This window comes from Diabrotica virgifera, chromosome 4 (genome assembly GCF_917563875.1).
Source record: "Diabrotica virgifera virgifera chromosome 4, PGI_DIABVI_V3a".
Taxonomy (NCBI): domain Eukaryota; kingdom Metazoa; phylum Arthropoda; class Insecta; order Coleoptera; family Chrysomelidae; genus Diabrotica; species Diabrotica virgifera.
Window position 1 is genome coordinate 125,534,048 of NC_065446.1, and position 60,948 is coordinate 125,594,995.

The 60,948-nt window shown below is 33.7% G+C and overlaps 2 protein-coding genes and 1 long non-coding RNA gene across 3 annotated transcripts; 2 read left to right on the forward strand and 1 right to left on the reverse strand.

Annotated features, from left to right (window-relative positions):
* Positions 1-42,771: 42,771 nt before the first annotated feature.
* LOC114343740 (peroxisomal biogenesis factor 3) lies at positions 42,772-58,385 on the reverse strand. The gene is made up of 4 exons (XM_050649606.1): positions 57,885-58,385; positions 45,207-45,413; positions 43,357-43,539; positions 42,772-43,109 (listed from the first exon to the last, which is right to left on the reverse strand). The coding sequence occupies exons 1-4, from the start codon at positions 58,212-58,214 to the stop codon at positions 42,795-42,797; spliced, it is 1,035 nt and encodes a 344-aa protein (XP_050505563.1). The 5' UTR covers positions 58,215-58,385; the 3' UTR covers positions 42,772-42,794.
* On the forward strand, positions 49,822-50,601 carry LOC126883905 (uncharacterized). Its single transcript, XR_007697746.1, has 2 exons — positions 49,822-50,403; positions 50,530-50,601. It is a non-coding gene; the product is annotated as an uncharacterized LOC126883905 (long non-coding RNA).
* Positions 51,886-52,960, forward strand: LOC126883904 (uncharacterized). Its single transcript, XM_050649607.1, has 2 exons — positions 51,886-52,216; positions 52,281-52,960. Exons 1-2 carry the CDS (start codon positions 52,043-52,045, stop codon positions 52,851-52,853), a joined length of 747 nt encoding a protein of 248 aa, XP_050505564.1. The 5' UTR covers positions 51,886-52,042; the 3' UTR covers positions 52,854-52,960.
* Positions 58,386-60,948: the final 2,563 nt, after the last annotated feature.

Here is a 60,948-nt window from a genome sequence, read left to right on the forward strand (position 1 = left end):
TTTGTCATTCTACCTGGTATAATGACGGAGAAGTTATATTCGCGGTCGTACGGACCGACGGAAAGACAGCCTAGGTCAAATATCTCACCTTTAGTATCATCCTTGGATTATAAGCTTTTATTTGACACCTCATTTATCATTCAAGCTTGTATAATATTGGAGGAGTTATATTCGCGGTCGGATGGACCGACGCACAGACCGCCTAAGTCAAATATGTCAACTTTAGTACCATCCTTGGATTATAAGCTTTCATTTGACACCTTATTTGTCATTCTACCTGGTATAATGACGAAGGAGTTATATTCGCGGTCGTACGGACCGACGGAAAGACAGCCTAGGTCAAATATCTCACCTTTAGTACCATCCTTGGATTATAAGCTTTCATTTGACACCTCATTTGTCATTCTACCTGGTATAATGATGGAGGAATTATATTCGCGGTCGGACAGACCGACAAACAGACCGCCAAGGTCAAATATCTCACCTTTAGTACCATCCTTGGATTATCAGCCTTCAGTTGACACCTCATTTGTCATTCTAGCTGGTATGTTGACGGAGGAGTTGTGATTACAGACAGACGGACGGACAGACGGACGTGGATAATACAAAGTTTTCACATTTTTTCAAAATTGGGTGAAAACAACATGATGCCAGAATGATTTGTTGATGAAAATAATATATACATTCTCAAATTGCCTATTTTTCGGTGTGGATAATATTATATTCAACAGTGATGCCAAATTTCTGATGCCAAAATGATTGATAATGAAAGTGGGATATACGTTTTCATGTATATAGCGGCAGCGACAAAACGGTAAAACACTGAACTAAATGTATATAATATTTTCACTGTACCATCATTTTGGACTCAAACATTTTATGGAATAAACTTATATAACTTAGTAAGGGATAAACAAAGAAAGCTGATATATTAAAGTAACATCAAGAAATCAAATCTCTAACTACCGAGTTGATTAGACTTCTGGTAACAAGTGCAGAAAAAAAGTTATTAAGGTAGTGTAAAGTGGCATCGATATACAGATGCCACTTTGCAATACGATGCCAAATCGATGGTAAATGCATAATGTATCGATGCCAAATTGATAGTAGGATATATATATATATATATATATATATATATATATATATATATATATATATATATATATATATATATATATATGTAATAGACATGCAAACCACATTTATTGGGTACCTGATTTTTTTTTGTTAAAATTAGTTTTAATTTAAACATTCTATTAACTGTAACATCGCATTCTTAAAAATATTTGAGTAGATGGAGCCAGGCCCGTGCGCAGGGGGGGGTTTTGGGGGTTCTAACCCCCCCATCGAGAATTTTTCTACATAATTTTCCACTAGCAATAGTCCTTATTCTACGAAAGTCAAACCGACTTGATAATAAATATTTTGTTGTCAATTTTTGTTTCGACATTCTCAACTTTCTCGATCTTGTGCACGTTTTTTTTGAATTTTCCCGCCTTTTTTACCTCCTATTATCAGTGTCATTGTGAATGCAACCATCGATAGTATCGATTATGGAGACCTGTAAGAAGGAGTGGAAACGCAAAGCATCGTTTGTGGGCTAACTGATGTTTAAATTTAGTTAATAAAAATATAATATGTAAATTAACTACAGACCGACAGTCTGACTTTTATAAAATTAATGGGTGCGTTCGGACGACCATATCGGCTGGCGGTCAGCAGAAATCGGCTGAGTGGTTGTATCCAGCCGTGATAGGGAAAGCTTAGTAAATCTCTCAGCGGCTGGCTTCCAGCGGTGACATCTGACAGCTACTGCTGGCTCAGCTGTCCAGCCGCTGTGGTCGTCCGAACGCACCCAATGTTAATTTTTGTGAAATATTTTTTCTCAAAAAATGCATTGTTTCGACAGAAAAATTTTCAAGATCCTCCGATTATCACTACCATTTTCAGGTTAAAATGTTAAAATAAAAACCAATAATAGGTAGATAATACACAAATTTTATTTACACCGAACGAAATAACATACAAACGAATATAATCCATGAACGTTATAAATAACATAAAGACCAATCATTATAAAAAAAAGTCTATTAACTTCGTTAAGTTCCCTTTTGAATTTTTTAACGGAACGATAACTCGATATAAATCCCGGTACGAAGAAAGTTCTTTTAGTGTAAGCTTTCTTGGCACTCATATTTAAATAATATTAACGACCAAAACCAGTAATTTTATATTAACTACGAATAATTAAATATTTTCAAAATTTTCACATTCACTCCAATGCAAAACTAGCATCTATCTCTACGCCAACTCCGCCTAGTGACAAACCAAGCAAACAGGCAAAATAGTGCACACAAATTTCAAGGTCGTCCTATCTCGATTCCTCTCCTCTGTGTAGGTCTCCTATTTTTTATTAACTTCATAACCTAACATGATACACATATGTCAAACCCCCCCCCCCCCCCCCCATAAACGAATTCTGCGCACGGGCCTGGATGGAGCGAAACAATGTCACAACTAAAACTTAAAAGCTCATGGTCCGGTACAAACAGTAGGTACCTATCATGCGAACTTGTGACAAGAAGATGCGCTAGTTTCAAGTGAAGTCGTATTAAAAAGAGTATTAATGCTTCAAAAAGCGACCACATAACACTAATATGCTTTAACATTTTTTTTTTTGGAAATAGGTATCGTAAATCAAATTTCTAGGAGGAAAACTGTATTATTTCGAAGCAAAATGTCGTTTTTTATATGCTATTTTCTTTTAACAAATATTTGCCTATATTACTCTAGCAAAGTTGTACCTAACAGCTAAAATGTTGATACAAAACTTAAATATATACCACCTAATATAAAAAATATATTAGGAAATAATCAAATCAAATATTTTATTTTTGCTCTCCTGTAAAATTTTAATATTTTGAGTTGCTCCCGTTTAGAAAAATATGTGCGACTTAGTATTCCAGAATTTTATTAAAACTTTTACAGTTTATCTTATCAAAAAACTTTTTGTGGCATGTATCGTCGTTGCTAAGGTCTTCAATTTTATTGTGAGAAAAATATTTTTATCGCCAACCGTCACTAAAGTCATTCGTTATTGTACTCATTTTCCCTCATTTGCGGCAGTAAAGTAACACTTTATTGTACTGAAAGAAGAATTTTACTTTACCTGCCTCGATTAATCGAGATTGAATGTAAGTGGTCGATGGCAGTAATAAATTATTTATTTGAGTTAACTTAGAATTTATTTACTTTAATTATTAAAAATATTGTACAAGATTTACGACATTGTTAATTAAATTTATGTCAAAAAGTGAAATTCTGTAGTATTTTGTAATTATATTCATATAAAATAAATCAAAACTTTAGTTTAGTAACTATTCAATATTGATAACTATCGATTAAAAATCGAAAGCGGCCATCATGCAAAAGTCATCACTGTCATGAAATTTTTATTACGTCTAAAATTTGAAAAATTCTTAACTTATACATTGCAAGTAAGTGTTAAAACTAATATCAAATTGCTGGCGATAAAATTTTGTATGCACCTCGTCAGTAAAGACTCTTTATCGAACTCGTCTGTTATTCGCCTCGCTCGCTCTGCTCAAATATTAGACTCGTTCGATAAAGAGTAACTTTACTGACTTGGTACATAAATAACTATTACTGTACACACATATCCACTCGTACCTGCTGACAATATATAGAATTAGATAATGTAGGGGCCTAGTGACTACTTATGGAGTTAGTTTAGTATATTTTGTTCATCGGAATGAAGTTTAAAGCGACTGATAATATTAAGTAATCCTAACGAAATTTAGTATTATACACCTTAGGTTTTATGTTATAAAAGGCGATGATATAATGTTTAAAAAATTAGCGGTACAAACGGTTAAAAAGAAGAATAACCTCAACCAGACAATGTATAAAGGTACGTATCCATGCATGGGTGCTCCGTGCTCGGTGTAGCAGCTCCATATAGTGGGTACGTTGGTGTTCGCCGCTCGGCGCTCACCCTCTTCGATTCAACCGGTTTGCGGTTTATATGTAGGGAAGCGCATGCCATATCCATTTGAGCAGCTACACCGAGCACGGAGCACCCACGTATGGATACTTACCTATTAACAGATACTATATACCTATAAGATAAGGTGAATATATTTTTGGTTTTAAAAACTGTTTTGTTTTTTACCGCTATGATTTCTACATAATGTCAGCGCCTGTTTCTTATAAATAAAATATATCCACATTTTCACATTTACTGAGGGCGTGCTCTATGTCAGTTGTTTCAAAATATTCTCATATTACCAATTACCAATTAGAACCAACTCTAAAAATCGATATCATCAACAAAACTAACATTTATGTTAGTTCAGTTCTTATAATCATCAACCTTGGTATCACAATCCGTGGTGGCTTTTGGTTTATTCCATGACAGCTCTTCGCGTCTCTTCACCGACCTCTATCGCTCTCAAATGCTCCACATGCGGCAGCAATCGCTTCCTTTGTCTACCTCTGCTCTTTGTCCTTTTAGTGTTTCATACAAAATGCTCTGGAGTGGAGTTTAGTGTTTTCCATATTCAAAGTCGTCATCAGGATTCTATGGTTGATATATTCGATGTTTTCTATGCTCTTTTCAAATTTCGTGTAGATTATAAGGCCCACTCTTAAGCTAGCATAGTCCCCCTTGTCTTTTCCGCTGTATATGAGTAGGAAATCTTGGTATTTTGAAGTTCCCTTTCCTTTCCTTCTGGTTTCGGAGAGCGCGCATAAATTTATTTTGTGGGTGTTCATTTCTATTAGTATCTCTTGGTCTTTCTTTGTCCATGACTTAATGTTCCAGCATGCTATTCTTAATTCTTTATCCTTTTTCGTAGTCCTATTCTTTGCTAGAATCGTCTTGAAACTAGTCGTCTTGAAAAAAAAATCCTAGTTTTATTAATTAGCTGGATCAAAAACTCAGCTGAATGATGGCACTAACGCACCTTATGATAGTACCTACTTATGTAAATGTGAAAATGGTAATATTACGTCATGATTTCAAAAATCAACTCTATAATGGAGAGATCTCAAGTTAACTAAATAGTATTTGAGAAATATTATTATTACCAGATGTAAGATTCCAGACAAATATATTTTTAAACAAATCTTTATATATGTTATGTATTTTGCCTATGTTTACCTAGTGCTTAATAGAATAAAAATGTAAAAATTATGCTGGTGTTTCAAGCAACTCATAACATCTTCAAAATCCATATTGAAATAGTGTTTCACACTTTTAAAATAAACGTATTTTAAAGTAAAATTGTGGTTAATTTTCATTAAAGAATTGAAACTAATTAATAATTAGTTCTCTCTAGAAATTACAGAAAATGAAAAAAATAAGTTAAAAAAAGGTCAACTCTACGTCAACAAAATGCCAGTAGAAAAAGTGGCGAATTACAACTATCTTGGCACCATAATAAATAAACAATGAACCAGCAGATAAGACCGCGCATTGGAAAAACTAGATCCACCCTATTCAAGAGGAAAAATCTCTCTCCTGGTTAAAAATTAAAAGTGTAGAATCATGGACCTTAACGAAGATATATGCAGAAGATTGGAAGAATTTGAGATAATGGCTAGATCGAAGAATACTTAAAATCCAGGACTGGCCTAGTCACAAATGTCCTCAGAAGAATATGGAAGAACCGAGAGTTATTAACAACCTTTAAATCTCGAAAGTTACGATACTTCTGACACATTATGCGACATGAATTCTGATATGTTCTCCTAAAAGTCATCCTGCAAGAAAACATACTTTTAAACCGAGATCCAGGAAAAGAAGAACGTCATAGTTAAAAAACCTAAGAACACAATATCTGTGCAGATTTTCCCCGCTGCTACAGGTAAAATAAAGATTCGCATGATGATTGTAAACATTCGTCTCGGATAGGCACATCAAAGAGAAGAGGAATTAATAATAGTTATTTGTCCACAATGGGTTAGCAAACTGCAGTTTTCACAACATCTGCAGTACGTTATGCCAAAGTTATCCAAAACACAACATTTTTTAAGATAAATAAGAAAATCTACGGTTTCGTTTTGATTCGGGTTCTCTGAACTGCAAAGTGGAATGTTTTCCTAGCGGTGCCTGTTGGTATGGTTATACCTGGGTAAACCGAGAACTTGAATCGAGTCGAAATTCACTTCACAATATTTTTTCTTTTAGACAAATGATGAGAGAAATACTTTTATTATTTTTATTTACTTGAATTGTTTATAAGGAACTAGGAACTTTACTTCTTTTTTTACCTTCTAGGAACTTTAGAACGTTTAGGCAAAGAATATATATACTGAACGTCTATATTCTTTGGTTTAGGTTACTAAACCTTTATTCAAGACTCATGTAAACAAAATCCGGCAAGAAATATGGGATCAAACAAACACACATCTTAAAACCGTTAAACCAGGCGTATCTTCAAAAAATCTCCCTATGCCACCAAAAAGAAAAGACCAGGTAATTATCAGCAGACTCCGGCTAGGACACACACGACTTACCCACTGCCACATAATCTCCACGGAACCCCCACCAATGTGCCAAAGATACAACAGTTAACCATATAGGTACATATATATATATATATATATATATATATATATATATATATATAAATTTCACAAATTTTTTGGGTATTGAAATCAAATTGGGGCTTTAAAGTATACTATTGTCTAATATTTCTAATATTGTCTAATATTGCTAAGAATTTTTATTGTTATTTATGTTATACAACAGCCGTTTACCATTAATATTTTTAATCTTATGTATAATAACCAACATTTTTTTTATAATCTAAATTCTGGTAAGTTACTCATTACTATTTTTTGTTCTCTGATACATATTCTAATATTTTTTTTATCTTATTGCATTGTAGACATTCTTGAAAAAGGAAATAAACATTTCCGAAAGCTTGAATATTAGACAATAGTATACTTTAAAGCCCCAATTTGACTTCAATACCCAAAAAATTTGTGAAATTCGTATTTCCAATCAAGTCAATCAAAATACTACTTGTATATATATATATATATATATATATATATATATATATATATATATATATATATATATATATATATATATAGTAGGTAATAGAATGTCCAGAGTACACTTCAGCGAAGGCGATATTCAAGATACCCAACAGCCTGAAAGAAGCACTGGTTAAAAATTCAACGAAGTTCTGTCTTTTTTAAATCATTGTATAACAAATTATGATCCATTTTTTTGTAAAGTGTAAATAATTACCATATTTTTATCATTCATAATATTATTAATGACAAAAATAAAGAATAGAAAGAAAAGAATAAAGAAAAAAAAGATTACCACGCTGAGCAGATGAGTTGTGAATTATTTAAAATTCTCTCATCTTAATTTCCTCGGCATCCTGTTTGATTTATAAATTTTGAAAATCTCAGGAGGTGTAACCAAAGAAAGTATTCCACCTGTTGTCAATCCAATCTGGTGGTATGGAGACGATATTTATTGTCGTTTTCTGTGCTACTTCGATTGATAACTTATGGTGTATTCCACGAATATACGTCTGTTTTGGATTATCGCGACAACGAATATTTTAGTGTGCAACATAAGAAGTACGAAAGTATTTTGCTCTAATAACTACTCCAGGGGGAGGGGGGGTCAAAAATCTTCGAAAATCGCGTTACGTAATACTTGAACGCTCCCAAAGGCCAAAGTGTGATACTTGGATAAGTCGGAGAGAAGAGGATATGGGACTACTGATAAGGGGGAAAAGACCTCCGAAACCAGTATAGACTATTCCTGCACTCAGGGCCGCCCAGAGCCAGGCCGGGCCCCGGGGATGAGACCCGGTCCCCAAACCCAGTTGAACGAAAATTCCCAAAAATCTGATAACTCATAAACTGGGATATGTAATAGTGAACACTCATGCTATTGACACAGGAAGGAAGAAAATTAAAACAGTTTTAACAATTAAACTTTGTTTTTAATTATTTACAATAGAACTGTTAGTTACAACATAACTTTTCTTGCTTTCATATCCGCAAAGTTTTGGATCACGTGGTCGAAATCAAGAGTTTTTGCAAGTTTCGACTCTATGCTTAACAGTCCCAAATCAGAAAATCGTTGTTGACCCATAGTAGATCTTAAACAATTCTTAATTCGGCTCAAAACACTAAATGATCTCTCGGCCTGAGCAACGGATACTGGTAGGCAACAGAATATGCGAAGAGCAATGCACACATTGGGGAAAAGATTTGTCACATTAAGGGACACGAGCTTGTTCAAAAGTTTTGCTGGTTCCAGCGAAGTATCTGAGATGTTTGATTTACTAACAGTTTTCAAGTAAATCATTTCATCAACTAGATCCCTGCTTACATCTGAATTGTGCTCTTCGGCGAATCTTACACAACTTTCTGAGATCGTATTCTCGTCCATTTCGTTATACTTCCATAAAAATGAAAATTTCATTTCGATTTCTCTCAGTGCTGTGAACCTCGTTTTCAGGTTGGCCACCAAAACATCAATTATTGTGTAAAAAACTTCTGTTTTGAAGCGTTCTTCCGGGGATAAATTTAACATTACATCTTCTGTAGCTGTTTCATCGTGAAAAGTCTTCCTCTTTCTCGCACGGGAAGTGGAGAGTTCCGGTTCGATACCATAAGCATTTGCAACATGTTTGCATTCAGACAATATCTTGTCCCAGTTATTTCTTAAGGCACTTAAATCATCAATTAAGCTCTCTATATTACTACTCTCAACATCCAAAGTAGCGTCCATAGTTTGAAGTAGTTGACTTCTGTAGTTGATGGGTACCAACACTTTCACCCAAATTGACGCCATGAGGATGCACTTGAAGGTGTTAAGATATTCTAAAACCCCATTGATTGTGGCTCTCGTTTCAACAGTTACGTTAAGATTCAACAATGATGAAACTGCCTCAATGATGTTGCCTATGTGTGCCGCTATTGGTTTCACACATTCTACTCTAGCACTCCACCTCGTATCAGACAATGAGTGCAGTGAAGATCCTACTATCTCTTTCAGAAGCTCCCATCTTTTCGGGCTGCAACTGAATAAATTGTACAGATTCTGAACAACACCAAAGAAAGTCTGTGCTTCAGTACAACTCTCAGCAGCGCATACTCCACATAAGTTCAAACTGTGGCATCCACATGGTGAGTACACAGCCAGAGGGTTTGATTTTAAAATATGAGCCTGAACACCCTTATACTTGCCACTCATATTACTGCCGTTATCGAATCCCTGTCCTCTACAGTCATCTAAGGATATGTCATATTTTTTAAGAACTTCTTTGATTAGATTTGCGATGTGTCTTCTCCAGTTTTTTCATTGCAGTCGGAAAACTCCAAAAATCGTTCATGGATTTCATATTCTTTTACGTCTTCTTTGAAAATAATGTATCTAAATACAAAAGAGGTCTGTTCTACATGGCTTGAGTCTGGTGTAGCGTCAACCATAATAGAATAGTATTTAGATCGCTTGAGTTCGTCCACAATAACTTTCCTTACATAATCAGCACAACTTGCTATGAACTCGTTTTGAGTTCTCCAAGACAAATAATGCACTTGCATTCTCTTATTCGATTCTTGAGATTGCTTAACCTGATCTAGATGCTTCGATAAAATAGGGTCATAATGACCTAAAAGTTCTAGCACGCCCAAAAAATTGCCGTTGTTTGGATGACCCACCTTTTGAGTTTCTCCTCTAAAAGAGAGACCTCGCTCACTTAAAAATAAAGTTACGTGAAGGAGTCTGTGTAAGATCTGTTTCCAGGTAGTGATTTCATTCTGCAATTGTTTTTCAATGCTACCAAATATAGTACCTCCTTTGTTAAGATTTAATTCCAGATCTTTCCATTTTAAGTAACATTCTTTATGGCTAAGGCTGTTTTGGTGCTCAGGAATCTTTTCGTACAACTTTTTCAATTTATGTTCTTTTGGATACCCACTAACTGAGGCGAATTTGGATCGCACCACCTCTGTCTGAGTACAAAACAGCCGACAAGGAAAGCAAAACCAAACCTGTTTCACTTCGCTCCAAACAAGCCAATCCCTTGGAACAACTTCATTATTGGGTAGTTTAAATTTAAGCAGAGATAAAGGAAATTGCCGTCTCGTTGAGTCTGCAGGAAACATGTTGGGATGAGCTTGTGGCCCCTTTGTTACAGCAGCTTCAACTTCTTTAGTACTAAGTTGTAACAAACTCAAATTGCCTACATCAAAAACTTCTGGTTGGCTCAAAATGTTCGTAGACGCTGACACTGCCTCATCCTGTTCGTCACGTTCTTCTAACTGTAATGGAGTTAAAAACTCGTCACTACTAAGTGAGGATAGCTCACGACCAACATTTGAGCTGTTGGAGGGTGTTTGTGAATTTGAAGTGCCCGGCAAGATTAAGGGATCATTTTCAATGTTAGTTTCTTTCTCTTCATTTGACACATTTTTCGGCTGTGTAAAGAAAACAGACAGCTTCTGTTGGCCTTTCTTTGCCTTCTCCTCTCTTTCATGTTTTTCTTTCCTCTTTACGACCCCAGATTTGTGTCGGTATTCCATTTTAAATTCTAAAAAAAAATAAAAACCTATGTAAGCTAATTGATTAAAAAAACCCGTTAGAGGATAGAGGATAGAGAGGCCCTATTTGTCCTTTTCCCACGGAAAAAAATTCATCCAAACCACATCTACAATTAATTTAATTACAAAAACAAAGACCATTTGCACCTAAAAACTATCTTTCGCCAACAATTTCTATTGAAGCTATATCCAGTACAGTATGCTCAATATATATTTGTAATTAAATAAATTCATTACATAATCTTACTTATGTTATAGCATTTAATAATTGGATAGAACATAAAATAAAATAACAGACATGTTAGGCAGATAATAAAGCACTTCGCGAAATTCACGAATAATCTCTGTCAGAATACAAGATTAGAACTAGGAGGCCCATTATAACTACAATATAGTTTTAAAGTTTTAGTTGTGAAAACATACCTTATTTTGTTATTCTCAATATCATCACATATAATCTTCAAAATCTTCTTAATTAATCACATAACAGCTACTAAAAACTAAAAGTAAACAACAGAATAACACCAAAGCTGTGTTCAACGTCCTATTTAAACTCGAACTGCCGAAAATTGCAATTGAAACCTGTGACGAATGGGGTATATGGGAATGGTAGTGAGTCAGGACGTAAACTCGTAAACAAACTGACGTCGCGCCAAGGTCAGCGCTTCTGCGAATCGTGTGGCAGTGGCCGATAGAGCGAGCTTCCGATCAGGGGCTCCCACGCGCAATGTATTCCCGATATATTTTTATTAATTGTAACTTATGCAAAGAAATAATTTTTTGCATATTGCCTTTTCTAAATGCATAATATTCCTTATAATAATTTCATAATTAAAACCGCAAGCAAATTCAATCTGTTGTAAAATATTTTAATAAAAGAAATTTTTTTAAATTTGCTAACGGCCGGGCCCGGGCCTCCTTGGGCCCCGGGGATTTTGCCCCCCTGCCCCCCTCTGGTCGGGCTTGCCTGCACTCTCCGATTTAACCAGAGTATTATGCAGCTGCTGCATTTTCGTGTTGCAAAGAAATTGAAAATGTTTATACATTTTTAATTCATTTACTCTCTTGTATGAGTATTAAGGAATCTTTCTTGTTGGACCTTACCACGCTGAGCAGATGAGTTGTGAATTATTTAAAATTCTCTCATCTTAATTTCCTCGGCATCCTGTTTAATTTATAAATTTTGAAAATCTCAGGAGGTGTAACCAAAGAAAGTATTCCACCTGTTATCAATCTGGTGGTATGGAGACGATATTTATTGTCGTTTTCTGTGCTACTTCGATTGATAACTTATGGTGTATTCCACGAATATACGTCTGTTTTGGATTATCGCGACAACGAATATTTTAGTGTGCAACATAAGAAGTACGAAAGTATTTTGCTCTAATAATTACTCCAGGGGGGAGGGGGGTCAAAAATCTTCGAAAATCGCGTTACGTAATACTTGAACGCTCCCAAAGGCCCAAAGTGTGATACGTGGATAAGTCGGAGAGAAGAGGATATGGGACTACTGATAAGGGGGAAAAGACCTCCGAAACCAGTATAGACTATTCCTGCACTCTCCGATTTAACCAGAGTATTATGCAGCTGCTGCATTTTCGTGTTGCAAAGAAATTGAAAATGTTTATACATTTTTAATTCATTTAGGCCCGGTCTTTTCACCTCCGGATAAAAGTTATTCGGAGGTTTATTTGACATATTTACATGTAATCTGCCGGATAAACTTCCTAATAAATATTTATTCGGAGGTGAAAAGACCGGGCCTTACTCTTTTGTATGAGTATTAAGGAATCTTTCTTGTTGGACCTTACCACGCTGAGCAGATGAGTTGTGAATTATTTAAAATTCTCTCATCTTAATTTCCTCGGCATCCTGTTTGATTTATAAATTTTGAAAATCTCAGGAGGTGTAGCCAAAGAAAGTATTCCACCTGTTATCCCTAACAACACACAACATTCCAGGAATGTACTACCAAAGTTCTATCAATATTTGAATGTCCTGGACATTTAGGGAACATTCGGTGAACATCTGACTAAATTATTCCTGGAATGTTACCATAAGACATTCTGTGAACATACTACCAATGTTCCTATATGTTCATTTACAAATTCACGGCGCATGTATTTGTGCATGGTGCTTAGAGAGGGCATCACGTGACTAAAAACGACCAATGACCTCACTTCAGACTTCGGTGCTTCGGCCATCTTGGCCTTGGCCACCTTGCCGTGCCGCCGTGCGTGATCGTTGTTTGTTTTTATTTGTGCTTTTTAAGAATATTTTTTTAATTCGGATACTTTTATAATAACTTTAATATAGTATTATTAATATAGTGCATAAAATCAGTTGGAGTAGCAGAAGCAATGTAGATAAAAAATCTGCAGGAATAATGTTTCAAAGGTTAGTATATGCAAATATGTAAACAAAGGCATGCCCCTACTTCAGAAAATATCCATTTATTATTTCAATAATTGCGAATAAGCCACAAACTTGCTTATTCCTACCTAAAATAGTAAATAGAGATAATAACAAACGGATTATTTGTAAAATTAAAATTTTTTTTGCGTTTTTGCTAATGTATGCGTTTATAAACAGGATGGTAGACCACACACTATAATAGTACCAACTAATGAATACACGGTATGAATAGTATAAGGCGCAAGGCGCGTTCCAAGTGACATGAAAACCGTCCTTCGTACTGCCCTCGTCATGCGCATTATAAAAAATGCGTTCCAAGCGAACATGAACGATGATTGGTATCGTACACCGTGTTGTTCCAAGCGATTCTGCACCGCTTCGAAATCGGTAACTGAACGGCCCTTTTGATACATGCCTTCAAGCAGAAACTATTTGTACTGACTTGCGCAGTTAGGATTGTTTTCATTTTTACTGGTCACTGCTATGAGATCAGCTGATGATTCAATAATAGAATAATCCACAATTTACGCTATTAGTACCTGTGAATCTTGATTTCGGTTTAAATAATTATTAATTCTTTTTTTTTCAAATTAATCTTATAAAAATGGAAAATTTATTATTTTCTTTTTTTATAGAAGACAACGATTTAATGTCAGATATCGATTCTGGGGAAGGTTTTGAAGCTGAAGTGATGTTTAATGAACATGTTAAGTCCACTTTACATCAACAATAAATTGAATAAGAAATTGACAAAGTTATTTAAGGTCAAATTTGGCTTATACAAAACACAATTCTACATCCAATTTTGCCGTGAATAAAAAGAAAATTGACAAAATAAAACATATCCAATTGTTCTATTTCATCAAATTATTTCACTTTCTTTTACAAACCATAGATACATTTTGTACTCGTCAAATTTGGTATTGAATAACTTTGTCAATTTCTTATTCAATTTATTGTTGATGTAAAGTGGACATTAGAAATATTAATTTCTAACCATCTAGCAAACTACTATTATAGTGGTACAGTGGTACTCGCACTGAAAATGGCTCAGGCGCAACTCGAACTTGAAATGGTACACGAATTCGTTCCAAGAGGGTTATGTACCGGTAATCGGATCGAGATCGAAAGAAAATCGTTCAAGGGCGATTCTGCGCATTAAAACAGTCCAATCGATTTCGTGGCGGTTCAAGGGATCGTACAAATGTGTCGTCTTGGAACGAACCTATGTCGGTTCGCTAAACTTAGTCTCAGACACAACTGGCTAGTGATTTTAGTAAATAATTTTGACAATTTCGTAAAATTTGCAAAAAAATAATAACTAAATAGTTAGTAATTTTGGCAAAAATGGCCAAAAACAAAAAAATTACCTACTAAAATCACTAGCCAGTTGTTTGGCTAGGGAAACGACCATACTAATAAACAATTTCTAAGCTGCTTTTTATAATATTTTGTGAGTTCATTAATCATATTTTTTATTTAAAACTAAAATTTGTTAATAATGCTCAGTAATGCATATATTTTGTATTTTTAGCTTTCCAGAAGATCCTGCGAAGAAGCCATGAAGTATTGATCAGATTTGTTAATAGAGCAGTATGTTCAAAACATTTTTTAGAAAAAGATATTGACAGAACTTCACTTTCAACTGTTCGTTTGAGAGACTGTGCTGTTCCAATAACTTATATCACACAGGTAATATGCTTAACCCAATTAATAATACAATTACAATATACAGTTGGAAAAATTAAAGAATAGGGCTTTTCATTTACAGTCATTTGTTTCGAGCTTCTGTCATATGTCGTATAATCCGTGTTGTATTAATATTATACACAGATTATATAACATATGACAGAAACTCGAAACAAATGACAATCGATGAAAAGCCCTATAGGGCTTTGTTCATTGTCATTTGTTTCAAGCTTCTGTCATGTGTCACATATATTAATATATCTACGTCATACGTCTTTGGTTTGTATCATTGGTTATATCAATAACGTATGACGTAGATATATTAATATTATGTGACACATGACAGAAGCTCGAAACAAATGACTATGAATGAAAAGCCCTATAACCATGAACGATCACATCAATCACTTATTTTGTATAGGGCTTTTCATTCACAGTCATTTGTTTCGAGCTTCTGTCATGTGTCACACAATATTACTATATCTACGTCATAAGTTATTGGCATATACCAATAATACAAACCAAAGACGTATGACGTAGATATATTAATATTATGTGACACATGACAGAAGCTCGAAACAAATGACAGTCGATGAAAAGCCCTATTTGCTGTCTTTTTCTATAAATCACAAACGTTTGTTATGGCATCATTGGCTCGACAGCCCTTTCTGGGTCTTGGCCTGTTCCAGGATTTTTCTCCACTCTGATCTGTTTCGTGCTTTTTTTCTCCAGTTTTTTATTTTTAAGGTTTTTATATCATTTTCTATTTGTTCTAAAATAGAAAAAGATAGCAAATACAAAATAAGTGATTGATGTGATCGTTCATGGGTATAGGGCTTTTCATTCACAGTCATTTGTTTCGAGCTTTTGTCATGTGTCACATAATATTAATATATCCATGACATACGTTACTGGTATATACAATAATACAAACCAAAGACATATGACGTAGATATATTAATATTATGTGACACATGACAGAAGCTCGAAACAAATGACAATCGATGAAAAGCCCTATTCTTTCATTTTTCCAACTGTAGATACTGTTGCTCTTCATTATCTATTCAATTATTCAATTATTGCGAAGTAGATTATACAAGAAAACAGATTAATATTGAATGTAAATAAATAAAAACATCAGAAATAGAAAACAAGAATTAAGTTATAATCTTTAGTTAAAGTAAATAATAAAAACAATAAATATAATAAAACAAAATACTTATTAGTTTTTGAAAAAGCTATTTCTTTGTGGCATTTTTGTAATTATTGTAACTATTTTAATGGGGAAATAAGCCACAATTTATTTGAAAAAATAACTTTATTATGGTTTCTACTTCCACATCGGACGTCGTTGTCAAAATACAAAATGTTTTATTATTTTCTTTATTAAATATTATTTATTATTTATTTAAATATTATTTAATTTATTATTTATTTTATTATCTATTATTATTATTTATGCATATTATTACCTGTAAATATTTCTTCTGATTGTTAATTGTAAAGGATAGAAAAATTACCATTTATTTTATTTTCTTTTAGAATCAGCTGAGAGAAGTGGTCTACAAAAAACCAGGAAGGAAATGGAATATGTGGCTATGAAAGGCAAAAGAAAGGTTTACAAAGCAAATGTGACACATTTTTTTATAGGAATATCAGTAAATTACATTAAAAAAATGTATGAAAAGATTTTTTGCAATAAAAATGTTTATATTTATCAAGGATGTATTTATTATTTGGTATGGCCACATATCGTCAGTGATGTGACAATACCTCCTATCTGTTTTTCATGAGATTTGTAAGATAGACTAAAAACTTGTTTGGGCCACCTCCTGTTTTCATATATTTTTTGACTTGTTTTGCAGTAAATTTAACTATCTATTTACTACAAAACAAGCCAGAACTTACGTATGAAAACAGGAGGTAACCTTAAAAAATGTTTTTCGTCTCCTGCAAACCTCATGAAAAAAGATATAGGAGGTATTGTCACATCACTGACGATATATTTCAGAGAATGTTTAAAAAATATACTGTGAATGTTCAAAGAACGTTCGTAGACATTCATGGAATGTTCCAACAAGACATTTAGTCTAAAAAGTATACTGTGAATGTCCAAAGAACATTCATGGAATGTTCCAACATTCATGGAATGTCCCAACAAGACATTCAGTCTAAAAAATATACTGTGAATGTCCAAAGAACATTCGTATACATTCATGGAATGTTCCAACAAGACATTCGGTCTAAAACATATACTGTGAATGTCCAAAGAACATTCGTAGACATTCATGGAATGTTCCAACAGAACATTCTAAGAATATTTAAAATGCTGATACAGCACTTTCCTGGGACTTTCCAGGGACATTTGTGTGCATTTGGGGACATTCCAGGAATGTTTTCAATGTCCTGTGAGTACATTCTAGGAACATTCCTGGAATGTTTTGTGTTATTAGGGGTGGTATGGAGACAATATTTATTGTCGTTTTCTGTGCTACTTCGATTGATAACTTATGGTGTATTCCACGAATATACGTCTGTTTTGGATTATCGCGACAACGAATATTTTAGTGTGCAACATAAGAAGTACGAAAGTATTTTGCTCTAATAATTACTCCAGGGGGAGGGGGGGTCAAAAATCTTCGAAAATCGCGTTACGTAATACTTGAACGCTCCCAAAGGCCCAAAGTGTGATACGTGGATAAGTCGGAAAGAAGAGGATATGGGACTACTGATAAGGGGGAAAAGACCTCCGAAACCAGTATAGACTACATAAGTAGCAATTTTTCGACGCATTGGTTGTCAGTACAAACAAATGCACTGTATATAACGTTGCCACAGTGGACTTTCAGTTGTTTCGCACAACGATCCCTAACCCGACTGACATTACGATGTTACAACGTTAAGTAATATCTTTAGTTATATGGGCAACTAAGTTATTACTATTGTGACAACTACATATCACAGTTAAGTTTTTTCAACAATCGCAACTACTTAAAAACGTTATAATGCTAAACTAATTTACGCCCATGGGTTTTCTGGCCGACTAGGTAGTTGTCTCTCACGACCCCAGGGCCTTTACGTATAGTTCTATAGATTTGTGACACGTTTACGGCAACTTCAGGAGCAAAAAAAGAATTTACTTTATAACCTTACTTTTTTCTTATTATTTTATATTTTATTTTGCTGGAAATTTTCGATTTATTTAACAACCTGTTTATTTGTTTTTTATTAGCTGGTTTCTCCATTGTCCATTGTTTTATCAGTAGATTTGATAAGCTTAAATCTTTGTATCAGCTTTGCTAGACAGGGTTGCAGGCCAGTTCTTACTCTTTCAGTACTATATCCGTTGCAAGATAATTTGGCTGAAACTCCGACAAAATATGTACTTTTTGTACATATTTTGTCTGAATTCCATCCGAATTATCTTGCAGCGGATAGTAGTTTTGCTTTCAAAAAATCAATAGAAATCAGTAGATTCTTTTTAGGTCCTGTAAATACAGTAAAATCTGTGTTAACGGTTACCTGTCAAAATCGCCTGGTTTCATAATCAACTTAAAGTAAACATTAAGTGAAGTTCACTTTAAAGTTGACATTTACCCATATATGAATTGTGATAAAGGTAGGTACCAACTTACTTAAAATTTAAAAAACTGATTATGAAACCGAGCGTTACAATCATTTTGAAAATTCTCCAAACCAATTATATGAAGATTTCCTTATTTAGATCTGGTATTTACCAGTTTCATTTCTCTGTCCATCTATTATCATCATCTACGTCCTGAATCTTATTTTCGGTAATGACATTGGGAAATTGTAAGAAAATGTCTGAAAATTAATTTAGAAATGGGGTGAATACTATTAAAAAGCAAATTTTATTTTAGTGATAACAAAATATTGAAATATACCAAACATCTAATAAAAAACATTGCCTATTAGAATGTTTTAAATAATATCAAAAATATACCAAAACAGTAGATATCTACTAAATGTGGCAACGCTGTTAAGGAAAATGATGCACTTCATTGCACTGGTCACATGACCTCTGTCACCCAATAAGAGGGTGCGTTCTAAAGTGGTTGGGATAGTCGGTCCAGGCCGTGTTTGGTCGGCGATTGGACTTCTCGGTTGTCTCATCCGTCTATGGTTGGTAATAAGGTATATTTTAAGTAATATTGGTAATGTTGTTTAATGCACCATTTTGGTTTTTTGGGATGTAAAGAAAATAAATACACAAAATATAAAAAATGCAGGCATTTTCTAATACCTTTAAAAGCACCATCAATACATTAAATTTATACAAAACATCTTTAACATAAATTCTGGCTTTTATATTAAAAGATTTTTTAAATTTACATATTTTTTGTTAAAAAGGTGATAAAAAATGAGCGCGTGTGTTTTTTAAAGGTGGAATATCCATATTTGACGGTAATCTGAGATGCGTTTATAAATTTCACATCAGGTAATTTTGTTTAAGTCCTTATTTATGTATTTATATAAATTTAAATACCTGATATGATGTCAAAATAGTTTACTTTTTATATAGGTAAAAAAACATAACCAGTCCGACTCTTTGAGCAACCATTGCACGCAGGCACTTTTTATAGTCGCTTCAGTTGTCATATGCAACGCTTAAGGTTGCCTAGGCAACGTCAAGACAACTCAAAAATCGTCCACCAAATTAGTGCAGAATTGGGTCGTCTTCTAGGCAATAACAACGTTGTAACAAAACGTTGTCACGCGGTAGACAACGTTGTCGCATCGACAAATTCCTACTTGGGTATTCCTGCACTCCGATTTAACCAGAGTATTATGCAGCTGCTGCATTTTCGTGTTGCAAAGAAATTGAAAATGTTTATACATTTTTAATTCATTTACTCTTTTGTATGAGTATTAAGGAATATTTCTTGTTGGACCTTACCACGCTGAGCAGATGAGTTGTGAATTATTTAAAATTCTCTCATCTTAATTTCCTCGGCATCCTGTTTGATTTATAAATTTTGAAAATCTCAGGAGGTGTAACCAAAAAAAGTGTTCCACCTGTTATCAATCTGGTGGTATGGAGACGATATTTATTGTCGTTTTCTGTGCTACTTCGATTGATAACTTATGGTGTATTCCACGAATATACGTCTGTTTTGGATTATCGCGACAACGAATATTTTAGTGTGCAACATAAGAAGTACGAAAGTATTTTGCTCTAATAATTACTCCAGGGGAAGGGGGGGTCAAAAATCTTCGAAAATCGCGTTACGTAATACTTGAACGCTCCCAAAGGCCCAAAGTGTGATACGTGGATAAGTCGGAGATAAGAGGATATGGGACTACTGATAAGGGGGAAAAGACCTCCGAAACCAGTATAGACTATTCCTGCACTCTCCGATTTAACCAGAGTATTATGCAGCTGCTGCATTTTCGTGTTGCAAAGAAATTGAAAATGTTTATACATTTTTAATTCATTTACTCTTTTGTATGAGTATTAAAGGAATCTTTCTTGTTGGAACTTACCACGCTGAGCAGATGAGTTGTGAATTATTTAAAATTCTCCCATCTTAATTTCCTCGGCATCCTGTTTGATTTATAAATTTTGAAAATCTCAGGAGGTGTAACCAAAGAAACTATTCCACCTGTTGTCAATCTGGTGGTATGGAGACGATATTTATTGTCGTTTTCTGTGCTACTTCGATCGATAACTTACTTTGTTTTTCGGTAGATGGCTCCAGTTCATCCGGAACATTTCTTTCTTTGCAATTCGGAAAGGCCCAAAGTGTGATAAGTGGATAAGTCGGAGAGAAGAGGATATGGGACTGCTGATGAGGGGGAAAAGACCTCCGAAACCGGTATAGACTCTTTCTGCACTCTCCGATTTAACCAGAGTATTATGCAGCTGCTGCATTTTCGTGTTGCAAAGAAATTGAAAATGTTTATACAATTAAAAAAAATATTATATTCTAAAAATGTATCTTTTTCTCTATTTTGTATTATAAATCTACCGCTAATAACCCGAGTGGTTGATGCGGATAAATAATAAAACTAGGAACTTGGTTTAATAAGATGACCGAAGTCCTATTTCGATCAACTGTGCGCAAAATAAAAGATTTTAAGTTAGAGGTAAGTCAATTGCTGGTAGAATAGTTACATTAGAAGAACAACAAAATAATATACAAACCGATTTAGAAAATAAAATGGTACAATAAAACGATATAAAACCGATCTAGAAAGTACAACAGTACAACAAGACGATATAAAATTTAATTTATAAAAACAAATAGCTGAGTTAGAAAGAAAAATTGGTACCGATGCTGTTTTATCTTAATACTGCTTCAATAAATAGCCTTATTATCGTATGTTCAAAGCTGATAAGACGTATTGGCATCTTTTTATGCCGAAAAAAAAAGTTGGTAATAACAAACACAATTTTCAAACTTCAAAAATGTCGTTTTTACACCTGGAGATCACCAGCAGATACAACTGAACGAGTGGTTTGTAACCAAACCAAATAGGCTTCATATGTATCAGTGACAGATCTAGACATTTGCCTTGGGAGGCGAATTTTGCTTTACGGGGAACTTTTAATAAAACACCAACTAAAAGACATAAAAATAATAAACCCAAACAACATAAAAGACATAAATAATAACTTATATGCATTAAGTTCCCTTAGTTGTCCTAACTAGCGTGTTTATTTTGTTAAATTTGTCTGTCTGTGGTTTATGCTTCATGTCAGCTAATTATATTTTTATGTTTCAACAATTTTTTCTTTAATTTTGGACCTTATTAGGGGGAAATTTCCTCTTTCTCCCTCCCCGTAGATCTGCCATTGATATGTATAAATAAAGGATACAGAAATTCAATATTAGCAGTCAAATATCCAAGTGCAGATGTACAAAGAGATCACAATAATTTAGTAGGAAAAATAAAACTGAGATTGAAAAGAGTTACAGGGATGAATCAGCAAACAGTTACTATAGGGCTTTTCATCGCGATTGTCATTTGTTTCGAGCTTCTGTCATATGTTGTATAATCTGTGTATAATATTATACGACAAATGACAGAAGCTCCAAGGAAATGACTGCAAATGAAAATCACTATTGATACAGAAAAGATGTCAAATGATATTGTACAACAAGAAGTAACTAGTATATTACAACAAAAAATGAATTTAACATCAAGAAAAGGGGAAAGTAGGCACTGAGGAAAACTGGACCAAAATTACAAGATATAGGTATTAAAGGCTATTCAAACAACAAAATTAAGTGCAGTAAAAACAAGGGTGGATAACAGAAGAAATACTGAGACCCATGGATCAAAGAAAAAAAGTCAGAAATAAAAACAAATACAAGCGGATCCACGCAATAATCAGGTAGAAGATAAGACACGCAAAAACACAATTACATAGTAAAGAATGTAATGAAATTACACAATATGAAAGGAAACACGATACATTTCAAATTGAAAAGTCTCAGATGCAGAATCCACCGCTTTAATAAAATTAAAATGGTAAATAGTTATTTAAATCTGAAACTTTTCGTGTTGAAAGTTCTTTCCGGTACATCCTTAATCTGCGACTTTTACAATTTATAAGACCTCATACGACGAATATAGAAAACAAAAAGGACTCCTTGCAATCAGATTCCGTTTTCATTCGTCTTGGAAAAGGACATTCGATTGTGCATCCCTCTGAATCGAAAATAAGCAAAACCATCTTTTACGATACATTTCATCTGCACAAAAAATTAAAAGAGGTCGCCGGAAAGAATTATCCCAAAGTTAGAAGACAGAAACGGACACAAATTATTAGACATCAATGAACAGTTAGAAGAATGGTAAAACTACATTTCTGAAATATTTGGAGAAGAAAGAATAGAACACTATACACCGATTGCTATAACAGGTCCATCTACATATAACAGAAAGTGAGGTTACACGTGCAATACAAACGACAAAAAATGAAAAAACACTTGGTACCGATGAAGTAAGTGCTGAAATACTAAAGTTTTTGGGAGAAAATGGAATTAAAGCAATGTATGATCTTTTTAAGAGAATTTATGACACTGGGATATTACCAATTGGTTAAAGTCGATATTTGTCAAAATACCAAAGAAACATCGTCCAAAGACGTGCAGTGATTATCGGACAATAAGTCTGATAGAGTCACGTTTTGAAGATCTTCCAGCGAGTAATACACAGCAGAATTTACACGCTGTTGGAGGACAGAATTAGTAATACTCAATTTGGGTTTAGGACTGGCTTGGGTACAAGAGAAGCCTTGTTTAGTATACAAGTACTAATACAGAGGTGCAGAGAGATAAATCAAAATGTGTACATCTGTGCAACCGATTTTAAAATGGCTTTTTACAAGGTCAGACATAAAATGTTAGAGATATGGGGAACAGCTGGATTGGATGATAAAGCGTCATAAAAAACTGGTACACTTTTTTGAAGATATTCTTCTTTAGCGGCGAATCGATTGAGGGTAAAATTTGATTGATCCGCGCGCATGCGCACACCGACAGTATGGTATTAGTTGTTTCCCGTGCTCTGATTGGGTGTTGAAATTTTGAAATGATCTGTCAATAATTGTTCAATATGGAGGTTATCGGTAAACAAAAATATTGTATAATATTAGTTTTTATTGATGTGTGGACAGAAATAAAATCAAATTTATAATTATAGTGACTTTTTAAATAGTTTTGAAAAGCCGCAGGTACGTAATTCTAAATGTTTCAGTTGGAAATACCTAATAGTTTCAATACCTATCTAAACAAATGTAAACAAAATAATGTAGTTACCTATTAGTAGGCAATGCTTTAATTTACATAATCTGATTACGAACAAACTTTCTACAAATCTTCATCTCATATATCGTTTTCTTACTCTATATTTTGTTGTATTTTATTTCGACAAAAATCAAACTAATAATTTTATTAAATTCATATAAATTTATGGTGTAAACGTTTAGTTTGTGTATTTTCCCACATGACGTATACGAGAGTTTGGTGCAGTTTGAAATGGCGTCAACTTTCGTACGGCGCGGTAGACGTGAAGTGGGTTCAAGCCCCAATAAAGTTATTATTTTTTTATTTTTTTTTATAGATTTTATGATTGTAAGTATATTATTATATAATTTTTGATATTCTTCTTTTTTGAAAGTGGTAGATAAGAAAGTTAGTTTGATTTTTAAACAAAATAAGTACAAATAACCTTTTAAGTATTTAAATTACCTATTATACAATAATAGAAGAATATCTTCTTACGTGCGTACAAAGTACACACACATTCTTTTTTTCCCAATGTAAACCTGTGTTCAGACTGAATACAATAGTTCGTGAATAACTTCGTTGTTGCCATGACAGATAACGGAATTGCGCTAAATCTAAATACAAAAAAATGACGTTTAAAAATGTATAAAGGTTTCAGATAGGTATTATTTTTATCACTACCAAATGACCATCATTGAACAAACCTGGGAAAGCTTGGACTAAGATGAAAATTTATAACTAAATTTATTTCTCAGTGCCCAGAAGATTACAAGAAGTGATTAATAATAATGGAGCTATGACAAAATATTAATATTTCAGCAGTTTCGAATTGTAATACATATATTTAAATTCCACACTTGTTCACTGTAAAAGTTATTCATATTGTATTAATTTCAAATCATTTTTTTTTTCATTTTTCCGATATGTTTATTCTAGTATCCCACAACTCAATAGAGTTTTGTGTTTACAGTACAATTTACGAGAAACCAATCACGCTTCTGGATTTTAATTTCAACATAATAATTAGTTAAGTTATGTCTAGATTTATTAACTATCACTATTTTTGAATTGAAAATATTTTCATAAATTATAATAAAACACGAATCAATGTATGGGTACTTGATTGAGATGACTGGCAACGTTGCCCTAGAAATTAGAATGACACATTTGATAAGATCAACTTACACAACTTGAAAAACGCGATATTCGGTTATAAGAGTTGCACCAGTTTTCTTTGACGCGAAATGTACCAAGTGGCAAGAATAAAAGTTGAACAAAATTGTCTGATGAAGTAAATACAAAAAGAGGAGTAAGATAGGACTGTATAAATATTATCGACTTTACTTTTTAACTTATACCTTACAATACCTTAGTGCTTGCTAATTGCGGGAAAAACCTTCGCTATTGACGATAGCGAATGTGGCAGCCAACATGATCTCCAACCAGTGGCGGCTCGTCAGAGGAGGCAAGGGAGGCTCAGCCTCCCCATAAATTTTTTACACACTCTATACTGTTTTGTTTATCATGAATCGCGAAAACAACAATTACTCTCACTATTATACAACGTATAAATTCCGTATTATCACTAATTATTATCCATACGTACGGAGCATTAGCATTAGAACGCATGATCGCGTCTCAGTTTTATTACATATTATTGTAGGCAGGACCCTGGGTTATCCCGAGATGCACGAACGGAGTCGAGAAGCCCAGTTTCTCCGTTGCTAATGCTCCGTGCAGCGCAGCAGGCGTTTAAGGAGACCCGGTCTCCTAACAGTGGCATCTACGGCGCCATCACACGCTGCCCGGAGATATACCAAGGGAGGCAGTGTAGCTTCTCAGCTCCGTTGGGTGGTTGGGTGCGTCTCGGGACAACGAATTTTAGGGTCCTGACTAAAAATAATGAAAAATCTAAAAGTGCGAATTTTGTTATGAAATTTGGTATGTGGGGTTATAATAATATTTGGAACAACTTGCTCAAATAACTTTTTCCGATATCTCTAACTCAAAGCAAAATATCGGTAATTTATCGTGTTTTTGAATTCGCAGTAAGCCGCGTTTAGAATTAAAAAAATTCAGTTGAGTATCTTAAAAAATTTGAAGCTTCATTATGTATGGACTGCAAAACTTCAAATCTGTATTTATTTTGATATGCATAGTATAGGTATCTATTTACAAATTGTAATGTATCCAGCTCTCGGACTATCAACTGCGTCGGGCGCGCGCAACGAAGAATTATTTACAAGCATGCGCGAACTACTTTCATACGAGCATGTCGTCCTCATGAATGGTTGTTTACATGTAATTAGTTATATTTACGTAATATGTACCTACGTTTAATAAATGGGTAGTAATTCCAAATTACTGTTGTATTAATTAGATATTATGTCAACTCAGGCTTGTACATTAAACTGGCGGCGAGGATAAATGGAATTTAAGTGCTTTGTTCATCCCGGAGATATAATAAGACAAGGTTAGTGAACATGGCAGCTTACGGAAGCATAGAAAATTTCAATACTAATGAGCCAAAAAATTGGGACTCCTACGTCGAACGTATGGATTTTTTCTTCACGGCCAATAATATTACCGATCCAGAGAAGCAAAGAGCCACATTTCTGAGTCTGTGTGGGGCAAATACTTATGAAATTATAAGGTCTTTGGTTGCACCAGCAAAAGTTAGTGATTCGAGCTACGAAGAGATCACTGCAGAGTTGAAAAAACATTTTGCGCCAAAAACGTCTGAAATTGTCTGCAGATTCAAGTTTTATAGGCGAAATCAGCAAACTGGTGAAACAATTTCTGTGTATCTAAAAGAATTGCGAAAATTGGCAGAGCCATGTGGTTTCGGAACTGCCCTGGACACAATGCTACGAGATAGATTAGTCTGTGGGATTCTTGATGAGACCTTACAGCAAAAGTTGCTCGCCACAGAAAAGTTAAAACTTAAAGACGCGCAAGACATGTGCCTGGCACACGAAGTGGCTGTTCAAAGTTTGCAGGTGTTACGGGAGAGTGAGTTGAACACAGAGGTGAACGCAGTAAGTTTTCGTAGAAATCAGCCAGGACAATCAAAACAAAAATCAGCTGATCGCGAACGGAAAAAGTGTTTTCGGTGCGAAAAGGAACATTCTCCTGAACATTGTGAACACATTAAATCTACCTGTACATTTTGCAGGAAAATTGGACACATTGAAATAGCTTGTTTTGGTAAGAAGAAAGACCAAAATCAAAGACGCAAAGTGCATCAGACTACCGAGGAATCGACATCAAATACTCAAAGTGTTTGTTATCAAAGTAGCGACTATAATTTTTCGTTATTTAACGTGACGTCTGATAGCATTACCGGTAAATATTTAGTAGACGTGCTACTCAATGACCAAAATGTGAATATGGAGGTTGATTCGGGCGCAAGTTTCTCAGTGATTAGCAAATCGACCTACCATAAAATATTTAGTGAAAATCGACCTAAATTAAATCAATCCAGTGTTATTCTACGCGATTATCAAAATACAGTGATACCCATACTGGGTGAGTGTCTAGTGAATGTGAAAAGGGGTCAACGATCAGCCAAGCTTCCCCTTATAGTCACGGAAGGAAACCGCGCCAGTCTTCTGGGTAGAAACTGGTTTGAGAGGTTAGGATTAACCATAGCAGGGGTAAGTCAGATTTATTCCATTATTAATTATCCAGAAGAATACCCAGATGTATTTAATACGGATTTGGGATCTTACCGGGGTCCACCAGTAAGTTTTTCGTTAGACAAAAATGTAAGGCCAATTATGCTAAAAGCACGTAAGGTTCCCTTTGCACTAAAAGACAAGATTGAAGCTGAATTGGACAGGCTTATAGCGCAGGGTGTTTTAGAGTCGATTACACACCCAAAATGGTGCACCCCAATTGTGACCGTTTGCAAAGAAAACGGAGAGGTTCGGATCTGCGGCGATTACAGATCTACATTGAACTTAGCGCTAAATCCAGAACCTTATTCAGTGCCAGCGGTACAGAACATTTTATCCACTCTCGCGGGCGGTAAAGTGTTTGCAAAACTGGACATGGCGCAAGCTTATCTGCAGTTAAGTGTCAACCGCGAAGCTGCGGAGGCACAGACAATTATTACGCATAAGGGAGCTTTTAAATGCAATCGTTTACAGTTCGGTATATCCGTGGCTCCACAAATTTTTCAAAAATTCATAGACACTAGATTAACGGGTATTTCGGGTGTACTACCGTATTACGAAGACATTTTAATAGTAGGTACCTCAGAAATAGATTTAGACTCAAAAGTGCGCGCAGTATTATCGCGTTTCCAGGAAGACGGGCTGCATTTACGTAAGGAAAAGTGTGTTTTTCGAACAAAGACAATAGAGTTTCTCGGGTTTCAAATTAGTGAAGACGGTTTACGTCCCACTAAAGACAAAATCGCGGCCATCACCAATGCGCCTGCTCCGACTAATAAAATCGAATTACAAGCTTTTCTTGGACTTTTAAATTTTTATCATGCTTTCCTAAAAGACAAGGCAACTATTGCAAATCCGTTACATGCACTGCTCCGAAAGGACGTTCCTTGGCAGTGGCGTTTCAAAGAACAAAAAGCTTTTGAATTATTAAAAGACATTTTGGCAAAAGAACCGGTGTTGGGACATTACAGTGAACGGAAGGATTTATTTTTGACGTGTGATGCTAGCCCTTACGGGGTAGGTTGTGTGCTTAGCCAGCGCGATGATGAGGGACGCGAATATCCAGTGGCGTACCATAGTCGTACTCTATCGTCTGCGGAACGAAACTTCGCCCAAATCGACAAAGAAGCACTGGCCATAATATCGGGCGTTAAAAAATTCCATGAATATGTATATGGCAGGAGAATAAGCATAAAAACGGACCATAAACCATTGCTGGGTATTTTTAATCCAAAAAAAGGTGTCCCAGAGATACTGTCACCCAGAATGCTTAGATGGGCCCTTATGATATCTGCGTATGATTACGAATTATGCTACATACCTGGTGCAAAAATTCAGAATGCAGATGCTCTTAGCAGGTTGCCACAAAAGGTAAATGCGCCAGAACCGCCAAACTCAGATGACGTTTTGATGCTCGAGAACATCCCAGAAAAACTAATCTGTGCCAAAGACATCGCTAATGAAACTAAGAAAGACCCAGTGTTATCTAAAGTTTTGCAGTGGGCATGGAAAGGCTGGCCTGAGGAGAAAATTAAATTTTCAGACGAATATACTCCTTATCTACAACGTAAACACGAAATTAGCTGTTATCAAGACTGCCTGTTATGGGGTACGAGGGTAATAGTTCCACTTGGAGGGAGGAAAACAATACTGAACTTGCTACACTCAGCACACCCTGGAATCGTAAAAATGAAGTCACTGGCACGCTCATATGTTTGGTGGCCAAATCTCGACAAGCAAATTGAACACCTAGTAAATACATGCAGCGAGTGCCAGGAGTCTAGAAATATGCCAAAAAAGGCTCCAATCCATCCGTGGGAGTGGGCCAGAGCTCCATGGACAAGGATACACCTCGATTTTGCCGGTCCATTTAAAGGGAAAATGTTTCTGATAATCATAGACTCATATTCAAAGTGGTTGGAGGTAAAAATCGTTCCAAATACCTCTAGTGCTGTGACTATAGACATTGTACGCGGTTTATTTGCCACTCATGGCATCCCAGATGTTGTCGTATCGGATAACGGAACTAGTTTTACGTCAGCTGAGTTCCAAGATTTTTTAAAGAAAAACCTTATTAGACAAGCATTGGTTGCACCGTACCATCCAAGTAGTAATGGGCAAGCGGAGCGCATGGTACAAAATGTAAAAAATGCACTTAAGAAAATGACAGATAGCAATGAACAAACCAACATACAAGTAGCACTGCACAGATATCTCCTTACTCAGCACATTACACCCCATTGTGCGACAGGGAGATGCCCATCCGAAATATTAATGGGGCGGAAGTTAGGCTCACTTTTTGATCGTCTACAGCCTGATTTTAGGAAAGAGATGCTATCCAAACAAGAGATCAAATATCCTAAGGAAGCAGGGCCCAGAGTTTTTCACGAAAACGAGACTGTATTTGCAAGGTCATTTACTCCTGGTCAAAAGTGGCTTCCTTCCAAAATAATTGAAACCACCGGGCCATTAAGCTACAAAGTTCAAACACCTGATGGTAAAATTTTACGTCGTCATTCTGACCAAATAAGAACTCGTGTATGTGACCAGGAAACCACAGACGAAGTTACACCGTCAACCTCGATGGAAACGGGAATACGCGAAACTCCGCAACAGTTTTTCCCGCATTCTAACGATTTGGTAGATCCAGAACCAGAACTTGGAGAGCAGGTCTCTGAAGTCAAGAAGCCACCCGCTCGAATAAGAAAACCTCCAAAGTATTTGGAGGACTATGATGAGTAAATTCATCTAGGAGGAAGGAGTGTAATGTATCCAGCTCTCGGACTATCAACTGCGTCGGGCGCGCGCAACGAAGAATTATTTACAAGCATGCGCGAACTACTTTCATACGAGCATGTCGTCCTCATGAATGGTTGTTTACATGTAATTAGTTATATTTACGTAATATGTACCTACGTTTAATAAATGGGTAGTAATTCCAAATTACTGTTGTATTAATTAGATATTATGTCAACCCAGGCTTGTACATTAAACAAATAGATGGAATTGTTAACAAATAAACGACACAAACTTTGATATTAAACTTTTACTATTAGACTAACTATTTTTAAAATGATGATTTCATGAAATTATGAATTAGGATGATATTATGAAATGTAAATAAAAAATGGTCAAAAGATGGGGCCTTAAATTACATTTTTTGGCGCATCTTTTTGCTAGTGCAAATTTGTCTAGATATTTTACAGTTAGGTATAGCCTCCCCTATTGTAAAAATCACGAGCCGCCACTGTCTCCAACGATCGATAACGGTCATAGAAGTAGAAGAAGAAAACTGAATTAGGCATAATTAGAACTAGCAAAAATCGTTTTCAATTTGAAGTTGAAGTTAGAACAAGTGGCCGGACCGAAAAAGAAATGCACCTTCCTTGGTAGGAGGACAGGCAACAACCATTATACGTCATTCGTTCAAGCTTTAGAGACAAGATATAGCCAGCAGCCCCTAAGGAGGCTTTCCACAATCACCTGAAAGTTATGATATCAAATGCATAACGAAAGCTTACAAGCCGATATTAAAATATTGGATTTGGCGTACCTTCTCCTTCAGGTAGGGGAAAGGTAGGTAAAGTGGAATGGGTGGGTAAAGCGGAATAAGCTTAAAATTTAATTTCAAAATTGGCGGTTTTTGTTGTAACTCCTACCACAATATACCTTTTGACATTTGGCAATATTTACTTCAATATGGCGCACTTTCATTGATATGTTCATGTGAGTTAAACAAGATCATTGTTTTTTAACAAAAAGTTGTAATATTTGGTGACTAAGACGAAATTTCTTATCAGCAACAGGTAAGTTTTTCTAACCGTATTTATTATCTATTGTATAAAATGGTTATTTGTGGACATAAATACTCTTTCTTTAACTTATTAGCACGTTTGGTTAGTAGCTATCGTGTTTGTACAGAAAAAATGTTGATGCGGGTAAAGTGGAATGAAACGTATGCGGGTAAAGCGGAATGACGTTCCACTTTACCTCCTAAAAGTTTAACAATGTTATTAAGTGACAACATTTTTTTAGCATGCCTAATTTTTACAAACGAAAGACTTCGCAGCAAAGTTGGGACGAGAAGGCAATGGCTGAGGCTCTAACTGCATGTCAAGGTGGTTTATCAATTCATTCTTCTGCAAAACAATATAACATTCCATCGACAACTCTTTTTAGAAGATTAAAGCGACCACCAGAAGAACGTTTAATGAAGCAACTTGGACGATTCCGTTGCGTGTTCACGGTAGATCAAGAGAGGATGTTGGTAGACTATATTCTTAAAATGGAAGAACGCCTGTTTGGGCTAACTATTTCTGACTTAAAATGTCTTACCTACGAGTTTGCCATACGAAATAACATTGAACATAGATTCAATAATGAGAAGAAAGAAGCTGGTAAAGTATGGTTGCTTGGTTTCATGAAACGGCACCCAGTTCTTTCACTTCGACTTCCAGAAAAAACGTCAGCAGCGCGAGCGTCAGAAACACAACTACAAACCTAACCGCATCTATAATTGTGACGAAACCGGAATCTCTACCGTGCCAAATAAGCCTTCAAAGATTATTTCAAAAAAGGGGAAAAAGCAAGTAGGAGTTTTATCATCAGCTGAAAGAGGTACGCTTACAACTGCAGAAATTTGCTTCAACGCTGCAGGGGAATACATCCCTCCTGCTCTTATTATTCCACGGGTGAGACATCACTTGACATTCGACATTGGAGTTCCTCTGAATACCAAAATTTTCACGCATGCTTCTGGATGGATGCAGACCGAAATCTTTACGGCTTGGTTTCACCATTTTATTAAATTTGCGAAGCCTACCTCCGAGGACAGGGTTTTACTAATTTTAGATGGCCATTCAACCCACATAAAAAACATTGAAGTCTTAGAGCTTGCTAAGAAAAACTTTGTAGACATCCTGGTGCTACCACCACATTGCACACATCGACTTCAGCCACTGGACGTATCATTTATGTATCCCATGTCGACCTTCTATGAACAGGCAGTGCGAGTTTGGCTGCGAACCCACCCGGGGAAAGTTGTGACGATTCATGATGTCGGTCCTCTCTTCGGAGAAGCTTACTTGAAGGCAGCTAGTATGGCAACAGCTATCTCAGGATTTAAGAAGACGGGTATTTGGCCGTTTGAGAGACCTGATCCAAACGTTTTCGTGGCTGCAGATACAACTGATCGTCCTGGGCCTCTACTCGCTACATCTAACCTGCCATCAGCGTCCACTCCAGTGTCAAATGACATTCTCCTCCATAAGACTATTGTTAGTCCTGCGGATATTTTACCTATCCCACGGGTCGCTTCAAATATCGAAAATCCAACGAAGAAAAGGGCTCGATCAGGAAAAACTGTAGTAGCAACTTCTACCCCTTTTATTGAAGAGTTAAAGAATTTGAAGGCTCCGACCCCAAAAAATCCAACCAAGAAAGTTACGAAGCAACTATTTCAAAGCGACAGCGAAGAAGAAGATGATGCAAACATCAGCATTTATAGTGACACCGACAGCGGTTCAGAGTTGGACCTACCAGTTCAAATTCCTACCATAAAAACAGAAGATATTAAGGAAGGGATATATGTAGCTGTAGAGTACAACGGACAAACATTTCCCGATTTAGTAATTTCAAAATCAGGTGAATCAGCGTCTGTAAAGTGTATGGAAAGGACGCAAAAATATTTCAAGTGGCCTAATAAAGATAATGTATTAGATTACAACATTAAGGACATTAAAATGATTATTAATGAACCAAAACAGTTAAGACGAGGGTTTTTCAATGTTCCTGAGCTCTGTTTATATGCTTAGTTGAATAAATAATATTAATTCATTTTAAGTTTTTGTATTCCGCTTTACCTCCAATATGGCGGGTAAAGTGGAATATTACACCACTTTTACTTTTGACGTTTTTCTCCGAAGTGGTGATATATTAGTTTAATTTCTTAACAGTACTACGTAGGGCTATAACGTAAGTGGCTTTTTCCATAAACTCAAACTTTTAAGACGAATACTTCTACCGGGATACAAGCTTGAATCGGTAATTATTCCACTTTACCTACCTTTCCCCTACCTAATGATTTTCTGGAACAAATTGATATACAGTGCGCTGGAATAAGTGTTACCCCCCTTATTAACTTTTAGCACATAATTTATTTTTGGCACATAAGCGAAAAGCTCGGACAGGTGGATTTTTAAAATAATCATAGTACATTATAGAATCAATGTTTCGAACTTTAGGCGATCCCTCTTCAGGTGACAGGCATTGACTTTTTTAAATGGGAAAGTAGGTACATCATGTCACACCTCATTTAAAAGCTTTTGAAATGCTGATTACAAAATGTATAATACTTTACTCCTATTTGAGAGCGTAGGCGCAAAATTTCGGTCGAATTTTTTTAAACGCATTCATTTTTTTCGAATTCTGAGAAAAATAATAATAAGTATTTTTGAAAAATTTAAACGCAGAATGAAAGATTAGATTATTACGGAGGGCTGAAAGTCCCTTAGACTAAACAAAACGTTTCTTTTGAATGATATATTTGAAATTAAAAATCAGACTAAATTTTTTTTTTTTCACCCGTGTGACTTATTAAAATAAACATTATAGAAGTCCTTAGGGACTCTCGACCCTCGATAATACTGTAATATTTCATTCTGTGTTTAAATTTTTCAAAAATACTTATTAATTTTCTCAGGATTCGAAGAAAAACTGAATACTTTAAAAACAATTCGACCGAAATTTTGCGGCTACGCTCTCAAATAGGATTAGAGTATTATACATTTTTTTAATCAGTATTTCAAAAGCTTTTAAATTTAAAGTATCACATGATGTACTTTCCCATTTAAAAAAATCAAAGTTATGCCTGTCACCTGAAGAGGGATCGCGTAAAGTTCGAAACATTGATTCTATAATATACTATGATTATTTTAAAAATCGATCTGTCCGAGAGTTTTGCTTATGTGCTAAAAATAAATAAGTTATTAAGGGGGGGGGGTTAACACTTATTCCAGCGCACTGTATGTACAGGCATTCACAGATGAACATCACCAAACGCTAAATGGTGCACTAGTCTGAGAAGTATGAAGTTTGTGCAATATTTGAGATTGTTAATTTTTATTCTTCATAGGCAGGGGCGTAACAGAGGCCCCCGCAGCGTGAAGCTTGCGGGGGGCCCAATCGATCAGGGGCCCCATCTTGTATTCTATTATGTAAAAATCTGTTAAAGGTATATGATTCTACTTTGTGTGTTTAAATTTAAAAACGTAAATTTCTAAATAGGCGTATTCGGCAAGTGAATCATCTTATATCTAGAAACTTAATCCTTTCCGGTCTCACGAACTTTTATCGTGACGACCATAAACTACAATGCTTTGTAGGTGACTATTGAAAGATTTGATAATTGCAATTTGTCGAATTTTAGAACATTTCTAAATCTAGAAATAAGTTTTCTCTTTAATCTTTACCTACGTCCCTAACAACACACAACATTCCAGGAATGTACTACCAAAGTTCTATCAATATTTGAATGTCCTGGACATTTAGAGAACATTCGCTGAACATCTGATTAAATTATTCCTGGAATGTTACCATAAGACATTCTGTGAACATACTACCAATGTTCCTATATGTTCATTTTCAAATTCACGGCGCATGTATTTGTGCATGGTGCTTAGAGAGGGCATCACGTGACTAAAAACGACCAATGACCTCACTTCGGACTTCGGCGCTTCGGCCATAGAGAAATTTTTTTTCTCTATGGCTTCGGCCATCTTGGCATGCATCTTGGCCTTGGCCACCTTGCCGTGCGTGATCGTTGTTTGTTTTTATTTGTGCTTTTTAAGAATATTTTTTTAATTCGGATACTTTTATAATAACTTTAATAGTATTATTAACATAGTGCATAAAATCAGTTGGAGTAGCAGAAGCAATGTGGATAAAAAATCTGCAGGAATAACGTTTCAAAGGTTAGTACCTATGCAAATATGTAAACAAAGGCATGCCCCTATTTCAGAAAATATCCATTTATTATTTTAATAATTGCGAATAAGCCACAAACTTGCTTATTCCTAACTAAAATAGTAAATAGAGATAATAACAAACGGATTATTTGTAAAATTAATTTTTTTTTTTGCGTTTTTGCTAATGTATGCATTTATAAACAGGATGGTAGACCACACACTATAATAGTACCAACCAATGAATACACAGTATGAATAGTATAGTCGGTTCGCTAAACTTAGTCTGAGACACAACTGGCTAGTGATTTTAGTAAATAATTTTGACAATTTGGTAAAATTGGCAAAAAAATAATAACCAAATGATTAGTAATTTTGGCAAAATTGGCCAAAAACAAAAAAATTACCTACTAAAATCACTAGCCAGTTGTGTCTAGGGAAACGACTATATGGGCCATTCCACGAACATACACCTGTTTTTGATTATTTCGACAACGAATATTTTACTGTGCAACATAAGAAGTACGAAAGTAAATGGCGCTAATAATTATTCCAATAAACAACAATGTAATTTGCAATTTACTTTTGTTCTTATTTTGCACAGTAAAATATTCGTTGTCGAAGTAATCCAAAACAGGCGTATGTTCTTGGAATGGCCCATACTAATAAACAATTTCTAAGCTGCTTTTTATAATATTTTGTGAGTTCATTAATCATATTTTTTATTTAAAACTAAAATTTGTTAATAATGCTCAGTAATGCATATATTTTGTATTTTTAGCTTTCCAGAAGATCCTGCGAAGAAGGCATGAAGTATAGATCAGATTTGTTAATACAGCAGTATGTTCAAAACATTTTTTAGAAAAAGATATTGACAGAACTTCACTTTCAACTGTTTGTTTGAGAGACTGTGCTGTTCCAATAGCTTATATCACACAGGTAATATGCTTAACCCAATTAATAATACAATTACAATATACAGTTGGAAAAATTAAAGAACAGGGCTTTTCATTTACAGTCATTTGTTTCGAGCTTCTGTCATATGTCGTATAATCCGTGTTGTATTAATATTATACACAGATTATATAACATATATCAGAAGTTCGAAACAAATAACAATCGATGAAAAGCCCTATATAGGGCTTTTCATTCAGTCATTTGTTTCGAGCTTCTGTCATATTTCGTATAATCAGTGTATATTAATATTATACACAGACTATACAACATATGACAGAAGATCGAAACAAATGACAATCGATGAAAAGCCCTATTGCTTTGTTCATTGTCATTTGTTTCGAGCTACTGTCATGTGTCACATATATTAATATATCTACGTCATACGTCTTTGGTTTGTATCATTGGTTATATCAATAACATATGACGTAGATATATTAATATTATGTGACACATGACAGAAGCTCGAAACAAATGACTGTGACTGAAAAGCCCTATAACCATGAACGATCACATCAATCACTTATTTTCTATTTGCTGTCTTTTTCTATAAATCACAAACGTTTGTTATAGAAAAAGATCATCATCATCATCCTCATTGGCTCGACAGCCCTTTCTGGGCGGCTGGGTCTTGGCCTGTTCCAGGATTCTTCTCCACTCTGATCTGTTTCGTGCTTTTTTTCTCCAGTTTTTTATTTTTAATGTTTTTATATCATTTCCTATTTGTTCTAAAATAGAAAAAGATAGCAAATACAAAATAAGTGATTGATGTGATCGTTCATGGGTATAGGGCTTTTCATTCACAGTCATTTTTTTCGAGCTTTTGCCATGTGTCACATAATATTAATATATCTACGACATACGTTATTGGTATATACAATAATACAAACCAAAGACATATGACGTAGATATATTAATATTATGTGACACATGACAGAAGCTCGAAACAAATGACAATCGATGAAAAGCCCTATTCTTTCATTTTTCCAACTGTAGATACCGTTGCTCTTCATTATCTACATCAGAGATCTAAGTTGACATTGTTGCCCAATTACAAAAAATTTTTGAATTCATTTTAAGTCCAATATATCACATAATTATTGCGAAGTAGATTATACAAGAAAACAGATTAATATTGAATGTAAATAAATAAAAACATCAGAAATAGAAAACAAGAATTAAGTTATAATCTTAAGTTAAAGTAAATAATAAAAACAATAAATATAATAAAACAAAATACTTATTTGTTTGTGAAAAAACTATTTCTTTGTGGCATTTTTGTAATTATTGTAACTATTTTAATGGGGAAATAAGCCACAATTTACTTGAAAAAATAACTTTATTATGGTTTCTACTTCCACATCGGACATCGTTGTCAAAATACAAAATGTTTTATTATTTTCTTTATTAAATATTATTTATTATTTATTTAAATATTATTTAATTTATTATTTATTTTATTATTATTATTATTTATGCATATTATTACCTGTAAATATTTCTTCTGATTGTTAATTGTAAAGGATAGAAAAATTACCATTTATTTTTTCTTTTAGAATCAGCTGAGAGAAGTGGTCTACAAAAAACCAGGAAGGAAATGGAATATGTGGCTATGAAAGGCAAAAGAAAGGTTTATAAAGCAAATGTGACACATTTTTTATAGGAATATCAGTAAATTACATTAAAAAAATGCATGAAAAGATTTTTTGCAATAAAAATGTTTATATTTATCAAGGATGTATTATTTGGTATGGCCACATATCGTCAGTGATGTGACAATACCTCCTATCTGTTTTTTCATGAGATTTGTAAGATAGACTAAAAACTTGTTTGGGCCACCTCCTGTTTTCATATATTTTTTGACTTGTTTTGCAGTAAATTTAACTATCTATTTACTAAAAAACAAGTCAGAACTTACGTATGAAAACAGGAGGTGACCTTAAAAAATGTTTTTCGTCTCCTGCAAACCTCATGAAAAAAGATATAGGAGGTATTGTCACATCACTGACGATATATTTCAGAGAATGTTTAAAAAATATACTGTGAATGTTCAAAGAACGTTCGTAGACATTCATGGAATGTTCCAACAAGACATTTAGTCTAAAAAGTATACTGTGAATGTCCAAAGAACATTCATGGAATGTTCCAACATTCATGGAATGTCCCAACAAGACATTCAGTCTAAAAAATATACTGTGAATGTTTAAAGAACATTCGTATACATTCATGGAATGTTCCAACAAGACATTCAGTCTAAAACATATACTGTGAATGTCCAAAGAACATTCGTAGACATTCATGGAATGTTCCAACAGAACATTCTAAGAATATTTAAAATGCTGACACAGCACTTTCCTGGGACATTCGTGTGCATTTGGGGACATTCCAGGAATGTTTTCAATGTCCTGTGAGTACATTTTAGGAACATTCCTGGAATGTTTTGTGTTATTAGGGGTTTAGTATTTCGATACAATTATCCAGAGGCGTAACAGAGGCCCCCACATCTTGTCGTCTAATATATTATGTAAAAATGTGTTGTTATATTATTTGCATATATACGTTTTTTAAGAAGTGCAGTATTGAAAATGAAGTTGTCCATCCAAATTAATAAAATTGTAGATATATTCGCTGATAATACCTCCATAGCGCCCGAAGAAAATTGTTCATCTCATAGAATAATACTATGTACTAATGTAATCATTTAGTAATTTTTGTTCTATTTTATTGTATAGGTGCCAATAAGGATGAAAAATGTAAGTCGTCATAAACAATGCATGAATACACCAATAGATCAGTAAATGACAGTTTTGGAGTGAAATTATCAGCGTCACGACGGACGCATTTGCTTGACAATTTGGATTTAGGTTCTAGTTACACTCCACTTTAAAGTTGGACTTTATGGATGCCGTTGGTTGATTTTACTTCGAGGGGTGATACCCCTCATTGGGGTGAAAAACATACGTTTAAAATATAAAATACGTTTAAAATTATAAGCAACTTTTGTTCTATAGAGTTTCTTTATCTATGCTAATACGTTTCAAGTTATTTGCGAATGAAAATGTATATTTTTTAACAAAAACAAAAACAACGTGTTCAGACGGGTTTTTCGCAAATAACTCAAAAATAAGTATTTATCGAATTTAATAATATTAGATATCGAAAAAATATTTGTAGCAAAAATATAGCTTATAAGATACAAAAAAATGGTGTACTTATTCATGAAGTCTATTGACACAGTAAAAGCACAGTTGAAGCTCATGAAAAATTATTCTTATTCGTTCAATTCCAAATCAAATATTTCAACCTGGAATAACCAAAAAATGAAGCACTTTTCGGGAAAAACTCATTAAATGTTTCAAAAAAAAACTTTATTTTTATTTTTTATAAAAGTTTCTTGCACCAAAACTATACGAACTACGCTCAAATAAAGTTGGCCCCTTTTTTTGGTAAAAAAAAATTGTGAAAATCTGGCCCTATTTCGCACCCCAAATAAAATTTATCGTTAGCGATTTACCATTTACTTTAAATATTTATTGTTTATTTGATCTGTAAGTTGACCGGTTCGAAGTTCTTATTTTTGAAAAAATTTGGTTTCACAGTAAAAAAGTTTTTTTTTTTATTTTGGAAAAATGCCCTTTTTTCAAAATAACTTAAAAAGTAAGTATTAGTGATACGAATAATTTCAAAGAGTAAAGAAATGTACGACTTGCTTTTATAATTATTTGGCTTTATTTTGTTTTTCTGTAAGACAAAAATTGGTTAAGATATGGCTGTTTAAAATTTGCATGTACTCGTGATTAGTGACTCGTTCGAGCCCTTTCAACTAAAACCCTTTTAAAAATAAGCACTTTGAACCGGTGAAACTTATAGGTCATATAAAAATGTTAAGTAATTTGTAAGGCGATATAATGATTAGTTTCATTTGGGGTGCTAAATAGGGGGAAATTTTGACAATTTTTTTAGCAAAAAATGGGATTAACCGTATTTTGAGAGTAACTGGCTTAGTTTTGATGCTAGAAAGTTTTGTAAAAAATAAAGCTTGTTTTAAACACTTTAAAAAGTTCTAATAAGTTTCCCCGAAAAGTATTTCATTTTTTGGTTATTTTACGTTGAAATATTAGATTTGGAATTCGACAAATAAGAAAAACTTTTCATGAGCTACAACTTTCCTTTTACTGGGTCGAGGTACTCCATTTGTTTCTTTTTTTTTTTATAAGCTAGATACATTTTTGCTAACAATATGTTCGATCAAATACTTACTCTTTGAACTATTTGCAAAAAATCGCCTAAAAACATGGTTTTTTTGTTGAACAATAAACATATTTACTCATAAATAACTCGAAAAGTCTCGAGTTGACCACTTCGGTGGTGACACTGAAAATTACACGGTATCGCCATATTTTACGTTCATTTACTGGGCTGTAACACATATAGGTATTTGTTATACATTTGTCGCATTTAATAATTTTTTAAAGGGGACCCCATTTCAAATTCTGCGGGGGGGGGCGACGGAGTTTGTTACGCCACTGTTCATAGGGCATCTGCATTTCCGTTTATTTCTTCTAATCGATGTTTTATTTTGTAAATATATATTTTTTGAATTTAAGGCCAACACGCTAAGCAGCTTCCGGAATCTTTTATTGAGAAAAGCCATGTAAGTGGGCGATGATTGATAATAAAAGTGAATTTGCAGACAAAAAAATATGGTCTAAAAGTTTTAACTGTCCATACAATAGCTAATAATTAGCGCTCTATAGTAGAATATTTTGTTTCGGCACTGTATAGTGTTCTCCCCATAAAACTGTGCAATAAGCGTTAATTGATCGCTATTCATATTCTTACACTTTAACTGTATATCACCATTTTGCACGGCATGTTAAAGTTTTTGATTAATCGGAGAGATTCTAGATTTTGTCGTTTATTCTGTGTTTAACACTTTTGATGTACTCTTGGTTTGTATTAGGGCTTCCAATCCCGCAACCTGAGTTTAATCTCGGTATTTGCGGGACTACGAATTTTCAATCCCGCGGGATCTCGGTATTTGCGGGATCCCGCATATTGAAAATAGTCATATTTATATAAGGCAAATAAAACAATAAATTAATCAACTAACTCCACATTTAGTTATTTAAATATTACTATTAGCATGAGATCAAAACTGCTTTTCTTCACAAAAAAAGTAACAAATACTGAAAAAACAAAAAAAATATCTTCTTCAAAAAATACACCAAAAAAATTTTAAAAATCAAGGGAAAAACCCATTTTCAACTGAAAATTAATAAAGTTTACTAATTTAGTTGCTATATTAATTAGCTATAAGTTACTATTATTTAGCTAAAGCTTTCAATTGAAAATGTTTGCAAAGGAAACACAACATATTGGATAGTATGAATAAAAACGGAGTGTAAACTCCGAGTACGTTCTCATGAATATGAGCATAAAGTGTAAGTTTATATTACATTTCATACGAATAAAAATATGTTCATGTGATGAGTTTCTACTCACCGTACATAAGAATAAATACTACCGCGTGGAGTATGTACTCCAAAATTTGGAGTATAAACTAAATTCTCATATTTATTCATACGAGCCAATATCTAAATCTAAACTGTCATCTGCCAAACTCCTGCGTATTTTAGACACAATATAGCCAGCAGCAGAAAATGTCCCTTCGGCTTCCACACGTCGACGGTATTCCTTTTTAGGCTTTATATGTAAATGTAAGATATTTTCCCATTAACTCCCCAGATTCATAGAGAGTCATTTCTATTTTAATAATGGTCTCAAGTGTATTAACTCGAGATGGCGACGGACAAAGTAAATACATTACATGCTGACGATATAGTCAACTCTAACTCCTGTTGCAATGTAAGATCAAGATCGGAACCCGATGATGGAACCTCTACATGACATTATTTCTCACGTGTTTCTTACTTGATCAGCATATTTGTCATCATTGCTCTCAGATGAATTTCAAAGGCTCATTGCTCATTGCTGTTCATTCCCGTTACAAAATCATTAATTTCTTTTCGAAGTAAACTTTTTGGTGGAAGATGAAAAGTTTCATCGTCACACGACGCTTCGTAACTGAGGCTTTTGGGTATAAATTAGTAGTGCAGTCACATTTCTACGTCGTTGTTAAATACGGCGCAAAGTCAAAGCTAATTCTGAAGCTAACCTTTAATAATTTTTTTCCAGTTTTTTGATAATTTTGAGCGTAGCTACAGCAGTAATGTACGCTTTTTTCAGTCCCGCAAATCCCGCGGATCCTGCGTCTGTAATCCCGCAACACGCGGGATTGGAAAATGACGCGGAATCCCGCAATACCGAGATCTCGGTATTGCGGGATTGAAAGCCCTAGTTTGTATATTGTTCGTCCGCTATAACTTTGCCCATGCGTCAGATTCATTTTGAGACAAATTAAGTTAAAACATAAAGTGAAACGAACGTCGATGTGTATATACATTTTGTATACTGTATACTACACACATCGGCATACCTTTGACTTTATGTTTTGAATTAATTTGTTTAAAAATGAATCGTGACGCATGGAAAAAGTTATAGCAGACGAACAATAATAATTTATTTAATTAATCACTTCACCGCTGGGTTTCACTGGTTAATGTGGGTGAGAAATCAAAGACTTTCATCGTAGTCTATGTCATGTTGCTAACGTTGTCATATAAGCTTAGTACAAAAAATACATTAACCAAAATAAATCTTTATTATCACAATAAACTCTCATAAACATTTGCATTTAAAGTTTGAAGCTTTTTATTTGAACTTAATTGCTGAATAAGAGCGTGAGGGAATGATTGTTTATTTAGTAACCCATTTATTAAGGGAATTAACTTAGCTAGAGGCTTCTGTAATTCAAAAGGATTTTTAAATGATTCGTCGCTATTACTGGCATCTCCAGCCATGTTACCTTTTGTATACAATTCTGCCAGCTGGTCTCCCAGTAAAATGAATCCTTGATTGATACAACGGGTAGTGAGTGACTTTACTTCTTCACTATCTAGGAAGTCTGCAGTGTCTCTTAACTGAAAAAAAGTTATATCCGAAATTAGTGAACATCTAAAATCAAATAATACATATATCAAGATCAAGAAGAGTTTGAAAAAGCGCAGTAATTGCTAAAATATGCTAATGAATAAGGAAGAACAGGACTTCGAGAGGGAGATAGCCTATCGGGCCTTCTATTCAACATTGTCCCAGAGAAAGCTATTAGAGAGCAGAGATAACAACAAGAGTAACAATTATTAATAGGAGTGTACAAGTACTACTTACCATATTGTCATATATAATGCTATCACCACTAGTTTCTTCTGTAGAAAATATAAAGCTTTTAAAAGATTCAATTGGACCATCCCTTTGTGAAGATAAAGCTACTTGTACAGACCAGTTTAAATTTTCTATATCTCCAAGTTTTAGCTGCTTTGTTAATTCCATATTACCAACATATTTTTGAACCTAAAAATATATAACAAATAATATATACATCAGAGGTAAGTTATACATACACCGAATTGTATAGGTATATAAATAGAATAAACAATATACTACAAATAATCACAATATAATACCAACAAAATAGCCAACAGCATAACAGCATAACGTTAAAAGCAAGCATCTAGGTCACAAATATATCCAATTGACTATTTTGTCTCAACTAAGAAATCGGATGGGTTGCCAAAGTAGGATTCAACAAGAAAGTCCTCCAATAGGTATTTAATAATTTGTCAGCGCCAAAGTTGCAGTTTGGTTTCCTGAAAAATGAATCAGAATACCTGCCGCAGTTATTTCTTGTTCTGTTGAGTGTTGGCCAGATTTGTTTTGGTTAGCCGAAACCCTCTGGCTTGCTTGTAACACATCACATACACATAACCAAACTTATATGGAATCATATGATATTTTTTATTATTTTAAGCGAATTAAAGCTCAATTAAATGTTTTTCCATTGCACCTCTCTTGAGCAGGTTATAGAACCAAATCAACATACCTGCGAGCTATTAAAGTTGATTGGATGAAAATTAAAGGATTTTTTTTACCGATCGATAGTATGTACATGTGTGTATGATTGCTCCATATCAAAGCTCATAAGATGAGCCGTTGCGAGTATAGTCATCCAAACTATATTGGATCGATTGCAGGTAACAATAGATCGTAATAAACATAAAATAAATAGGTAATTATATGGTTGTATAATATATAAAGCTAAACAAACAATAGAAAAAGCTGACAGAGATAAGATTCGTGACCTCCGAAAAGTTGATTCGTGACCTCCGAAAAGTTGATTCGGGCTGTGAAGCTTTGCGCTCTGTCAGCGACCACTACATTTACAACAACAATTCTACACAGATAACACAACTTTTATAGGAAAAAGGGAAATAGCGTACAAAAATGAAAGAGTTTAAGGCAATATGGACATACTCACCTTCGGTTGTGAATCGTGGACATTAACAGAGAGACATAAGAGCAGAATACAAGCGACGGAAATAAACTAGGTACCTAAGAAGAACGAGAGGAGTCACAAGACTTGACAGGGTAAGAAATTAGCAGATAAGAGAAGATCTGGAGCTGGAATCAGAAAAAGGAAAGGAGGATTTAGTGATACCTCATTTTAAAGGTCGTTCGATTACCTTTTCAAAAAGACCACATCTTCTTTTTAGTAAGTACATATGGAATAAAGATATTAACTAGGTACCAAGTTCAGAACTTCAATTTTTTTTAGAGTATTGAACTCCAAATTGATTTTTTTGAGAATTGGAGTATTTTGAGTATTTATTGGAGTAGTTTTCGAAAAATCAAGTAAAACCGTAGTAAAGGTATTAAGTATCGGATTCAGAATTCCAAAAAATTTTTTGAAGTATTGAATCCAAGATTTTTCTAAACTAACTGAAAAGAATATATAAGAAGATATATAATGTATGTGGTATGTTTGAGGTAAGGTAGTTGAACAAATTTTAAAATGAGGTATCATTCAATCCCCCTTTCCTTACTGGTCTACAAAATGGCCACTCACACATAAATCTGATGTGTTGTTGCATATTTCTATAAAGATCAAATTATAGAGGGTGATATCTTTTCAAATTGACACACTGTATGAGACTGTTTTAAAATAAAGAATATATATCTACCTCATTGTCAATAAGTTTAGCTAACTTCTTAACCCCTTCATTAATAAAATTTTGACAATGTGCCAAATACTTTTCTTGGACATCTGTGGGTATACTATTGGGATCCTTATATAAATATCCACCAATTATCATAAGTTGTATGTTCAAAGTAACAGCTAACATTACTAAGGAATAGACAGTGACTGCTACTTTTGTCATGACCAATACCTGAAAAGAAGATTTAGTTAAAATTGTAGATAGAGAAATAATTGAACATATTTAATAGCAATTTCAAATATGCCTTAGAATGGTTTCTAAGCTTTGTTTTTAAACCAAGAGGAGTAAACTAAAAAGACAGATTCACACATAGGAAAGCAATGAACTGTCAATACGGATGGAATGGCCTTGTCCCATTCAAATAGTAAAGCGAGATTACCACCAACATACAAGAGAGAGGTCCTAGAGAGAGATAGAGAATGTGCTGGAAAATTTGACAGGCCGTGTAATTTCAGTTGCCTATATCAACTTAAATCGGGGAAATGAACCTCATATTTTTTTAACTTGGTATCAGGGCTGATAGGCAGTATTTAAAAATTAAGTTAAGTTAATAAAATTTAAAAAATATGAGGTCCATTTCCCCGATTTAAGTTGATATAGGCAACTGCAATTACACGGCCTGTCAAATTTTTCAGCACATTCTCTGTCTGTCTCTAGGACCTCTCTCTTGTATCGTGGCCGCATTAATTTTCTTCGTGCCTATTCCATCCGTATTGACAGTTCATTGCAAGAAAGTCACTAGAAATATCACCAAATACATCTTCTTTTTTGGTTGATCATATCGGACTTTGATGGTAATCCATAAATATTATATTATACTAATACGTCGCTGAAGAGTTCTAAACACAACTGTTTCTTGTATAAAAACAGACTAAAAATCTAAAAATTAAAGAAATAACGTAGAAAATATAAAAATCGCTGTGTAACGTTACAAACGTCACACCTTTGATATTTTATTTTTAAATAATTATTTTATTTTATTTTCTTTAATATTTCATTAACAATAATTGTCTTCTATTTGTTTTACCAGTTTTCTTCGTTAAAAACTCGTTGGCGCCCTCTTTGATTATTCTCTTTTATTATCCGCTTTTATTATCCTCTTTTATTATCTTCTATTTAATATATCTCTTTTCATTTAAATCATCGATTGAACATACTGAACATACCCCGTACATTGTTACTCTGTAAGTATTTGTCTTTCAATACGGAACATGCCTGTACTGAACTAGTACTTGGTTGTCATTTCAAAAGTCGCACTGTCATGATTGTCACTTCATCCCTACCAGAAGACACAAAATTAAAGGGAAAAATTATTCCTTAAATAGGCATGTAATTTGAAAATGAAATCATTTTTATTCAAATCATCTCTCTCTTGGGGTAAGAAAATTCATTATTATTTTTTTTAATTACATTTCTACATCTTACAGTTTTTCTAATGTTTTTTTATATCTAACCTAACCCCAATGTCAAACCATGTGTTCTGATATTTTAGTTTTAAATATTTCTTTCTAATTTACGTGTGTGCACGTTTAGTAATCAAAATTTTAACTATTCTCCTCATCTAAATTCCATTTAATTTACCCTTGCCATCTACTATTTTTGGGATACTATTTGGCAAAGGTACAGTTTGGTTATTAGCTTCTTGATTGTTGATATGTGTTTTACTGTTACAGTTTTTTGGATAAGATCACCGTCCTCCCTCTGGGAGCTTCAAAAAAGCCTATCGCCGGCGATGACACTAAGGCTAATGACAATGGGGCCATGACATCTAGACAGCAGCATCCAACATCCAAGTACGACACCACCAAGACCGTAGCTGCACTGACCTAGGGCCACAACATCTGCCAGGTCAAGAGAAGTCCACAGCAGTACCATTCAACATCAAGAAGTTACCATCAATACCAAAAGCCCTAAGTATAGTCCAGAATTGTTAGTTTTTGGCAAGAATTTGAATATATTTGTTAATGCAATTTACTAAGTCATATTTTTATTATATCTTTATGAACAATAAACATGATTAGTTAAAAATACTGTTTTGTTTGCTTCCATTCTAAATTTTCAGAGTTCATTTTTAAGATTAAGACAAGACGAACACACACCTCAGTGACTGAGCTAAGCTAAGGGTGTAACGATGGCTATCTTGGATGATTGAGGTAATATTTTCAAATATTGTTTCAATTAGCTGGGGTAGTCCACCGCTTATTTCGTTTCAGCTGATATAACTTAATTAACCTATGAAATGCCAATAGTGTCAAAATTTTATAAATGTCATTAGTGTCACAATTTGATAACAGTGGAGTAAACTTGCCTGAGGTTGGACCAATTACAAACAAGCTTTACGGCGCGGGAAATTTGGATTACTCCTCTTGGTTTACAAATAGACTATAGGTGGAAATGAGAAGTTTTATTAATACAGTAGAACCCCGTAAATCCGAACCCCGCGAATCCGAACTTTCGGCAAATCCGAACCAACGGAAAGTGAAAAAAATTTAAAAATTCAAGACAAAAACTTAAAAACATGTTTATTATACAGAGTAAAGCCAGAAAATTGGACAATGTAGGATTACTAGGACTTTGACATTTAAAATTTCTTAAAAATAAATATTATACTTTAATATATAGGTTTATAAACTGTTTATAAAGGTTAAACACAAACTTACTTTGGTTCTCTCGTAGTCAACTTGAGTCCAAAAATATTGTCCACACTCTTGCGAGAACGTTTGGCTACTCAAAATCACAATGAAAGCTTTGAACTACTAGTTAAGGCTAACTTTCGGATAATCCGAACTTTTCGGAATCCGAACAGACTGTCCCCCCAATTAGTTCGGATTTGCGGGGTTCTACTGTAATACTATATCCACTTATAATAACTACACATCTCTTCTCACAAATAATATTCCACAAATAAGTATAGTTTATATAAAAAAAATGTAAATTTAAAAAAAAAATAAGACTGACCAGAAAATGTACACTTTTTTGATAGTGGATACTTTTGCCGGTCAAGACCGGAAAGTGAACGTTAGGGACCGGCAAAAGCTTTTTCCGGTATTTTATTTTCCAATCGCTATTCGCGAACTCAAGCGAGGGTGCTGCCGCTTATGTGGAACTAGAGGAATTGGGATGAAAATGTAAACAATTTATCCATTAATCTATGTATCAATGTCAATTGAATGCTTGTCGGGTGTGCTCATTTAATGAATGATTTATTTATATTAATTAATTACATCAATAAAACTATTAATTATATCAAAATACGTTATCCCAATTACATCGGCCATTTTCATGCAACTGCACTGCCACCAAGTCGATTGAGTTTGCGAATATCATAACACATGCATACTGCCTTGATTCAGTTACTACGACAACAACGTTGCAATTTATTATGAAGTGACAAGTGCCAGTTGATTTTTAATTTGTTGGTTGTCAAACTTGTTTGGTGAGTTCGCAAATTTCAAAATATGGATTCAGATTTTGAATTGTCTGACAAAGAAAATGAAATTCCAGAGGAAATTTTGAAAGCAGCAAAGAATTTAATTATGTGCCCAACACTAATAGAACATAGTCTCAGCTAATTGGCTTGATAGGTTGGTACCTATTATTGTTATGATACAAAAGACTGGACACAAATTTATCCCATCTTAAGTTATGTACAGCAGCTGGTTCCTAAAAAAACTGATACGACTCTAAAGGACGACATCATTACTTTGCAGTATTAATTTGTATATTTCTTAGCAACTGACGTTCTGCCGGACACCAGTTGCTAATAATTATACAAATTAATAGTACAAAGTAATGACATCGTCATGGTCACAACTCTAACTGCCGCGTGCAGTTGCTGTCTGCCGCCTGCCGTCAATGTCAGAATCGTGCCTTTTGTAGAAAGTGTATTTTGTAGAAAATTGAGCAGTATATTTTGTAGGATAAATATTTATTATTTACATACTGGCACTGTCACTGCCAGATCTTAAAATTTGTCACATAACTTATTCTGTTCAACCTCAAAAAATGGCTCCGCATGCTAGCAAAGAACTAAAAACAAAAATTGTAACGAAATTAGAAGATGGTTGGTCACTATCTGCCGTAGTGAACCATTTTAACGTAAGCAGAACAACAGTTTTTAATATTAATAAAAGATGGATAGAACAAGAAACTCTCGAAAGAAAGCAAGGTTCTGGAAGACCAAAAATATCTAAAATAAAATATCAAAAAATTAGAATTACCTAATAATGCTGGAATTTAAAATAATATCAAAATTTAGACCTTAATAATTATTACAATTTATGAATTAACATATGTAATCAGTTGTTTGTTTGTTTATTTTATTATTTGTAGTGATGTAAAAAAAAACGTGTTTCTTTTTAATTCTAAAAAAAAAACGGAAAAAAAAACAATAAAAAACGTGTTTTTTTTGTTTTTAATTGTTTTTTATTAGTTTCTCAACGTAATATTAACAATATCAATATTAGGACTTGTTTGTAAGCCTAAAAATCACCCAATATTTCAATATTATATCCAAAACATCTAGAAACTCAGTGTTTGACGTTCCCTTTTAAAAAATATTGAGACATTAAACCCTTACTGCCTTTATCTATTATTTTTTACGTCGTTGCTTTTGGGGAATCACCGAAATTTAGCAGGACGCTCGTATTCGTTGGCGCTGAGAAAACCGGGGAATTACCGATTAGCTTTTGCAGGTGTTCTGTTGTTATTTTGTGATTTACTTGCCTTGTGCCGGAAATATTTGTGTTTAGTGCTTATTTAAGTGTGTTTAAATAAATTAATTATTGTTAATTATATTTTCTGTGTTTTATGATAATAAATTATTTGCTACCTACTGTAGTGACATTAGTGACAAAAACTGAATGTTTATAATGTCTTCGAATTCGAGTTCTTGTTCTTCGCGGGAATCACGGGGAAGGAAAAGTTGCAAAGTAAGTTCCCTGTTTAAAATGCTAAAAACACAGAAAAAAAACTCCTCAAGTATAGTGTACTTTTTGTACACTTCAACTATCAAAAAATGGGACACGTTTGTTGGAACATATTAAAAAATGCCTAAAATGTCCAGAGGAAGTTAAAATAAAGTATGGAGTGACGGAGAGAAAACAACGAAACATTGGACTATTACAAACAATACATGAAAAAAGGGAGGAAAAAGTTAAAGGTATGTACCAAAGCTCTAAAAATATTTCCAAATTTCCCTCTTCTTTATTTAGTAGAAATTCCTAAAGATAACCTTACTTTACAGACTTATTTTTAAATTTAATAAATTTGGGAATTTTATTTACAGAAAAACCGAAATCACAATCTAAAGAGGTGTCCGCATTCATGGATAAAATGACACCTGAACAAAAAGTAAAAGCCGATGAACTGCTTAGCCGGGCTATCTATTTAAGTCAAGCACCACTGGCTTTAGTAGAAAATATACAGTGGCAGAAGTTGTTTAAATTTCTCAGACCTGCTTATCAGATACCAACCCGACACCTTGTATCAGGCCCACTATTAGACAGTGAGCACCTACGTGTAAAGGCTATGGTTTCGGAAAACATTGGTAAGATTTAAGTTTTACCATGTTTATTAAAATTTATTGTTTCGGCCCTTACTCTGTGAAATTCTGCGTAATAACAATAAATTAAATATTTTTTAGAAAATCCACAAATTACATTAGTTTTAATAATAATCTAATACGGTTCCAACCGGTTTCGATGCCATTGCATCATTACCAAGGACTGTTGTACAAAATGATGTAATTTGGCATCGACTCCGGTTGGAACCGTATTAGTTCATTAAAACTAATGTAATTTGGGGAATTTTGGAATTTTTAAAAAAATATTTAATTTACTGTTATTATATTTATTAAAACATTGACAATATATAGGCGAGCCGCTGTAAAATTACCAGTGAACAACGTACTACGGACGAAGTTTAACAGGAAAGACCTTGAACAGCAACCAGATGCGGTACAGTGTTGTACCACACCGTCCGTCGTATATATTTCAGTAATTTTAGAACGGCCCGACTTTAATATAAGTAAACCTACATTATGCTAGTAGGTTAAAAATAATTATCTCTTTACTTTAAGCTGGAGTACATTCTGTTGGACTAATGGTGGATGGATGGTCCAATATTAGGAACGAGGCTGTCCTAAACTTTGTTGTAACAACTCCAAAGCCATTCCTTTTTAAAATTATGCCCACAGGCACTGCACCTCATACTGCAGAATATATGACAAAAACCCTTGGTGCAGTAATAAGTGAAATCGGTCCCCGAAAGGTATTTGGTATAGTCACAGACAATGCAGCAAACATGAAAGCTGCTTAGGCCTTGATTGAAAATGATTTTGATAATAACATTTTTACCTATGGATGCTTTGCTCATTATCTTAATTTAATATTTACCGATCTCAAAAATTTAACAAGTCTGAAATCGTTTACTGCCGAGGCTGTTGCCCTTACAAAGGCCATCCGACAAAGCCACATATTATCTGCGTGGGTAAAGGAAAAACAAAACGAATTAAAAATAAGTTGCAGTCTTAAACTCCCAGTGCCTACCAGATGGAGATCATTAGTTCTTTGTCTACAATCATTGCTTGCTAACAAACAAATAATAAAAAGGATGGCTATCAATGGAGAAGTTGAAAAGGCAGTAAGCAAACACCCATCTTTAAAAAAAAATGCTCTAAGCGATATATTTTGGGACCGGGTACAAGGATACATTATGCTTCTGGAACCAATTGCTAACACAATTACCTCTGTAGAAGGTGACACACCAACGATTTCAAAATGTCTGCATTTATTTAAAAAATGGTTAACACCTCATTAGAAAATGTCACTAAAAGTCCATTGTTATCCAAAGAGGAAGCAGATACAAGGGCAATTTTTGAAAATCGGAAGAAGTTTGCTATTTATAGTGTTCATTTTGTAGCTAACCTTTTGGATCCAAAATATCGTGGCTGCGAACTTAGCTCAGATGAGATGGTAAATTTTTTTAGGTTATAGTGGGTTTTATTTATATTTATATTAATTTTTTTATTTAATGTAGACTGATGCGACAGAAGTCATATACAAGGTAGCACAGAAGATGCCAGCTGTCGATGAAGCAGCCGTCTTAGCTGACGTTGTCAATTTTATTGCAAAAGAAGGACTATTCAAAAAGGCTTTTCTATGGAATGAGGACACAATTGCAGCTATCAGCCCTATTGCCTGGTGGAGTGGTCTTTGCTCAAATACCGCACTCTCCAAGTTGGCGATTCGTTTTCTAGAGTTGCCAGCGACATCAGCAGCATGTGAAAGATCATTTTCTTCATATTCGAGAATTCACACCAACAAGAGAAACAGGCTGACCAATACTCGAGCGTCAAAAATCGTGTATGTGGCTCATAATTTAAAATTAATGGCTGAACTACAGCCAAGTGAATCATCCAGTTCAGAATCAATTGCTGGCCCTAGCTTCACAGTCAATCCTGCATTAGAATCTGAACCGGAACCAATGATAATATCCAATTCAGATCAGTCGGAGTCTGTCTTTGAAAGTGATGAAGAGGAAGCTTCAGAGTCTGAAGAAAATGCAGATAGCGACGGGACGGATCAGTGTTCATTTAAGGGATTCGGTTAATTAATTGAACCTTTTCAATCATTAAGACGTTGTTTTTTTTATTTGATAAATTTTTATTACTTATTTTTGCTTTGATTTTGCAAGTTAACGAATAAACTCTTCTTATTTTGTTTGTACCCATGGTCTTTTTATTTAAAGGATTTATACGAAATTAATTATGAAACGAAATAATACTTATTTTGTTATAAAATTATACAGAATATTATATTTATTATGTTTTTGTCATTAAATAAACTGTACCCACTTAAAAAATCAAAATAAAAAAAAACGAAAAAGAAACAAAAAAAACGAAGGCTTCGTTTTTTTTGCAATAAAAAACGGTTTTTTTTTAAACGGTACCGTTTTTTATTGGTTACATCACTAATTATTTGTATGTCATAATAAATATAATATAATGTCAGAACAATCAAATACACTGCTCAAAATGATCAAATCTTACTAAGAGTCGTACAGTTTTTTTAGGAACCAGCTGTAAAAGTAGTTCAGCAATAATTGAAGACCTAAGTGGAAGAAGGTGGTATGTCACATTTTCTAAAATTTTGAGTTTCCTAGTGAATAAAGGTGGTATGTAACTTCACTATCATATGACACTTATACTGTGTATACTGAATTCGCTCTACCGAGATTCACTTTGACACATTCGGAATAGGAAACATACAACACAAAAATTCCTACCTCACGCTATTAATTGCTAAAATCAACTTAATCTTTCCTTTAAAAAGGAAGAATTATTAGAAATAGTGGGAGTGTCTACTAATCTCATAAAATTTTGTGGAGTTTATTTCTACAAAATATTTTTATTTTGTACAATAAATAATTTTCTCATTTGTTATCAATACATTATAATGATGTAAATAAATAATTATTGATTGGCGTAAGATTTATGTTATTTTTATGTCTGTTTACTATTAATAATATTGGCTATGAGCAGGTGCGTTGGTTGTGCAGTAATTTCCAGTCACTTCTGACAATTGAACTTTCCAAAAAAGAAATTACTAACGTCAGTGTCAAAGTGAATCTCGATAGAGCGAATTCAGTATACATCTAAAAAGCTTAATAAGAGATATTCTAGTGGATGCAAGTGGTGCCTAACATGTAAAATGTCATTCTTGAAGGGAAGGAGGTATGAAATATTTTTCGTTTTTTTAGGTTTAAATTGTTTATACTTAACTCAAGAACGATTAACTTTAGAGAAAAGTTACAAAAGACCTTTTTTTGTTTCCAATGATCAAAAGAACCTAAAATAATGTCTACACGGGCCGAAAAAATTGTTTTTAATAATTTGCTTAAATTTTTTTTTAATGAATGTAGCTATTACTCCTAAATTATGGCATTTAGGTATAGAGAATATAATATGAAAAATAATCAGCATTTCTTAAGGACTTCAAAACGCAAAATATATACAGGGTGTTCCATTTGAAATAAGAAAGTTAATTATATTTCGAGAAAAAAGGAAGATCTGACAACAATGTAATTGCTACTATAATATCGGCCGCATTAGAAAACCCTTAGGTTTAGAAAACCCTTAGATAATTGAGGCTTTCCATATTATATAAAACTCACTCTGTATAATAGACTCCATTTAATAATACTTACAAGACAAGATAGACGGAAGAAGAAGGGCCAAATCGAAGAAGACTGTCATGGCTTAGAAACCTGAGAGAATGGTTTAACAGATCCCTGCATCCCTTTTCCGAGCTGTAATCAACAAAAGTACTATAGCCTAATTTGATAGCCAACACTCGATAATCGAGCACAGCACATGAAGATTATTTTGTGTTCAATTACATAAATTTCTGTAAAACTGATTATAGAGTATTATTATTTCATGCCACATACTCCCTTCATCCATTCAGCTAAAGCATAGTTATACAAACTAAAATGAATGGAAGAAGGCGGTATGTATTATACAGTATGTATCATACAGTTTTTATTTATTTTTAGAAAAAATAATAAAAATAAAATCAAATTATCAACCTTATATGAAAAGGAATGCTTGTAGCAATATCAATAAAGCCAAATAACACAGACAATATTTTCATGATAAAAGTAGAGGGATAAAAACTTAAACTGGCCATATCTCAAAAGGTAAGCTTTGTAACATACCCCCTTCTTCCACTTAAGTCTTCAATTGTAAACAAGTATTAATTCTAATAAGTAATATATACAGTCAGAAAAATGAAAGAATACCCATGAACGATCATATCAAGCACATATTTTAGATTTGCTGCCTCTTTCAATAAATAACAAACAAGAGAGATAGATTATTAAGTGTTATCTACTAAGCAAAAACGTTATCCAAGACATAAGCAGGTACATATTTATAATTGACAGAGTGAGACGGCGATACAATTGTTCAATGTAGTTATATTAATTTAGTAGAAAATTTAAACTCACACTTGACTATTTCTGTACTTCTAATGTCATTCTTAGAAAAACATTCAACATCAGTAGAGATAATGATTGTATAAACTACTATTTGAGTAATCGTGCTGGTCAACTATAATCTGACAAATTCAATTTCTGTCACTTTGACAGTGAAACTGGGTTAGGTTCGGTAGAGTTTATAAATTTTAATAATCAGTCGTATTTACTTGAATAAACTCAGTTCTTTTAAAAGCTATTTTGATATTATATTGTATTTTTGGTTTGGTAAGTATTTAGTTAATTAAAATAAGTCAATAAAATTTGTAAGTAATCATCTGTCAATATGGTTAACTTCTGTCTATGAGTTTGCCAAACGTGTACATATTACTCTGACTTTTCAATCATACTGTATAAAATTACAGATTAGAATATTTTTACGAATGTACATTTATTTGCAGATAATGTCTGGAAAATGATCTGGATGCCAAAATGATCTGAATTCATTAAGTTTACTTTCATTTAAGTCACTTAATGCAGCTGATATAAACGACATTTTTTCAGATTCAGATTCAGATTCGTTTATTCATGTCAATAACACAAGTGTTTAACACATGTCAAATAAAATTACACAAAGATTTGGACGCAATACAAATTAAAAAGATGCACAATACGACTAAGAGTATTAATAACATTAAATACTAACATTAAAATCACATTAAATTTGATTACATTAACAATGGACATTGCTTAAAGTCATAAAATCCTAAAATTTAAATGCAAGAAATTCCTCATTACTATAAAAAACATTTTCTAACAAAATATCTTTAATTGTACTCTTAAATTGATTTAATGGAAGACACTTTAAACTATCTGGAAGTTTGTTGAAAAATTTAATAGCCCAGTATCCTGGCCCAGTTTGATACCTCCTCAATCTCCAGTAGGCTGGCACGAGATGGTGTTTATATTGGGTGTCATGTTGGTGTATGTTCTCATGGGTTTCAAAGTGCCCCCCTCCCCTCTTGATAAACATTAGGTTCTCAAGTATATATAGAGATGGAACAGTGAGAATTCTTAGGGACCTATATGCTTGCCTACAATCATCCCTATACCAAAGACCAGCAATTTTTTTTAAAATTTCTGTTACTATTTACGTCCTGCAACTTTAACATGGAGAAATTCATAATACATTTGGTTATTACTCATTATTTTTGTATTATTAATCTATATCAAATAATTAATTACGGTAGTAAAAGCAACATTTATTACCAATAAATATATAGGTATTATCAGAAAAAGAATAACATCACAAAAAATTTTTGACACATTTACGTAGCGAAAAATCATACCGTGGTATAGTTTATTTTTTAACCAGGAGGACTAAACTAAAAAGACAGATTCACATCCAAGAAAGTCACTAGAATAATAACCAAATACATCTTCTTTTTTGGTTGATCTAATCGCCCTCAACGAAATCCATAAATATTATATTAAATTAATACGTAGCTAAAGAGTTCCAAAAACAACTGCTTTTTATATAAAAGCAGACTAACAATCTAAAAATTAAAGGAATAACACAGAAAACACAAAAATCGCTGATATAACTTAATAGACCATTCCAGGCCACGTGACTTTGACAGTGTCGCTGAGGGGCAAAAATTGTGTTTTCGGTGTTATTTTTGCTATTTTCTCGTTTTATTATAAGAAATCTGTGGTTTTAACTACAAAAATTTCTAATATTAGATATAGGACACCCTAATAGGGGATGCAAAAACCCGGTATAATCAGAAAATCAGTTTTATTGGCCCATATCATCGTTCTGTGTACAGTGCATTGCGATTACAGTGATTTAAAACATCTCGGTCTTTAATGCCCGGTTGCACCAACAGATCTTAAGCTTAAGTCCAGAATATCATAAGAATTAATATATTATAATTATAATATATTACAATACGAATACCATAATATAATAATAGATATAATTGATAATAAGGTAAGAATCTAAAATTTTGGTGCAATGTAAGTGATACTCAAGGAGGCCCTATTTATAAGTAGAGCTTAGCTAAGCTGGAGCTTAAGATCTGTTGGTGCAACCAGGCATAAATGCGGCTGGTATTATAAAAAAACTCACTTTATCTCTTTTACTTTTACTGGAACACTTTACAACTGAACAAAACGCTGGTATTTTAATCATATTCTTAAATTAAACAATGGTTTTCTACACTTAACCTACTTTGTTTACAAGATCTTTGCCCTCCAGTCGCTGTCAAATGACCTCACCCTGGAATGGTATATTAACCTATGAAATGTCACTAGTGTCAAAAGTTGATAAACGTCATTAGTGTTAAAATTTTATAACAGTGGAGTAAACTTGCCTGCGGTTGGACCAATTACAAACAAGCAATACAGCGCAGTAAATTTGAATCACTCCTCTTGGTTAAAAAACAAACCATAGTCACATCCCTTTTTTACAGTATTAGTTTAGACCTTGTTTTGACTAGAAAATTTGATTTGATTCCTATGCATATCATGGAGGCATGGGTATTCTTTCATTTTTCCTACTGTATAAATATATGTAATATATTATTATAAGTATTATACAAATAACTAAATATTTACTGTTGCAGTAAGTAATTAATGTTTGTGTTTCATATAGTCATGACTTACCTTTAAATTGTTCCATAGTTCAACTTTGTTTTCTGGATTTGTCTTAAGACGTTCAATAATTTCATCTGTGTTTACTGTATCTGAAATTAAATCTAATAGAGCCACGGCAAAATTAGAAAATGTTTGGCTTTTGGTTCTTTCTATGCTCTCAAAATGGTTTTGTTTGCGGTTTCTGTCGAAGAACTCCTTGGTTTCCCTTTCTTGCCATTCCCTAAGCTTATACTGGGCATATTTGGTTAATAAAATAGATCCCGAGATAATAGCACCCCCAATGTAAAACTTGTTCCTGTGCCTTGAAATAAATCCTTGAACTTTGGAAAACACAGTCATGTTAAACGCTGATTTTACAACTACGAATCGCAAACTAATTGTATTTACAAATCTAAAAAATGGTAACTGTACAACTCATGTTTTGCAAAATTAAAAAATAGTTAATAATAAAAATTTAGTTTTCAAACACTATTTTTTTTTCATAGTATGATTTGGATTGTCATTGTCAGATTAGAACGTCAACCGTCAACGTGACCGTCAACGTCAACGTCAACGTCTATTATAGTTCTTCAATAGGGCTTTTCATTCACAGTCATTTGTTTCGAGCTTCTGTCAAATGTCGTATAATCCGTGTATATTAATATTATACACAGATTATACAACATATGACAGAAGCTCGAAACAAATGACAATCGATGAAAAGCCTATTCCATCTTTGCCTATGCATCAAAATTCAGGATCAGGAATAATTTTCTTTTTTTTGATAATAGATCTCTTTTTTACTCACAGAAACTATAGCCTATATAAAGCTTGTTTGTAATTGGTCCAACCTCAGGCAAGTTTACTCCACTGTTATCAAATTTTGACCCTAATGACACTTAGAAAATAGTGACACTCTTGGCATTTACGCTCGGTTTATCTCGGTTTCATGGATGTTTAAATTCACATAATTTTTCTATGTTCCTATGACGGATTACGGATTAATTATAAAGGGTTTTTACCCAAATATTTTTTACTTTGGTGGTTAGCATGTTAGATTCAAGTGAGTATAAAGACCGCGTCCCACCATCAATAATTTGATCAAACTGGTTTGAGCAAACTGAAAGTGACAGTTAGTGACGTCACATCCTGAGTGTTCATTGTGGATAATGAAAAATTATAATGAAAAATTTTACGCTGTGTCTAGGTACACGCTAACGTGTACGCAAATAAAAAAGTTAGGTACACGCGAATTAAACTTCATCAAGCTAGTGACGTCATTATTTAGCGTGCGCAGTGACTGTATACTTTGGTACACGCTATTTTGATAAGTTTAGTGTTTGTCTGATAGAAAAATATTGGTTATTAAGGGAAGGGAAGCAGAACTATTCAGATATTTCAAACTTAATTGTAATAAATCAATGTGTACCTATATTGTATAAAAGTATAATATAAGTACTATTATATATTATTATAATCATATATTATATATTAATATTTATATTTAGGTTATCAAAATAAATATTCAGTTGACATGGCATGTATGTACAAAATACTGTTAAAATAATTTTTATACGTAAGTTAATTATAACAGTTTATAAACCAATGCTGTTGTGTTTATTTCTATTTATACAGAGAGTTGAACTTGTTACGATTTTCATAGAAAATTGGTTAAAACTTTGTAAATACCCTGTATAACATAATAAACCTTTATATTTTCGTGATGGGGAAATTAAGAAGATTTCGAACATAAAATAAAATATAGGGTGTTCCATTTAAAAAAAAAACATAAGTTTGGTCTGCCATTATGTTATCAAACGCCCTGTAACATTCTAATTAATTTTGTAATATGAAGCTCAAAGTTTGCTACAATTTTTGTTACTAACTTTTATTGCTATCTATAACTATAGGGGATCTACTTAGCTTTATCATACTAATCAATCGCCGTGTATATTTTATCTTAATACTTCCGCTACCCTTAATCACGAATTTTTGTCTCTTATCTTTTTCATACTGTTTTAAAATACTGTTAAACTCATTAAAAGAACTAAATAATGCCCACACTCCATAATTAATTTAAAAACAAACACTAAAATAAGAAATAAAAAAAAAACAAACAAATTAAAATAAGAAATCTCTTTACTAATCAATATTAAAATGTAAACACAAACACAACGCGATTAGACAAATTGAACCTCACTCTGACTGACACTCAAGTTAGCGTGTACGCAAAAAACCAGTAACAGTGCACGCTAAATAGTGACGTCACTGACTTGATGACGTTTCGCGTGTACCTAACTTTTTTATTTGCGTACACGTTAGCGTGTACCTAGACACAGCGAAAATTTTAATTTTAAATAAAGTACAAACAAGTTAGACAACTCAATACAAAAAATTTGATCAAACTAGACTGATAGTGAGAGCACAGATTTTTAGAATTTCAAAAAAACTGCAATTGTGACGTCACTTTGACGTACTTCCTCAAGTACGTCAAGTTTGCTCAAACTGTTTGATCAAATTATTTGATGGTGAGACGCGGCCTTAACCTATAACTTTTTAAAATCGTAGTCAAAATTTTAAATACTTTGCATTTTATATGGTTATACACATTTTAGGAAAACACTGATGATGATCGATCAACCGATTGAAAACTAGTTATGTTTTGTGATGTAGCCCTGTATAGGGTTTTTGACAAATATACCTTTTGTCATGATCCTTTGATAAAGGATTTTATGGTTTATTTAATTTCTGTTCCGTGGGACAATTCTTTTTGCCTCAGAACTGGCGCTAGTGCGTAGTACAGTTTGTTTGATTTTTTAGTTCTGTTTGTTATTTCGAGGTCTATTTTCCCATCATTGGTAAGTATACTTCCAAGCATGATACTATAAATAACATTTTTTATTTATAGTATCATGCTTCCAAAATAATCATATGCCGTAACTATTTCCAGTTGAGTATTTTTGCATTTTATATTTATTTCATTTTCTTCCTTTTCGCCGATAAGCATTATTTTACTGTTCTCGATGTTTCTTTGTCCATATGTTTATAAGTTTTTGCATTTTTGTCACGTAATCTGCTACAAAGACTATGTCAT

Bases quoted from the DNA above. Each gene is read 5' to 3' on its own strand.
- LOC126883904 (XM_050649607.1), top strand. From the start codon at position 52,043: ATGGTTAACACCTCATTAGAAAATGTCACTAAAAGTCCATTGTTATCC. The intron at 52,217-52,280 runs GTAAATTTTTTT...TATTTAATGTAG, and splicing joins AACTTAGCTCAGATGAGATG to ACTGATGCGACAGAAGTCAT.
- LOC114343740 (XM_050649606.1), bottom strand. From the start codon at position 58,214: ATGACTGTGTTTTCCAAAGTTCAAGGATTTATTTCAAGGCACAGGAAC. The intron at 43,540-45,206 runs GTAGATATATAT...ATATATTTTTAG, and splicing joins CTAAACTTATTGACAATGAG to GTTCAAAAATATGTTGGTAA. The intron at 43,110-43,356 runs GTAAGTAGTACT...ACTTTTTTTCAG, and splicing joins GCATTATATATGACAATATG to TTAAGAGACACTGCAGACTT.